The sequence below is a fragment of the Homo sapiens genome, chromosome 10 (assembly GCF_000001405.40).
Source record: "Homo sapiens chromosome 10, GRCh38.p14 Primary Assembly".
Lineage (NCBI taxonomy): Eukaryota > Metazoa > Chordata > Mammalia > Primates > Hominidae > Homo > Homo sapiens.
The window spans coordinates 42,989,615-43,049,293 of record NC_000010.11 but is presented as its reverse complement, the minus strand read 5'-3'; the positions used below and the strand labels follow the sequence as shown (position 1 = coordinate 43,049,293).

At 48.5% G+C, this 59,679-nt stretch overlaps 1 non-coding gene across 1 annotated transcript, besides 12 other annotated features; it reads right to left on the bottom strand.

The window, feature by feature from the left end:
* Positions 22-552: an enhancer, noted in NCBI's record as "H3K4me1 hESC enhancer chr10:43544190-43544720 (GRCh37/hg19 assembly coordinates)". NCBI's record gives its function as "activates a minimal SCP1, AML or CMV promoter by ChIP-STARR-seq in primed H9 embryonic stem cells {active_cell/tissue: H9 hESC(primed)}" and the evidence as "EXISTENCE:reporter gene assay evidence [ECO:0000049][PMID:30033119]".
* Positions 3,160-4,051: an enhancer, noted in NCBI's record as "H3K4me1 hESC enhancer chr10:43540691-43541582 (GRCh37/hg19 assembly coordinates)". NCBI's record gives its function as "activates a minimal SCP1, AML or CMV promoter by ChIP-STARR-seq in primed H9 embryonic stem cells {active_cell/tissue: H9 hESC(primed)}" and the evidence as "EXISTENCE:reporter gene assay evidence [ECO:0000049][PMID:30033119]".
* Positions 4,052-4,943: an enhancer, noted in NCBI's record as "H3K4me1 hESC enhancer chr10:43539799-43540690 (GRCh37/hg19 assembly coordinates)". NCBI's record gives its function as "activates a minimal SCP1, AML or CMV promoter by ChIP-STARR-seq in naive H9 embryonic stem cells {active_cell/tissue: H9 hESC(naive)}" and the evidence as "EXISTENCE:reporter gene assay evidence [ECO:0000049][PMID:30033119]".
* Positions 8,419-9,139: an enhancer, noted in NCBI's record as "H3K4me1 hESC enhancer chr10:43535603-43536323 (GRCh37/hg19 assembly coordinates)". NCBI's record gives its function as "activates a minimal SCP1, AML or CMV promoter by ChIP-STARR-seq in primed H9 embryonic stem cells {active_cell/tissue: H9 hESC(primed)}" and the evidence as "EXISTENCE:reporter gene assay evidence [ECO:0000049][PMID:30033119]".
* Positions 21,574-22,081: an enhancer, noted in NCBI's record as "H3K4me1 hESC enhancer chr10:43522661-43523168 (GRCh37/hg19 assembly coordinates)". NCBI's record gives its function as "activates a minimal SCP1, AML or CMV promoter by ChIP-STARR-seq in primed H9 embryonic stem cells {active_cell/tissue: H9 hESC(primed)}" and the evidence as "EXISTENCE:reporter gene assay evidence [ECO:0000049][PMID:30033119]".
* Positions 22,592-23,099: an enhancer, noted in NCBI's record as "NANOG-H3K4me1 hESC enhancer chr10:43521643-43522150 (GRCh37/hg19 assembly coordinates)". NCBI's record gives its function as "activates a minimal SCP1, AML or CMV promoter by ChIP-STARR-seq in naive H9 embryonic stem cells {active_cell/tissue: H9 hESC(naive)}" and the evidence as "EXISTENCE:reporter gene assay evidence [ECO:0000049][PMID:30033119]".
* Positions 23,100-23,608: an enhancer, noted in NCBI's record as "H3K4me1 hESC enhancer chr10:43521134-43521642 (GRCh37/hg19 assembly coordinates)". NCBI's record gives its function as "activates a minimal SCP1, AML or CMV promoter by ChIP-STARR-seq in naive H9 embryonic stem cells {active_cell/tissue: H9 hESC(naive)}" and the evidence as "EXISTENCE:reporter gene assay evidence [ECO:0000049][PMID:30033119]".
* Positions 35,516-36,510: an enhancer, noted in NCBI's record as "OCT4-NANOG-H3K27ac hESC enhancer chr10:43508232-43509226 (GRCh37/hg19 assembly coordinates)". NCBI's record gives its function as "activates a minimal SCP1, AML or CMV promoter by ChIP-STARR-seq in naive and primed H9 embryonic stem cells {active_cell/tissue: H9 hESC(naive and primed)}" and the evidence as "EXISTENCE:reporter gene assay evidence [ECO:0000049][PMID:30033119]".
* Positions 36,511-37,506: an enhancer, noted in NCBI's record as "OCT4-NANOG-H3K27ac hESC enhancer chr10:43507236-43508231 (GRCh37/hg19 assembly coordinates)". NCBI's record gives its function as "activates a minimal SCP1, AML or CMV promoter by ChIP-STARR-seq in naive and primed H9 embryonic stem cells {active_cell/tissue: H9 hESC(naive and primed)}" and the evidence as "EXISTENCE:reporter gene assay evidence [ECO:0000049][PMID:30033119]".
* Positions 48,074-48,769: an enhancer, noted in NCBI's record as "H3K4me1 hESC enhancer chr10:43495973-43496668 (GRCh37/hg19 assembly coordinates)". NCBI's record gives its function as "activates a minimal SCP1, AML or CMV promoter by ChIP-STARR-seq in naive H9 embryonic stem cells {active_cell/tissue: H9 hESC(naive)}" and the evidence as "EXISTENCE:reporter gene assay evidence [ECO:0000049][PMID:30033119]".
* Positions 51,364-51,864: an enhancer, noted in NCBI's record as "H3K4me1 hESC enhancer chr10:43492878-43493378 (GRCh37/hg19 assembly coordinates)". NCBI's record gives its function as "activates a minimal SCP1, AML or CMV promoter by ChIP-STARR-seq in primed H9 embryonic stem cells {active_cell/tissue: H9 hESC(primed)}" and the evidence as "EXISTENCE:reporter gene assay evidence [ECO:0000049][PMID:30033119]".
* On the bottom strand, positions 51,613-51,731 carry MIR5100 (microRNA 5100). The gene has a single exon (NR_049836.1). It is a non-coding gene; the product is annotated as a microRNA 5100 (primary transcript).
* Positions 58,497-59,229: an enhancer, noted in NCBI's record as "H3K4me1 hESC enhancer chr10:43485513-43486245 (GRCh37/hg19 assembly coordinates)". NCBI's record gives its function as "activates a minimal SCP1, AML or CMV promoter by ChIP-STARR-seq in naive H9 embryonic stem cells {active_cell/tissue: H9 hESC(naive)}" and the evidence as "EXISTENCE:reporter gene assay evidence [ECO:0000049][PMID:30033119]".

Sequence of the window (59,679 nt, the reverse complement as noted above, 5' to 3'; positions counted from 1 at the left end):
CCACGCAGCATGAGATCACCAAGGACGGAGGGCCAGGCTTCTGGACATGCCCAGTCAGGGTGACAGACTGGAGCTGTCAGGCAGGCGAGACACTCTAGGGCCAGCTGGGTGGGCCTTCATGTCGCTAACCATCCACATGTTTCCCTGCCATGTCATTAGCTCTGTTCCAACCCTGCTGGTCTGAGGCCTCACATGAGGCTGAGAGCAGGTCACGGGCAAAGGAATCTGTTTTGAAAGCTCCGGGTGAGCCTGAGAAGCGTCCCATGGGGAGAACCAGACAGGCTGTGTGGCCTGGGGAGTCACTCAGTCCCTCTGTCTTCGAGGACTCAGTTCTGTGCATGGGGCTGGCATGAGGCACAGAGCCCTCACCCAGTCTGTGTGGATGAGCTGTGACACAGGGACAGCTCTGCCCCCATCACCTCTGCATTCCATTGTCATTCTGCACATCTGCAGTGACCCTCCTAAGGGAGCAGGCTCATCCTCCCCACAGCCCCAGGGCCCCACTCAGAAGGGCCATGTGGAGGCCACGGTAAGAATGTTCTTCATTTCTGTAGGGTTACTCAGCAAGCATTTGTAACTTGGTCTCAGAGCATCCACCATATCCTGGGTACTGCTCTGCTCGTAGGGCATGGAGCAGCCAACAAGAGATGAGGTCACAGTGAAATCAGTGGGTGACCATGACTGTGGAAGTAACAGGCAGAGGCAGTGGCAGGCCCAGTGTGGAGCTGGGGGCAACACCCCCTGTCCACTGTGTCCCCCTGGCTGAGACCCTCCAGCCAGGAGAGAAGGAGCATCCCATGGCTGTGGTGGGGACCCTGTACCCTGCCCCTCCTTCACCAAACATGCCCACCATCCCTTACCCTAATTGTCGCTGCCAAGCTCCCTGGCCCTACCAGCTGCCCAGAATCATCCTGTGCCCAGCATCATCCTGTGCCCAGCAGCTGCCCAGGGAAGACAACCTCAGTGTGTGCCACATGAAGAGGTCCCAGGATGGGCTGCCCTGGAGCCACTTACAAACACCTCTTTAAAGGTCACTGCAAGTGGAGGAACATGGCCACACCTGATCTACAGTAAGATGCCAATCTGGTAAAAGAAAAATGAAAACGGGAGGCCAGCACTTTGGGAGGCTGAGGCAGGAGGGTCAGTTTGAGGCCAGGAGTTGGAGACCAATCTGGGCCACATAGTGAGACCTTGTCTCTCCAGAAATATTTAAAAGTTAGTTGGGAGTGGTGGCACACACCTTTAGTACCACCTAATCAGGAGACTGAGGTGGGAGGATCGCTTAAGCCCAGGAGTTCAAGGCTGCAGTGAGCCATGATTGCACCACTGCCTGCCGCTTGGGCAACAGTGTGAGGCCCCGTCTCTAAAATAAATAAATAAATAAAAAGGAAAAGAAAAAGGAAAACAACAAAAAGCCCACTGATCTGTGAGCCCATGAGCAGTTTTCTGGGTGGTGGGTGGCTGTCCAGATTGTTTTTATGGTCATGGCTCTTTGGGGCCTTGGGCCCCTGGGAAACCGAAGTCAACCCTGCAGCTTCTTCTCACAGCTTCAGGTCACCTGCCCCATGCACCATGGGCCCCGTGCCAGGAAGCCCACTTTCATAGTTTTATGAGATTTGCCTTTCTTTTCCAAACTGTACACAATGAATGAGTTGCTTTTATAATTTCAAGCCCGATTCTTTTATTAAAATGCAGAGAAAAGTTTACAGTTCACCTTTAAAAATGATGGAAGCTGCTGGCGATTGGGTGGTATGTGTCCCCAGTCTGCCCACCCATGCCACAGGGCTCCTCTGGCCAGAGCCGAGCCACTGGGTGTTTGGTGGGCACATGGTGAAGGGGTTCTGATGATTATCATGGGTCTCTCAGTTTGGGCCTGTAATCTTCTTGGCCTCGGGGTCTTCCCTTGTCCCAGCCCCCTCCTATTTTTCTTCTTCCAAAATGACCAAAAGAAATACAACTTCCCACTTAAGTGAAAAAAAAATTCATCTAAGTAGCCTTTTAATAAAAACAAAGGCTCTCTCTGATCAAAAAAATCAATTAGTTGGTGGAGAATTTTATTAGTCAATCATGTAAGTAATTAAAAATATTGATTGATGGGGGCGTCTGTGGCTGAGAGCTGTGCTCCTGCAGCAGGGATGGCAGTGGCTGGCATGGGAGCTGCAGGGAGAACGTATGGAGTGGCGGCTTTAAATCAGTCCCCAGCGTGTCTCTTCCAAGGTCAAGCAGGGCGCATTAGACAAGGGACTCAGCCCATCCTGGAGCCTCAGATTCCTCCTACGAAAAACACCAGTCCTGACTGTGTGGGGTTCCCGGGTGCATGATCCTCTGAATGAGGCCGTTGAACAGTGCGTGTCTCAGCACTTGGCTCCTGGGGGGCAGGGCACTGTGTCCTGAGGGCCCAGGCATTCTGGATTCCAAGCCTAGCCTTGTCTGGGGCCTCGGGATGGGAGGCACAGAATGGTCACCAGGTCCTGTCTCCTGAAACAGGCTTTTCTGAGTGGGCCCCGTCCCCTGGCTAGAGTCTGACAGAGATGGGGGCGCTGCAGTCATGTTGTCACTCAGCCAGTGCACCAATGCTCCGTCATGCTGCTGCTTAACAAACCACCCCGCAGCACAGTGGCTTCACTGACAATATTAATTCTGCTCCCCAAACTGCACATTGGGCCCGGTGTGGTGGGGACAGTGTGTCTCTGCTCCACTTGTGTCAGCTGGGTTGGCTGGAGGCATCTGAGGGCTCCTGGTGCTCGGTCTGGCAGCGGAGGCTGCTGCTGGGCCCTCAGGTGGGACACCTGCATGTGGCCTTTCCAGGGACCTGGGCTTCCTCACAGCATGGGACCAGGCTCCAAGGGGAACCTCCCTAGAGAGGGAATCAGGCAGAAATGAGTCGCCCTATCTGCCCCAGTCTCTGATTTCACTCTGCATGGCCTCTGCGGGCCCTACCCACCACCTCTGCCCTGCACCCGGTCCAAGGAAGGGGAAACAGGTGTGCTCCTGGAGAGTAGCAAGGTTCTGAGAATGTGTGGGATTGGAGATACTCTTGTGGGCATTTTGAGAAAATGCCATCTGCCACCCAGAGGCCCAAGGATGGTGTCCTCTGCTAGGGGAGGGCCTGCCTGGGTGCCTCGTCAGAGGGACTGGGGAGGGACCGAGTGCTCAGTGCTGAGCCGTGCCCAGGCACCTCATCCTGTTCTCTCCTTCTGACACCGCATTGGCTAGAAACCACTTCCCTGTTCACAGGCGAGGAAATGGAGCTGGGATTCTAGCACAGCATACAGGACTCCAGAGCCCACTCCCTTCTTCCCAGGCGGTGCCCAGAGGCCCTGCCTTGGTGCAGAGCTGGCTGCTGGCTTCCATCTCTGCTCCTTGTGGACCTGCTCAGCCTTGGCCATCCCACCTGCTGTGGGCTCACCTTTTCCACCCGTGGCCACAGATGCAGGTGGCTGCATGGAGGCCCCAAGGGCTGGGACCACCCTCACTGCCACCCTGCAGGCATCTGCTGGCCTCCTGAGGAGCGTTGGCCTACCTGGCACAGCCCGAGCCCAGTGCCTGGAAGCCCAGCCTCACTCTCCTGCACTGGCCCAGGCAGGGTCAGCAATTCTTGCACGTGTGGCCCCTTCCCGGACACACCATTCACAGAGGCTGAACCCACATGGAGATCCACACCCTGAAAATCTTTCTTTGCTGGGGAGGCAGTCTGGGCCCTGCCCACGTTGCCCTGCACATGGATAGAGCTGGGTCTGTCTGCCCTGCCAAGGAAGAGCAGGGATGCCACGGCCCGCTGCTCAGGCAGTAGGATCACGGGAACACTTGACCCCCACACAGATGCAGGCCCTGGATGCTGCCGGGGGCTGTAACACGTATCTCACCCCTACCCCAACCCTGCCACCGCTGGGCCTGGGCCACATTTTGTCAGGCACGGGGTTGCAAGTTTCACCCCATTATTGGACTTCTCACCTCCCCCGGCCGACCTGGGGCCTCCCCAAGCAGGGGCCTCCCCTAACATGGAGCTTATGGACAAGGAGGAGGATGGGGCTGCAGAAGTGGCTCCTGCAGTGGGAGGGGAAGGAGGGTGTCCTGAGAAGCATGTGCTGTAGGCCTCCCACCCCCACCTCTGCGTGTGTCCCTGGGGCAGGCCCTTTCTGAGGGTCCTCAGGAGGGAGCCCTCATCTGAAGGCCCCAGGCTCCTCAGGGACCCTGGACAGCCACCCTGCACCCGGCTCAGGGCCTGCCCCTTCCTCCCAGGGGAACTCGCAGGCCCTGCCTCTTTGGGCTCAGTCACCACAACCCCCAGTGCTCGCCCCACCAGGAAGGGCTCCCACTGCCTTTCTGGCACACAATTTCCCAAAGCCACCCCGAAAAGCAGGCCCTGGAGGCTCTCCTATGCAGGCTGCTCGTCCTCTGAAAACCTTGGCTATTTGTTTAGACTAGCTGACATTTCCATGGTGTTTTATTAAAGGAAATATCCTGGGGAGAAGGCAGGATGTTTGCACAGAGCTTATGCCCTCTGCCTTGGGGCCCGTGGCACCCAGGGCGGGTAGGTGAGGAGCTAGTACTCAGCAGGAGCCGTCTAGACAGGGGTGCGGCCGCTCCCCTCCCCCTGTTCTGCAGAGGCCTAGGCCGCAGCCCTTGCAGGCACAGGGACCCTCCCGGACTCTGTTGGCCCTGTGCAGGGCTCTGAGGGGCTGCACAGATTGGGAGTGAGGCGACACCCTCCCCTTCCTCTATGGGACTGCAGTTCTTGTGGCTGGGCCTCAGATGCCTGTGCTGGCCCAGGGGCCCCCAGCTGTGCCTCACTGCTCTGCCTCCGGCTTTGCTGCACTGTGCCCCTTCCTCTCCTTTGTGTCTGTGTCAGCTTCCACCAGGGGCCCTGGCAGCAAGCAGGCTGAGGGGCTGGGGTGCCATTTTGCACAAACAATCAATATTGTTCACTGGGATCCGTCTCCATGGCCAGGCCCAGCTGAGACTGTGCTTCTCCCTCAGCCCTCACAGGGCACTTCTGAGGAGGGGTTGCCTGTCCTCACCTCCCTGGCCTCACAGGGCACTTCTGGGGAGGGGTGACTGTGTCAGGAAGTTGCTTCCCACCAGCCTCTGTGCAGCTGCTGGCCAGCTGGCATGAGGACTATGGTCTGCTGGGGCGTGCACCGTGCAGGTTTTCACCGCCCCCAATCCGGGAGCCCTGCAGGTGTCTCTGTCTCGCCACTGGGCCTGGAGTGTAGTCCGGGTAGGAGGTCCTGAAATGAGGCCTGGTAAGCAGGGGGAGTGTGGGGCATGTTTCAGAGGTGCCTGTGACCTTGGGGCTTTTGCAGAGAAGGAAGGAAGGGCCACTTACTCCTGCTGTCCAGGGAATTCCCGGCAGGGAGAGCCAGGGGTGGTGGCTGATCTGGCCTTAATGACATCCCTCTCCGGCCCCCTGGGACAGAAGTCTGTGCTGGGCAGTATCTTTGCATTTGGGTATAAACATACTCCCTCCACTTCAGCTCCCTGGCAGAGGGGGGAGCCCCCACAGGGTGGCATTTCCATCTTAATTGGCACGATGATCCTGCTGAGACCAACTGCTGACAGTCACCATCATATTCAGCAGGAAAGGCCACACGTTTGTGGATTAGGAGGGGCAACTGCACAGGCCATGCTGCCTCCTTCCCAAGGTGAAAGTGGGGTGCCCAGGGGCCTCGGTCATGTCCCTGGCAGGTAGGGGGGCTGGGAGCCCAGTTCCACCCCGCCTTTCCCTCTGGGGCTCTTTCCACAGGGACTCGGGGACCATGGGAGTCACAGTGGAGCAGTCTCATTGCGCCCTCGGGGGAGGGCTGGCGATGAGAAGCCATCCAGTGGCTGCAGCCCCTCCAACAGTGGACCATGCCTCACAGCAAGGTTGGGACACAGAGGCCTCTTCTTTGGGGTCTCGGCCCCCTGGGTCAGATCTGGGGACTCCCTGTAGCTGGAGGCTGAGAGCCAGGTGGAAGGAGATCCGCAGGCCTGCACCAGGGCCAGGCTCCAACCCAAGGTCACAGGCTCTTGGCCTGAGGGTGGAGACACTGATTGTTCTGGGCACACGTGGGGCAGAACTAGGACTCCAAGCAGAGGGGCAAAAGCACATCTGACGTGGGGAGGCCTTGCATAGTCAGGGCTCCCTGGAGGTGCTGAGCACCCCTGCCCACCCCATGGGCATGCGACTGATGCCCAGTGCAGCTCCTGATCAGGAATGGAGCCCATCAGGTCGTGGCAGGGCCCATAGAGGTCTGAGAGCTGAACTGATGGCACAGAGCTTTGCTTCTGGGCCCCATTTCCTCTTTGGGGTGCACTTATCGTCAGGGTTGTCAGCGGCAGGGCTGGGATTGTGAGAGCCAGGGATTGTGGCTGATCTGGCTTTAATGACATCCCTCCAGGGGCTGCGGCCACTGGTACCTGCTGTGGCCCCTGAGGACACCCAGGCCAGCCAGTCGGGGCACCTGTCCAGTGTGAAGCAGGCTGTGGGGAGGGCAGGAGGGAAGAATTGGGGGCCAGGTCCCTGACAGCTGGCTGACTCATGGCATGACAGCCCCCTCAGCGTGGCCACAGTCCCAAGAAGGGACTCCGTGCCTTGGCCCTGAGTGCCAGCAGGAGGCACCCTATGCCTACCCGGCCCAAACTTCCCTGAAGCCCAGAGGGAGGGGTGGCTGTGCCTGACCTCAAAGGTGAGTGCCCAGAGCCCACTGGGAGATGGGTGAGGGTCCCCTACCCTGGCTGCAGCCCCTCCTAAGTAGGGAGCAGAGACATGAATGAGGGAGTGTAGGCCATCTGTGTGACTTGGAGTGAACATGGGAGGTCTGCTTCAAATGCCCTCTTGGCCTTTAAGTATTGCATAGATGGAAGAAAAAAATGTAACTGTCCTCTCCTCCCAGGACAGGGAGCCACACCTGCAGATAGGTCCCATTTCTAAAAGTGACCCCTACTTTCCTGCCTGCACTTACTCTGGCTCTGCCCTGGGGAATGGTCCCATGGCCTGGCCCAAGGTTGAAGGACCCTGGGCTTCCCAGGCCCCCCAGGACTGTGGTCTTGGATAGCCACGCAGAGCCAGAAAACTGGAAGACCCCCATCTCTCCCTCACGGGGAAGGGCCTGCCATGAGGAGGCAGCCCCCAGAGGGGATGAGCTCATTCCTGGCTGGTCTCCAACCTGCCCATGTTCCCAAGGCTAGTATGGGGGCAGTCTCCTGGGGTGCTCCAGGGAGGGTGCAGGACCAGGAAGTGAGGAGGCAGAACTCCCTCTGTAACCTTTGAGGATCTTGGGTGATCTCCAGGCTGGCTGGGCACCTGGCTCAAGAGTACTCATGTGGGGATTCCTGCTGGGACAGCCAGAAGGTCCCCTTGGGTCCTCAGGCTGCGTGGACACAGCGGCTGGCTTCGGGGGAAGTCAGTGCTACACCCACAGGGTCCCTCTGGTGCCAGCAAAGCCTGGCATTGCCCCTGCCAGCTTTGAGCTTCGAGAAGCTGCCCCAGCTCTTGGGCCCTGATGGCTGAGACATTGAGAGGGGCTCCAGCTTTGGGAGGTGGGCTGAGTTGGGTGGGGGTGACCCAGGACGCAGCAGTCAGTCTGTCCCTCCTTCAGCACGCTCTTCTGGGACTGCTGTCTGCCTGGGAAAGTCCAGGGGCCGCCTCCCTACTGGCCTTTGCATGCCTGCCTTAGTGGAGCATGCCCAGGAGGAGGGAGGAGCAGCTGGTCACTGAAACAGGGACAGGGGAAAGGAAGAAAGGACTTCAGGCCAGCTCTCAGGTGAGGGATGCTGCTGGTGGGACTCAGCCTCAGCTGGTGGGGAGCTGGCCCAGGGCTGGCCTCTAATGTCCTGGAACTGCCCTGCTCCAGCACTAACCCATGACATGGCTCTAGGCCACCCACTGGCCCACTGCAGGGTTTTCAATGTGTGTTCCATGAGCCCATGAGGTCTCCAGGGAATGCTTCAGGGGTTATAGAGGGATGGGTTATAGTGAATGGCGGTTAGAGGTAAAATCTGGCCTCTCATTTTACTTCGGGAGATAGAAAACCACAGGATCCTTCTCCACTGAACTTTCTGAGGTTCTTTGATTCTGATTCTACCCCAGAACCTCTCTTCCCTTCCATGTCTACTTACAGCTTCCTGCACTAACCCAGCCTCCTCCTCACTCATGCCTGGACTTCATCCCCCACCACCACTACCTCTACCCTCCTCTCTCTGTCTTCTCCCCCTTCCCCCTCCTGAGCAGAGCAGGTCCTCTCAGCTCCCCCAGCATGGCAGGTCCTGTCAGCGCTCCCTCACAGCATGGCAGGTCCTGTCAGCCCAACCCCCCACAGCATGGCAGATCCTGTTAACCCCCACTGACAACATGGCAGGGCCTGTCAACTGCCCCCAAGAGCATGGCAGGTCCTGTCAGCCCCATCCCACAGCAATGGCAGGTCCTGTCAGCACCCCCGCCCCAACAGTATGGTAAATCCTGTCAGTGTCCCCCACACCATGGCAGGTCCTGTCAACCCCACCCCACAGCATGGCAGGTCCTGTCAGCGCCCCACTGCCCAACAGCATGGTAGGTCCTATCAGCTCCACCCGCCAACAGCATGGCAGGTCCTGTCAGCCCCTCCCCCCACAGCATAGCAGGTCCTGTCAGCCCCACCCCACAATACCCCACAGCATGGCAGGTCCTGTCAGCACCCCACCCCCACAGCATGGCAGGTCTTCTGTCCTTGGGACCCCTCGCATCTCCATCGTTACCATCACCCCCTGGAGCCACCACCATCCTGTGCCCTCCCCAATACTAGCCAGCATGAAATTTCCAAAAGGACTTGTGTGCATGTCACTGTCATGCACACCTTTTGGTAGCTTCCTGCTGTGAGTGGGATACAGCCCGCTTTCTTTCTGAAGGCCCAGCCCTTTGAGACCTGTCCCCTCCTTCTCCGGCCATGTTTCCTCCTGGGCCGCACTGCCCACCTCTCTGGCTGGAGCTTGCAGCCAGGGGCCCTTGCCGTTGTTTTCTCGGCCCCATGCCCTTTCTCCCTCCGATCTGACTCGCCCTCTCCCCTCAGCCTCAGCTCACATGTCTCTTTGGAGTGCCCTGCCTGAGCCCTCCAACCCTCTGTAGGAATTTTGGAGTCCCCAGCAGAATTCTGGTCCCATGGGCCATGGGCTCACTGGCAGTGTCACTTAAGAGAGTGGCACCCGTGTGTCCCAGGCCATGAGTGAGGATGGAGCCTCGGGCACGTGGGTCTCGTGTCCCTGAATGTGCCCCTTGTGGGCAGAGACAGTGTTTCTGTTGTCACAGACACTGTCCTTGTGCCTCTGCACCAGGTGTTGTGTGCCGCCTTTCTAGGCAGGGTCTCACATACCCTCCCTGAGGGCGACAGGACTAACGTTGTCCTGTTTTGGGGACAACATGCCCCAGGCCAGGACACCCAAGAAGGAAGCAGAGGAGGCTGCTTGGGCCCGAGGCCTCTCTCAGAACCACTCTAACCACCCTTGGCCTAGCAAGAAGGCCCTTCCCTGGCTGAGCTGCATGGAGCGCCTGGCTGCGCTCCAGCTGGGGGGACACCTGAGGCAGCTGGGCCTGGCCCAGAGCTCCACCACATGTGTTCTGTCTCGGCGCTCCACTGGGGACCATGATGATGTGAGACTCACACCGCAGTTTCCTGTGATGTAATTAGCTCCCCGGAGCCAGGGGAATGGCTGGCCTGCTGGCGGTGGGGGCGGGGGGGGGGGGGCTCCTGCAGGTGTGTGTGTGTGTATACATGTGTGTGCGTGTGTGTGTGCATGTGTGTGTATGTGTGCGTGGGCGTGTGTGTATGTGTGCGTGGGTGTGTGTGTATGTGGCTGTGCGGCAGCTCCTCTGGGACCTAGGGGTCTGTGCAGAGAGAGGAGGCAGGCTTTGCTCTGCCTTTTTAAAAAGACAGCATCAGGGGCTGCCTAAGCACTTTGGAAACTCAGAGGCCCAACTCCATGACCCTACCCTGTGGCTCGATCTCAGCAGTCTCAGTACATTCATCGATAAAACAGGGACAGGAACCATTTCACGTTCTCAGGCTCCCTCTGAAAATTAGAATGCACAGCAAATGCTCAGGGCAGCCCCACCCGGAGAGAGTGGGGGTGAAGCATGCATTCTATAGGGCACTAGGTGCGTGTCAGGGGACCCTGGAGTCCAGCTGCTGGACACCAGCTTGGGTAGGGAGCCTGGAGGAGCTCAGGGAGAAGCCAGCAAGAGCAGTGGTGAGAAAGCTTTCCTCCTGGGTGGAGAGCTCCCTGCAGCCAAGTGCAAAATACCCCCGGCCCTGGAGGTGCACTCAGCCAGGGACCTTGGGCAAGCTGCTAACCTCCCCTAGCTGACCTACTCCTTCCCAGCTCCCTCAATTCCTGTGATGTGACTTGGGCCCGAGAAGCCTGTCCTGTGGCAGGAGTTAGAGGGACTGTGGCTCCCATGACTGAGTCTGAGCTCTCTTTAGGCCTGAGTGAGCGACTGGGTGTGGGCCTCTCTGAGGGACCTGCCTTTTCACCCTGGAGCTTTTCTGGCCCTGAGTGACAGATACCACAGCCTCCAGGGATGCTGCAGGTTCTTTGGAAGCTGGAGAGGAGCAGGGGCTTCAGAGCCCTGCCGACAGCTGCAGAGAGTGCGCATCAGCCTCCATGGGACCCGCCCTCTGCATCCCACTGCATCCAGGGCAGAAGGGCATTGTGGGGCCATGGAGGACTGGCCAGGGGCATAGCTGGGGTCACACATGGTCCTCTTGTGCCCACAGGCAGGCTGCAGTTCACTTGCTGCCTCCTCCAGGAGGCTGTACCGTGCAATGCTGAGGGGGCTCAGGACCTGAAGCCTCTCCAGGTGCCCTTGGAGTGGGTTTGGGCCTTTGGGAAGCATCGGTGGCCAGAAAGGCTCTCCCACCTTGGGGAGTGCAGGTCCTTGGGTGGGAGTGGCCCCTGCCCTCCTCAGAGTGTGGATGCTTGGATGAGGACCCCGCCTCCCTCCACCCTCCCAGCCTCCTGGCCACAGCTGTTTCATTGGAGCAGCTTCAGCCCTGCCTGCCCAGGGAGCCACCCAAGTCCCAGTGGCAGTGCTGTATGGAAGGACTGAAGCGATAAAGCCTTAAACACAATAAGCACAGTGAGCTTGGGAGGTTATTGTGACCTCCACGTCCTGTCACCCTGTGGCTCGGGCTGGGCTCGGTGTCTCCGAGTAAGGAGGTGGCAGAACAATTTGCTCCCTGGTGAGCAGCGGCTCCACAGTCCATGCCCATGGACACTCCTAGGCCTCCAGCTGTGGGCTGCTGCCTCGGTTTCCCTTTCTTTGAAATGAGGCGCTGGTGGTGGATATGCTGGTGTCTGTTCCCTGTACTTTTCTATAGTTTTAAAACTTCAAGCATAAAAAACAAAAACAAAAACAAAAACAAAACTCACAAAGGAAAACCAAGGGAATTAGTTGGGGGAAAAAATATTTAACAAAAAAGGTGAGTGGAGTTGGAGAGGGTGGCAGTCTCTTCTGTATTAGGACAGTGTGGGCCCCTGGGCCTGCTGTGGGCCCCTGCCAGGCACGAGGTTGGGGTTCACATTCACAAACCCACCCCATCCCTTAGAGGACAGCCCAGTGGCGAGTGCTGGATTCTATCTAGCCTTGGTCTCTTCCCAGAGCCCACTTGCTCGGGCCCCGCAGGCCCTTGCCTCAGGTTTCCCTCTGGCCTCTGGGAACCCCCCTGGTCTCCAGCTCACCCTGGTCCAGGAAACCGCTTGGGGACCTTGCAGCTCTGGGCCCAGCCAGAGGTCAGCCTGGTCCACTCCCACCCATGCCCCACTCCAGCACCCAGGCCAGTTCTGAGCTCTATGCCGTTCTCCACACCCCATGTCTGGGTTGGATGAGAAGTCAGGTTTACATCAGAGCTATAAAAATAACAGCACACAGATATCACAGGCTTAGAATTCACCTGGCCATTCTCCGTCATCTTCTATTTACCGTTCCCACCACCCTCTGTGAGAATGGACAGCAGAAGACCTGCAGAGGGGCCGGGGACAGCCGCAGCTCCCACCTGACTCTCCTTCCCATTGCTGTGAGAGTGCAGCAGGAGTACAGACCAGGCAGGGCGTGCAGCCCAGACCCCAGCTCATCCCACCCCAAAAAGTAATTTGCATCCAGACCCCAGGCACTGCAGCCTCCATGAAGCCCCCTTCCCAAGGCCACACCTTTAGCTCCCGTGGGTGCCTAGAGATGGGGACCAGGAGGTACATGGCTTCAGGCTATCAGCACATATGTGCAGAGCTAGGAGTGGGTCAGTGAGGGGCGGTCAAGGGTGGAGGTGCCTTTGAGGGCCCCCTGCTCCTGGCCAAGGGCCCAGTGGTCCTCCATGAGCACTGGATCATCTGAGCACTTTGGCTCTTGGCACCAGCCAGGCTCACGCAGGCATGGGCAACATCAGGCAGGAGCACAGGGCCTAGGGGTGGGGGGCTCAGGAGCCATTCCAGTGACTCAGGCCAGGTGCCATAGGAGACAGCCCTCCTGGTAGGAGCCCACGTGTGCCAGGGACCTCTGCTCACCCTGGACCAGCCTCCAGGCCATTTTCTCCAGCTGTCCCAGAGCGGGCTGCAAACGCTGGTGGATGTTCTAGAAGGGTGCTCATCATAAACAACTCTGTCCTCAGCTTCCAGGCGGCGACCACCAGCCATGGTCTCCCTGGTCCCTAAAGCTCAGCTTGCTGTCTCAAGATGAGAGCCTCTGTTGCAACCTGACGCCTGTGCTTTCCTTCCAGATCATGCTGCTCCACCTCTGGCCTCAACCCCGGGGACATCAGTGGCCCACACAAGGGCCTCTCTTCTCGCTCTTGCACAGCTCTCCTTTTCTCTTGCATGGCTTTTATGTCTTGAAACCTTTTCCTGTGCAAATGTTCCACATCCCACATTGTTTTTCTTAAGTACTGATTCTGCACTTCACTGCTTGCAGCTTAGTATTGAACTCTGATGTAGCCTTCCTGACATATCCCATGTGTTGACTGGACCTCCTTGCCTCTAGAGAGCTGATAAGCTGGACCCAGATCCCAACCCAGAGCCCTCTATAGTTCCTGTGAGTTCCTTGCTTTCTTATACTTCTCTCTGTCCCCAATCCATGTCTCATTCCCACTCTCATCTGTCCTGGATATAAAGTTCAAATCCTTCACTTAAAACAACAACTGTATTATATAATTTGTATAATAAAATGCACCCTTTTTAAGTGGACAGTTTGATGCATTTTGGCAAATGTCTATACCCGTGTAACCACTGCCATCAAGATCTGGAATATTTCCAGCACCCAAGAAAGTTGCTTTGTACTCCTTTGCAGTCAAGCCTCCCGCCCCATCCCTAGGCAACCACTGATCTGCTTCCTGTTACTGTAGTTTTGACTCTTCTAGAATGTCAGATAATTGGCTGGCTTCGTTTGCCCAACATCATGTTTCTGAGCTTCGTCCTTCTTGTGTGGGTTAGCACCTTGGTTCTTTCTATTGCTAAGCAGTATTCTGTTGGGTGGGCATATCACAGTTTGTTTCTCCATTCTCCTGTTGTGATACTTCTGGATTCATTTCAGTTTTTTTGCTATTATGACTAAAGCTGCTATGAATATTCACGTACAAGGCTGTTTGATCATAAATTTTCACTTTTCTTGTGTAAATACTTAGAAGTGAAATTGCTGGATTATAGGGGTGAATATATTCAGCTTTAGTAGATCCTGTCAACTGGGTTTCTGTTATAGTTGTACCAACTTACACTTCCACTGGCACTGTCTGAGAGTCCCAGCTGCTCCACATCCCTGTTAACACTTGGCATTGTCACCGTTTTTAGTTTTAGCTGTTGTATGGCTAAATGACTAGTAGTGACTAGTAGCGGCATCTCCTTATGGATTTAGTTTCCATTTCCTCCAATAACTCATTATTCTGAGCTTCATTTTGCTACTTTTGTTCCAGGTTAATTTCAGCCTTTTGTCTCTCCTTTCTTTCCATGTAACCTCAGTGGTTGCATCCTTTCCAAAGTGTGAACCTCAACTGTGTGACCTGCCTCCTTGGGTGCAGATCCCCAGTGATACATCTCTGCTCCTTGCTCATTCTACTCCTCACCTAAGGAGGAGCTGTGCCTTCCCTAAGCCCCTTGGTATTCAGCAGAGAAAAGTCTTTTTGTTTCATTACAGTCGTTTCATCTTTTCCTTAGCTCAGCTGGTTTCCTCATCCGAGTCAGTCATCTAATTCATTTTTATCTTTTACTTCAAAAGCTGTTTAAAAAATTGTGGTAAATACACATAACATAAAATAACCATTTTGACTATTTGTAAGTGTACAGTTCAATGGCATTAAGTACATTATTCATATTGTTGTACAACCATCACCATCATTCAGCTCTGAATATTTTCATCTTCCCAAACTGATACTCTATACTCATTAAACAACAACTCCTCATTCTCCCCCCTGCCAGCCCCTGGCGACCACCATTCTATTTTCTCTCTGTGGATTTGACTACTCTAGGCACCTCATGTAAATGGAATTGTGCGATATTTGTCTTTTTGTGTCTTGCTTATTTCACTTAGCATAATGTCTTCAAGTTTTATCCTTGTTGTGGCATGTATCATAATTTACTTCTTTTTTAAGGCTGAATAATATTCCATCATACAGATATACCACACTTCGTGTATCCATTCATCTATTAGTGAACCCTACGGTTGCTTTCACCTTTTGATTATTGGGAATAACACTGATATGAGTATAGGTGTATAAAAACCTGATGAAGTCCTTGCTTTTAATTCTTTTGAGTATATACCCAGAAGCAGAATTGCTGGATCATATGGTAATTCTTGGAGAAGGTGGGGGGAATTGCTATATTGTTTTCTACAGCAGCTGTACCATTTTACATCCCAATCCAAATTCTTGACAACATTTTTTATTTTCATTTTTGCTTTTTAAATAGTAGCCAACCTAATGAGTATGAGATAGTATCTCACTGTGGTTTTTGATTTGCATTTTCCTAATGATTAGTGGTGTTGGGCATAGTAACCACAAATAAAATATCTATAGAATACATATAGAAGGAAATAAGAAGGTATTCAAAAGATGTCAATACAAAAAGTCAGCTATGCACAAAGGAAGGCAGGAAGGGAGGAAATGAAGGACAAAAAAGCTATAAGACATACAGAAAACAAACTACTAAACAGCAATAGTAAGTCCTTCTTTATTATTAATTACATTAATTAAATGTAAATGTATTAACTTCCCCCATTAAAAGACCTAGAATGGCAGAATGGATTAAAAGAAAAACTATGATCCAACTGTATACTGTCTACAATGCACTAGATTTAAGGGCACAGGACATGTGTGCAGGTTGACAGTAAAATAATGGGAAAAAATTGCATGCAAATATTAACTAAAAGGAGCAAGCGTGATTATATTAATGTCAGATAAGATATACTTTAAGCTTATAACTGTTACAAGAGACAAAGATGGGCATTACGTAATGATAGAAGGGTCAATTCAACAAAAAGATATAACAATTATAAATATATATGTGCCATACATCAGGGCTGCCTTCTCATTTTTTTTGTATGTATTCCATAGATATTTTCTTTACTATTACTATGTGAATTACATAAAACTCCTAAAGTTATTACAATCTACTTTAAACTGATAACAAATGAACTTCAATTGAATATAAAAGCTCTACAACCTTCTGGCTCTTCCCATTTTATGTTATTGAGGTATGTCGCAAATTACATCTTTATATATGTTCCCATTAACATAGATCCATAATTATTTTATATGCCTTTGTCTTATAAACTCTATAAAATAATAAAATGTGGCATTACAAACCAAAATGATAATAATACTGGTTTTTATATTTGTCTATGTATTTAGCTTTATTGCATAACTTTATATTTTTGTATGGCTTTGAGTTACTATTTAGCATCCTTTAATTTCAACTTAAATAATTCCTTTTAATATTTTTTGTAGGGTAAGTCTAGTGGTAACGAGCTCCCTCAGCTTTTGTTTATCTGAGAATATCTTAATTTCTTCCTCATTTTAAAAGGACAGTTGTGCTAGGTATAGAATGTTCAGTTGACAGCTTTTTCTTTCTTTCAGCACTTTAAATATATCACTGCATTGCTTTCTGGTCTGCAGGGCTTCTTCTAGGAAAATCATTGCTAATCTTACTGTGGCTCTCTTGTATTTGGTGAGTCACTTTTCTCTTGATGCTTTCAAGACTATCCCTTTGACATTGTCTTTCAAAGGTTTGATTATAATGTGGCTTGATTATAGTGTGTCTTTCTGTGGGCTTGTTTGGGCTTATCCTAATGGAATTTGTTGAACTTCTTGTATTTTTATATCAATTTCTTTGGATATAAAAGTTTGGCAAGTTTTTGGCTGTTACTTTTTCAAGTAAACTCTTTTACCCTTTTCCCTCTCTCCTCATTCTGAGACTCCTATTATGCATATATTGGTTGGCTTTATGGTGTCCTATAAATCTCTTAGGCTCTGTTTACTTTTCTTCGTTCTTTTTCCTTTTTGCTCCTCAGACTAGTGTTAAGTGACCTGTCTTCAAGTCCCTACCTGTTTAAGTTTGCTGTTGAACCCCTCTAGTGAATTTTCCAATTCATTATTGCATTTTTCAGCTCTAGAATTTCTGTTTGGTTCTTTATCATTTCTATCTTTTTGTTAATATTATCATTTTGATTCTATATAAATTTCTGGATTCTTTTCATTTCTTTATCTGTGTTTTCTTTAGCTCTTTGAGGATATTTATAGAATTGTTTTGAATTATTTGTCTAGTATGTGCAATGCCCATGTTTCTTCAGAGACAGTTTCTGCCATTTTATTTTGTTCCTTCGAATGAGCTATGTTTTCTTGTTTCTTTGTATGCCTTATAATTTTTTATTGTTGAAAATTGGGCATTTGGAAAGCAGTCACCTCTTTCTGTCTTTTCAGACTGACTCTTTACCAGGGCAATCATTTCCTGCTTTGCTGGGTGTGCTCTGAGACTTAAGATCAGCCAGATGTGAAAGTTTCTCAGGTATTTTTTAAGCATGCATCTTGCCTGTGCCTGTGTGTGTGCTTCTGCACCCCCACCCCCAATTTTGTCTATATACACAGTGGCTTTTGAATGTCTTAATTTTCCAAAGAGTCTCACCCTAGTTTTCCTTGGGACCTTAGATGTTCTATTGTATGTCTCCACCTGTAATCTTTTACCCCAGGTGTCTATGGGTCTGTAGTCCCCATGAAACCTTTATGGGCAATGCCCATTGTTTTTTCCCTGCTTGAGTCCTGAGTTTTGCCACTTTTCCCTGCCTGAGATGTGATTTAGGCATGGAAGAGAGCAGTTCTTCAGGCAGCCCCTACACAGGTTAGAACATTGCAACTAGGCCGGGCGTGGCGGCTCATGCCTGTAATCCCAGCACTTTGGAAGGCCAAAGCAGGCGGATCACAACGTCAGGACATTGAGACCATCCTGGCTAACACGGTGAAACCCCATCTCTACTAAAAATACAAAAAAAAAAAATTAGCTGGGCATGGTGGCGGGCGCCTGTAGTCCCAACTACTCGGGAGGCTGAGGCAGGAGGATGGCGTGAACCTGGGAGGTGGAGCTTGCCGTGAGCCGAGATTGCACCACTGCACTCCAGCCTGGGCTACAGAGAGAGACTCTGTTTCAAAAAAAAAAAAAAAAAAAAAAAGAACATCGCAACTAAGATCCGTTCTGCTCCCTCCAGTTTGATGGAGGAAACTGAGAATTGGGCTGTGGCCTCCTGCAGACCAAGGCTGTGCTGTGCCAAGAAGGGAGTGAGGCAAGAGTGTGTAAAAATGCCAGAAAACTTCCTACTCTTGTGAATATGGCTATTGTGGACCTTTTTCTGCTCTCCAAAGTGCCTATAAAGTTTTAAATACCCAGTTTCTGGCTGTTTTTTGGTGTTTCTATGGGGGAATGAAGGCTTGGAGCTTCCTACTCTGCCGTTTTGGCAATGTCACTACTCCTAAGAGCTATTTTTAAATTTATATTTTATTGGGAACGTCAAATGGATGGTTTCTGAGATTTATTTCTGCTGTGGTTTAAATGATTGTGTCCTCTCCACAATTCATATTAAAATTAAATCCCCAATGCCATAGTATTGGGAGGTGATTCAGTCATAAGGGCTCTGCCCTCATGAGTGGGATTAAATGCTCTTATAAGAGGGCTTGACAGACCAAAATAGTATAATTGGATTGTTTAAAACACAAAGGATAAATGCTTGAGGTGATGGATACTCTATTTACCCCTTGATATGATTATTACATATTGCATGCCTATATCAAAATATCTCATTGAACCCATAAATATATATAGCTACTATGTATATACACCTATTATGTACCTATAAAACTTAAAAATAAAAAAAAAGAGCTTGATGGAAGGATTTCACCCTTTTTGCTCTTCGGCCTTCTGCCATGTGAAGACACAGCACTCAAGAAGCCATCTTAGAAGCAGAGAACAGCCCTTACCAGACAGCCAAACCTGCTGATGCCTTGAGCTTGGACTTCCCAGCCTCCAGAACTGTGAAAAAATTCTGTTCTTTATAAATTACCCAGGCCATGATGTTGTTATAACAGCACAAATGGACTAAGACAATTTCTGTTTCCTTTGGTAAATCATTTTCATCACTCTTCATCTATCTTTTGAGAAGTGTGTGTTTTTATTTTTCTTTGCAAAGCCTTTCTCTTTCTCATATCTGCTGTTTCCATTGACCTAGCATTGAATTGCAAGGTCTCTATGAAAGACTGGCATTTGCCTCAAACAAGTATGGCATTTCTTTACATCATTGCTTCTCCTTGCTGTCCACACAAATAACAACAGAATCCTCTGCTAAGGGCCTAAGGGCCTCACAATCAACTCAGAGCCCAAGATGGAGGAGATGGTTCTGGTCAGTTCCAACAGGGTGTTTTTTCTCTGTACAGGGGAATTTCTTCCTTGAACCTATTTTTCTTATTAATTTTCTACTTGGACTGGTCCATCCCTTGTCTGTCTAGCCTGTTTCCTGGACTACTGCGCACCCCTCAGGAAAAGTATTGCCCTGGCCCCCCTGCCCTGGTCTGCTTTTGAGACATGCTGACCCTCAGTGCTAAGAGGTTCCATATGTCATGCCCTCATCATCTGCACCATCCTCTATAGCTGGGTTATTCCTGGGCCTTTCTCAGGCCCCTGCAGTTTCTTCCCCCATGCCTGTACTTGCTCAGCAAGGAGGGTTGCAAGTTTCCTTCAGGCTGTTTTTTGCCTGCACTGTAACTTATGGAAATGGCTCTGCGTGTGGCGTGTAAATGGTGCCCTGATGGATTTCCAAAATGGATACAGGTTTCTCCTTCCTTTTCTATTTCTGAAGTCATTTGGGCTAGCATTTGGGAGAGGCAGTTGGATGCCCATGCTCAAGTATTCTGTTACCTGAATGCCCATTAGATATTTCAGACTGAAGATTGCCATGATGCCACTTCTGTTTTGCACTTAAGTTGGGAGGAAATTGCAGAGGGTGAGACTGGAGGCAGGGAATCAATGTGAGGGCTCATGAGGGCCTAAACTGGGCAGCACAGTGAGGGGGCAGGAGGTGGGTGAAGAGCCTGCTCATTAGAGGGATTATGGGAGTAAAGTGAATGGGGCTTAATTGTATGGAGTGTGAGGGAGAGGGAGGGGTCAAGGAGCCCAACTCCAGCCTAGGCGGACACAGGGGTTAAGGCTGTGGTTTGTGCCATCACAACAGTGAGAAGGAGCTGCTCTCATAGCTTCTAGCAAGCACTCAACGTGGACAGAAAAAGGTTCCAGCGAACCAGCTTCAGGCTGCCCCCTCAAATGGGCTGTGACTCTGAATTTGAAGAATTCCAAGGAGCCCATTGACATCTGCAAGTCAGAGCTGCAGTGAAGAGTAGGCTGGGTTGAACTTTGTGGGGTCTGCATCCCTCACCCTCACCTCCACCCTGAGGAGCTGGCCATGGCGTCTGTCACAGTAGGCCCCAGGGAGTGAGGCTCAGCGTTGCCACTCCTGCTGGGGAAAGCTTGAAAGGATGGGAATGCAATCACTCCCACAGTCACAGACAGACAGCTTTCATCGTGAGATCATGTTCATGCCTTGTGACCCCAGCACGTGGCTGGATGGAGACTGCAGTGGATGCTACCAGAGTCCAACCCGGGCGGAGGCCCTGCTGGGTCTAGCTGCATCCAACTGTCCTGGCTTGGCCCCTGGCTGGCTCTGCCCCCTAGAACATTTCTTGGCTTACCCTCGCTCATTATTCCCTTCATACCCATGCTCCTGCAAGGTCCTCTGCACACTGTGCCTGTCCGGAGCCAGAGGCACTACCCATGACCACATCCTCCATGACGTCCTCTCCTCTGATGGCCTTGCAAGAAGTAAACTCTGATCTCAGACAGCGTCTCATCTACACTCCTGTGCATCTCAGAGCAGCGTCTTCAGACGTATACTTGAGAAGTATCTGTTAGTATATTCAAGTTCAGTAAGTAGTCATAATCACCTTCAGAAAAACAAAGTTGCCCTAATGAGGTAGGAAAAATAGACAGGTCAGTGGAGCACTAGCAGATGTGCTACCAGATAAAGCCAGCAGGCTGTGAGCTCTGGGAGAAGATGCATGTTACTGTCTCACACACCTAAGCAGCAAACCAACAGCCACGTGGGTTAGCACTGAGAAAGGCCTGAGTGAAGCCAGACAAGGTGTGGATGGTGCGCCTGATCCAGGGGAAGGTGGCACGGGAGGCTGCCTGGGGGTCAGACCCATGGAGTCTGGCTTGTCTGAATGTATAGACCCAAGCATTGGTGTTTGAGACTTCTGGGGCACTCAGACCCCACAGGTCATTGGAACAGCACTATGAGTGGATCCAAGCCCTGCACTCTTCCTGCAGGGCCTGTGACTTGAACTAGGCAGTGTCGCTGTGTCGGGCCATGCCTCCAACTGGCACCTTCTCTGTCCTTTCTGCTGCCAAGGAGGGTGCCAGGTCCTGGCCTTCCATGGCCCCAGGTGGCCTGTGAGTCGCTCTGTGCTAGGCCAGGCTCTGAGCCCTGGGGTTGTGGAGCCTGTAGATTTGGGGCTGCCTTCTGGGACCACTGCACATGCATGTGTGCATGCGTGCAGTACATGCAGGACTGCAGAGGAGTGTCTGCAGAGGAAGAGGTGGCGCTTGAACGAAAAACAAGAATCCTTTTGCCAGAGCCTGAGCTGATTCCTGGCCTCAGATGGCACCAAGGAGCAGTGGGGGCCTGAGTGCCCTGGGGACAGCACCCATAGGGTTCTGTGCTTCTCAAAAGGGAAGAAGGGATAGGGCAGTGCTGTACCACTAACCCATTCCAGGAAGGAAGGGCTTTCTGAGCATTTAGTGTTCATATAATAATGTTCTTCCCATTTTCCAGATAGAGAGAGTTGTGGCTTACAGAGCAGAGAAACTGCCTGAGGTCACACGGAGAGTCCCAGAGTCACTGAGCTCAGCCACTTTCCTGCTGTGCTGGCAGCTTCACATGCCTCCCGATAGGTCTGGGGGACTGCCCTCAGGCCCGGGCCTCAGCTCTAGAGGTGCCCCTGGAGCAGGTTTGGCCAGGACAAGCCAGCTGGGCACAAGGCCAGCCTGGATGGGCATAATTTGGCCCAGGGGACTGGGCCCTGACCCAGAGGGAGGCCACTCAGAGAAAGCCCAACACAGGCATTGTGGCAGCTTGGTGGGGTGCTGTGTGCAGAGAAGGTGATGGCCACAGGGCTGGGGAGGTACTGGAGGATGGCAGGGGACCTCGAGTGCCCGCTGTAGGCTGGATGTGTATGGACATGTGTGTGCACATATGTATGCATATGTATGTGTGCACATGCACGCGTGCATGTGTTGTATGTGCATGAACAGGCACGCGTGTGGGGAGCATGACAGCAGGGCACTGCGCCTGTCAGAATCATATGCTATGACTCTCTGAACTGTTCTGAATGAAGAGACAGTATAAGGAAATGAGATGTGTGATCTGGAGTCGGATCCTGCATTAGGGAAAAATAAGAGCTCTGAAGGACACACGGGGTTGGGACAATGATGAAATTTGAATATGGACTGAATATTAGAAAAGAGTACTGCATCATGGTTAAATTTCCTGATTTTGATTATGATGCTGTGTCCCGAAAGAGAAAGTCCTTGTCTTGTTAACAATGGGCGAACCTAAGTACAGGGCCCACGGGAATCCATTGTCCTGTTCTTGCAACTCCTCTGTAGGTGTGATGTTATTTTCAAATAAAAAGTTAGAAAGGCCAAGTGCCTGTTATAGTCCTTACAATGCCATTCGTGTCATTTACAGAGAGGAAAGGGAGAGGAGCGAGATTGGTGGTGGTGGCCTGGCCGAGGACTCCCTCGGGGAGGAAGCAGGGGCCCCGCGCCCAGCTGGCTTTCCTCCTTGCTCAGGAGGTGTGGAGGCCGCTGAGCGCTCTGAAGTGTAAAGTGGGAGGCGGAGGTCAATTGAAAATCGATAGTGCGGGAGGAGCAGGTTGGCTGCAGCGGCTCCCTCCTGCCTGGCAGACCCAGGCGGTGGGGGAGGGGTCGAGTAGCGCGGTCCAGAGCCCCTGCCCGCGGCGTCCCGGACCTGGATCCTGAGGTCCAGGGGCAAAAAAGCAGCCTTGTCCTGCGTCTGCCCCGGCAGCAGGTCTGACTCAGCCAGTCTCACCTGCTCGGCCTCCGCTTGCTCGTCAGCAAGCTGGGTCACCCTGAGGGCTCCGCGCACCTTGGGGATGGCAAGGTTAGAAGCTGCGCTGTCCTCAGCTGTATCTCTGCGCCCTCAGGGCGCCCTGCCAGTAGGTGCTCAGCAAATACTCAGTGGGTGAACAATGCGTTTATTCAGCAAATAGTTGTTGGGTGATGGTGCCAGGCCCCAAAACAGAACAACCGTGGTGACGGGGGAGGGGTTCCTTCCTCCTTCCAGTGACACAGGAACCAGCCAAGGTAGACAGTCAGAGGAGCAGGCATTGGGTTCAGTGCTGGGCTGCGGCTACGCTGGAATTCTTAACGGTTTCATGTCTGAACTTGTGCTAAATGAAGCCCTGGGCCCTCTGAGCAGAAGGGATGTGTGGATGAGTGTGAGCCCATCCCCATCAGGCCTCCCAAGGCCCCAGCACAGGGTTCCGGGTGGAGCTCAGCCAGCTGGTGAGCGTGGCCAACACGTGCTGCCCTGCCTGAGCACGGTGGGGCAGCGGGCTCCTAAGAAACACAGAGGAGCAGCCCTGGGCATCCTTGCCGGCTCTGTCACCTACCTGTACTGCACAAGCACCGACGCTGAGGATGACATGGAAGGAGAAGGAAAGACGGTGGCCTTCCTCCCTCCTGGTAGGCTGAAGTAGAGAGGGTTGGTACAATGCGCCTGCACCAGGAAGTGAAATTCAATCAGGTGAGTTAGTTCAGTGAAGTGTTTGCGCTTTTCTGAAAAGGACAACATATACATGCATGTACGAGTTACAGAAATTTTGGTGTTTCTGCATGAGTTAAATGCTCTTACACAGCAATTTATGTTTAAAATTGGCATTGAATGATATAAAGATGAATGGTAAATTTTATTTTACCATTAAAATTAAAATTTTAATTTTTTTCTATAATTTATAATTTCAACTTTTCTTGACTAGAATGCCATTAAATAGCAAACATAACCACCACAACACATCAAGAGAGACTGCAAAGGAAAGGGGAAGCTTTGCACTTCACTCCTTGAAACCACACATTGAACAAGCCTCTTCATTCTGCTGGGACTGCAGTGGGAGTGGTGGCAGGGCCACAGCAGGTGCCAGGGGCAGGTGGAGGAGGAGGGGTCAGAGGGGAGGCTGTGAGAAGCGTCGTCAGTGTGGTCTGGGCAGGATGGTGGCCGCCCACAGCTATGGTCACTGTAGGCAGGTTGGGGAGGGTGGAAGCGGACCATTCCAATATGCCATTTGGTGTCTTCCCAGGGTCAGCCTGGCAGAAAGGGAGAAAGCCCTTACCTGCTGTCAACCAGACCAACTTTTACTCATCAAGCTTCCATATAACGAAAGTTTTGAGGCCAAGAAGTGTGCAGGGGGTAACGCCTGGGTGGAGCAGTTCAGGACTGTTCCCCAGCCTTGCCAGCCTGCACCCAAGAGCTACGCAGAGAGTGGAGGTGCCCCTCCCCCAGGGTCTGCTGAGCTGTGGTTCTGGGAGATGATTTGATTTCCAGCTGTTGGCCCCAGTCCCGTCCATTAGCCCTGCTGTGCACCCCTAGTTGGAAGATGATGGCCCTGACCCGTCCAGTGTCTGGGGAGCTCTGCCTTCCACTTGAAAGTGAGGATGATTAAAGGCTAAGCTGGTGGTGATGGAAGAGGTTCCATTAGCTCGGAGGAAAACGGCTCTCAGCTTCCTGCCCTGTTCCCTTGCCCCAGCTTCCCGCCCTGTTCCCTTGCCCCAGGTCCTCCGCAAGGGCTCTGGGCAGGCTCCCGGGGGAGGCACCAATACCTGGAAATGTGTGAATGGGTCCAGGTGTGAGGGCCCCAAGGCATTGCCTTCAGGGTTTCCAGGGTCCCTCTGCAAACTTGAACATTGTGGGAAAGGAGCCCTGTCCCAGATTGGGACTAGAGAGCATCAAGCTGAAGAGCCAGGAAGTCAAACATAACCCCAGTTCCCAAGACTGGTCTTTCCAGCAGCAGCCATGCACTCACATTGTCCCTGAATAGGGTTGCCTGCACCCAGAGGGAAGACTCAGAGGGGCTGGGGGAGCCGTCCATCCCTCCATCCATCCATATCATCCATGTCAGGCCATCATCACAAAATATTACAGACTGGGTGGCTTAAACAATATACATTGAGTTTCTCACACTCAATCCAAGGTCAAGGTGCCAGCAGGGCTGGTTTCTGGTGAGGCCTCTCTTGCCAGCTTGTAGGAGGCTCCTCTCCTTGTGTCCTCACGGGGCCTTTCCTCTGTGCACACATGGAGAGAGAGCTCTCTAGTGTCTCTTCCTCTTCTTGTAAGGACACCAGTCCCATTGAATCAGGGCCCTACCCTTAGGACCTCCTTTAACCTTAATTGCCTTCCTAAAAGCTCTATCTCCAAATACAGCCACATTAGGTATTAGTGCTTCAGTATGAATTTGGGGGGACACAATTAAGTCCTTAACACCAACCATCCATCCATCATCCATCTGTCCATCTATTTTTGTATTTATCCATCTGTCCATCTGTGCATCTATTTTCCTTTTCTTCCATGTCTATTCATTCATCCATCCATCCATCCACCCATCCACCCATCCATCATCCATCCATTTATCCATTCATCCATTCATCCATCAATCCGTCTGTGATGGTTAATACTGAGTGTCAACTTGATTGGATTGAAGGATCCAAAGTATTGATCCTGGGTGTGTCTGTGAGGGTGTTGCCAAAGGAGATTAACATTTGGGTCAGTGGGCTGGGAAAGGCAGACCCACCCTTAATCTGGTTGGGTACCATCTGATCAGTTGCCAGCATGGCTAGAATATGAAAAGCTGCCAGAAAAGTGTGAAAAGAGGAGAAAGGTCTAGTCTCCCAGACTACATCTTTCTCCCATGCTGGATGCTTCCTGCCCTTGAACATCAGACTCCAATTTTTTTCAGTTTTGGGACTTGGACTGGCTCTCCTTACTCCTTAGCTTGCAGACAGCCTATTGTGGGACCTTGTGATCATGTGAGTTAATACTTAATAAACTCCCCTTTATATATATTAGTTCTGTCCCTCTAGAGAACCCTGACTAATACACCATCTATCCACCAATAATCCATCATCCATCCATTCATCCATTTATCCATCCATGCAATAAATATCAGTTGAGCCCCTGCCCTGTGCCAGCATTGTTCTAGGCACAAAGGATACTTCAGCAAGCCATTAATTCTATTTCAAGGATAAACAATAACTAAGCAAACAAACAAGAAAATGACAATACTGCTGTGCCACAATAAATAATGGATTCACATTGCCCCAGGACAGCACTACCCTGCCTGCACCATGATGTACATAAAATGATTCCTGAGAGGGCCCTGAGCTTCAGGGCCCACCTGGCAAGGGTTCCACTGGGCCCCATCCATCCCCACACTGGGATTCACATCCTGTCTACCTCCTGCTCAGGCTGGAGACCAGAAGTCCCTGGACTCTGTGCTTCCTCATGCACTTGCCGTGGCCTCAGCGAGTCCTGGGCAGGGGACATCATTTCATGCACCCAGTCTTCCCGCGTCTCTCCAGCCTGCCCCCTCCAACGCCTAGCCCATGTGGTCATCCCCACTTCAACCACAGCAAACCCCCCTAATGCCCCTTCTTTTCAACCTCCATTCAACATAGCAGCTGCCCACGTTTCTCAAGTGTGACCAGGGAACACAACTTTTGGGATTAAAACCTGCAACCAAAATAGAGCTGGAAGCTGCCACCAGACCCCATGAGGCCTGGCATGACCTGGCCCCTGGCGACCCTCCTCCACTTCTCTCCACCCCTTCTCACTCTCTAAGGCCCCTGAGGGGTTGCCATTCACTCTTGGGGTAGGTCAGCTCAGCCCCACCTCAGGGCCTGTGCTCTTGCTGCTGCTACTGCCAGGAACACTGTCCGCCTGATCCTAGCACAGCTCTCTCACCTCTTCATCTAGAGGAGCCAGCCCTGTCCCTCTCCTCTCCTCGGCCGGAAGAGCTGCCACCTGCTGTCTGGCTTCCCCCAGCCTCTGGGTCTTGGCAAACCAGAAACTCACCAGCGGCTGGGAAAATTGACTGTCCGGTGGGCTGAAGGTGGACAGAGCCTCGACTAAGGGAATAAGAATGTGTGGGCGATGTGAGAAAAACAGTTCCAGAAAATGCTCGGAAGCATTTAATTCGGGGGCAGTGGCAAGGTGGGGACAGACCGAGGCTGATGGCAGGAGGATGGGAATTGGGACCCAGTTGCGCCAAGGAGCCTGGATGCTGCATGACTTTTCCTGTCCTCATTCCTCATTGGGAGCCAGGGAGAAATTAGCTCCCATGCTTTCTCTCTCTGGCTCCCACTGACTCTGTCTGTCTGTCTATGTCTGTCTGTCTCTCTCACACACACAGATCCAAGACCTCCTGTGATACCAGTGGTGATTATGTGTAGCCAGTGAGTGGGAAGGAGGGCAGGACAGGACAGGGCAATGAGGGAACTGGAAACACAGAACGCAGGCTTCCTGTTCCGCGAGGCTGGTGGGGCTCTCTAAGTGTGTTTTCTTGTTAGATTCTCACAGGCACTCCCTAGATAATAACCACAGCAACTGCCATTTCCATCAACTGCATTTGGAATCTTCAAGGTTTCATCTCAGTTCTCCATGGAGCAAGGGGTGTGAGTGCAGCAGGGAGCACACAGGCCCTGAGGCAGTCTTCCCAGCCACTGCTGAATGCACTCCAGGCCCTGAGCTTTCCTCCCATGCGGTCTCACCTCCCGCCTCCCGAAAACTCCCCTCAGATAAATGCCCTCAGCTGATGGACACTGGGCAGTTTCCACTTTTGGGTGATTGTAAGCAGTGCTGCTGATGAACATCCATGGACAAGTGTTTATGTAGAAATATATTTCAGCTCTCTTAGATATGAATAGATACCTAGGGTGGGGCTTGGTGGCTCACACCTGTAATCCCAGAACTTAGGAAGGCTGAGGCAAGCAGATTATCTGAGGTCAGGGGTTCGAGACCAGCCTGACTAACATGGTGAAACCCTGTCTCTACTAAAAATACAAAAAGTAGCTGGGCGTGGTGGCATATGCCTGTAGTCCCAGCTACTTGGGAGGCTGAGGCAGGAGAATCGCTTGAACCTGGGAGGCGGAGGTTGCAGTTGCAGTGAGCTGAGATCATTCTACCGCACTCCAGCACTCCAGCACTTCAGCCTGGGTGACAGAGTAAGACTCCATCCCAAAAAAACAAACAAAAACGATACCTAGGATTGGAATTGGTGGATCACGTGGCACCTACGCTAACCTTCTGAGGAAATGCCATGCTCTTCTCCAAAGCAGTGGCCCCATCATCCATTCCCACCGTGAGAGGATTCGGATCCCTCCACACCTTTGCCAAGCCTTGTTGTTGGCTGCTTTTGATTCTAGCCATCTTCGTGAATGGGCAGCAGTATCTCCTATGCTTTAGCTTTGCATTTCCCTGGTGACAAATGATGGTGAGCATCTTTTCACATGCTTATCGTGTATATCTTCTTTGGAAAAATTTTGGAAAAATTTCTTTGAAAAAATGAGTCCTTTGCCCATTTCTAAATTGGATTATCTTTTTACTATTGAGTTTTGAGAGTTCTTTATCAGATATATGACTTGCAAATATTGTCCCCATCCTGTGGGGTTGTCTTTTCACTTTTTTGATGGTGTCCTTTGAACCCCCTGAAAATTTAATTTTGAGGAAATGAGAAAATCCAATTATCAATTATTTTTCCTTTTGTCACTTTTGCCTTAGATGTCATATTTAAGAAACCATTGCCTAATTCAACGCTGGGTGCAGTAACTCATGCCTGTAATCCCAGCACTTTGGGAGGCTGAGGCTGGTGGATGGCTTGAGGTCAGGAGTTTGAGACCAGCCTGGCCAAAATGGTGAAACCCCGTCTCTACTAAAAATACAAAAATTACCCGAGTGTGCTGGCACGGGCCTGTAATTTCAGCTACTCGGGACGGTAGGTGGAGGTTGCAGTGAGCCAAGATTGCGCCACTGCACTCCAGCCTGGGCAACAGAGAAAGACTTTATCAAAAAATAACAAAAAACAAAAAACAAAAAAACCAAAAAGCCACCAGTGCCTAATTCAAGATTATGAAGATTTACTCCCGTGTTTTTTAAAAAAGAGTTTTATAGGCCAGGTGCAGTGGCTCACTCCTATAATCCCAGCACTTTGGGGAGCCAAGGCAGGTGGATCACCTGAGGTCGGGAGTTCAAGACCAGCCTGACCAACATGGAGAAACCCTGTCTCTACTAAAAATACAAAAAAGATTAGCAGGGCGTAGTGGCACGTGTCTGTAATCCCAGCTACTCAGGAAGCTGAGGCTGGAGAATCACTTGTACCTGGGAGGCGGAGGTTGTGGTGAGCCGAGATCGTGTCATTGCACTCCAGCTGGGCAACAAGAATGAAACTCCATCTCAGAAAAAAAAAAAAAGAGTTTTGTAGTTTTAGCACTTACATTTAAGTTCGTGATCCATTTTGAGTTAATTTTTGTATATGGTTGATGTGAGGGAAAGATCTAAAATGTTACTTTTTTTTCCTCATTGAATCATCTTGGCACCCTTGTAGAAAACTTATTGACTATAAATGTAAGCACTTATTTCTGTGCTCTCAATTCTATTCTATTGAACTATTGACTTATCCTCATGCCAGTACCACAGTGTTTTGATTATTGTACCAAATATAACCAAATGTGGTAAGTTTTGAAATCAAGAAATACGAGTTCTCTAAGTTTGTTCTTTTTGTTCAAGATTGTTTTAGCTATTCTGAATCTCCTGTATTTTCATATGAATTTTAACATCAGATCAGCAAAAAAGTAAAAACAAACAAATTATAAAAATGAAAAACAAAAATCTGGTTTTATTTTTTAGGATATCAAATCTGTAGATTAATTTAGAGAGTATTGTCATCTTAGAAACATTAAATCTTCCAAGTCATAAATACGGGATGCCTTACTTTATTTAGATGCTCTCTAATTCCTTCCAGAAATGCTTTGTAGTTTTCAGTGAACAAGTCTTGCAAATTATTTGTTAAAATTTTAATACTATTGTAAATGGAATTTTTTCTTTTTCTTTTCTTTTTCCTTCCTTCCTTCCTTCCTTCCTTCCTTCCTTCCTTCCTTCCTTCCTTCCTACCTCCCTCCCTCCCTCCCCTCCCCTCCCCTCCCCTTCCTTCCTTCCTTTTCCTCCCTTTCCCTTTCCCTTTCTCTTTCCTTTATTTTGACAGAGTTTCACTCTGTTGCCCAGGCTGCAATGCAGTGGTGTGATCACAGCTCACTGTAGTCTTGATCTCCTGGGCTTAAGCGATGCTCCCATGTCAGCCTCCCGAATAGCTGGGACCACAGACATGCACCACCATGCCCGGCTTTTTTTTTTTTTTTTTTTTTTTTTTTGTAGAGAAGACGGAGTCTCCCTATGTTACCCAGGCTGGTGTTGAACTCGTGGGCTCAAGCGATCCTCCTGCTCTGGCCTCTCAAAGTGCTAGGATTGCAGGCACAAGCCACTGTGGCTGGCCTTTAATTTCATTTTCAAATTGTTCATTCAAAGTATTGAAATACTATGAATTTTTCTCTAATGATTTTGTATCCCACAACCTTGTTGAATGCATGTATTAGCTCTAATAATTTTCCTGTGGATTCCTTAGGATGTTCTGTATACAAGATTATGTCATCTGTAGAGATAGTTTTACTTCTGCCTTTCCAGTCTGCATGCCTTTTAATAGTTCCCTGGCTAGAACCTCCAGTATAGTGTTAAATAGAAGTGGTGAAAGCAGACATCTTTGTCTTATTCCTTATCTTAGTGGGAAAGTATTCAGTCTTTTACCACGTTATGGTGTTAGCTTTGGGTTTTTCACGGATGCCCTGTAGAAGGTTAAGGAAATTCTCTTCTATTTTAAGTTTGTTGAGTTTTTTTTTTTTTTTTAACAGAAAAAGGTGTTGTATTTTATCAGATGCTTTTTTTGTCTATTACAAAAAAAAATATTGTTTCACACTGATTATATTTGGATGTTATGCCAATCTTTTATTCCTGGATAAATCCACTTGCTTATGATATATAATCCTTTTTATACATTGCTTGATTTGGTTTGCTAGTATTTTTATGTCTATTTTATAAAACATATTGTCTCCAATGAACATTGAAGCAAAAATCCTCAATAAAATACTGGCAAACTGAATCCAGCAGCACATCAAAAAGCTTATCAACAACAATCAAGTCAGCTTCATCCCCGGGATTCAAGGCTAGTTCAATATATGCAAATCAATAAACATAATTCATCACATAAGCAGAACTAAAGATAAAAACCACATGGTTATCTGTGGGAAAGGGCTTCGATAAAATTCAACATCGCTTCATGTTAAAAACTCTCAATGAACTAGGTATTGATGGGACATACCTCAAAATAATAAGAGCCATTTATGACAAACCCACAGCCAGTATCATACTGAATGGGCAAAAGCTGGAAGCATTCCCTTGAAAACTGGCACAAGTCAAGGATGCCCTCTCTCACCATTTCCATTCAACACAGTATTGGAAGTTCTGGCCAGGGTAATCAGGCAAGATAAAGAAATAAAGGTATTCAAGTAGGAAGAGAGGAAGTCAAACTGGGTCTGTTTGCAGTTGACATGATCCCATATCTAGAAAATCCCATTGTCTCAGCCCAAAGCTTCTTAAGCTAAGTAGCTTCAGCAACAAAAAGTACCTTCAGCAAAATAAACATGCAAAAATAACAAGCATTCCTATATACCAACAATAAACAAGCAGAGTCAAATAGTGAATGAACTCACATTCACAATTGCTACAAAGAGAATAAAATACCTAGGAATACAGCTAACAAGGGAAGTGAAGGACCTCTTCAAGGAAAACTACAAACCACCCCTTAAGGAAATCAGAGAGGACACAAATGGAAAAGCATTCCATGCTCATGGATAGGAAGAATCAATATTGTTAAAATGGCCATAGTGCCCAAAATAATTTATAGATTCAATGCTATTCCCATTAAACTACCATTGACATTCTTCACAGAATTAGAAAAAAACTACTTTAAAATTCATATGGGACCAAAAAAGAGCCCGTATAGCCAAGACAATCCTAAGCAAAAAGAATGAACATGGAGGCATTATGCTACCCAACTTGAAACTATACTATAAGGCTACAGTAACCAAAAACAGCATGGTACTGGTACAAAAACAGACACATAGCCCAATGGAACAGAATAGAGACCTCAGAAATAAGACTGCACATCTACAACCATCTGATCCTTGATAAACCTGACAAAAACAAGCAATGGGAAAAGGATTCCCTATTTAATAAATGGTTCTGGGAAAACTGGCTGGCCATATGCAGAAAATTGAGACTGGAGCCCTTCTTTACACCTTATACAAAAATTAACTCAAGATGGCCTAAAGACTTAAATGTAAAACTCAAAACTATAAAAACCCTAGAAGAAAATCTAGGCCCATTCAAGACATAGGTATGAGCAAAGATTTCATGATGAAAATGTCAAAAGAAATTGCAACAAAAGCAAAAATTGACAAATGGGATCTAAAAGAAAGAGGAACTAACAGCAAAAGAAACTATCATCAGAATGAACAGACACCCTACAGAATGGGAGAAAATTTTTGCAATCTATCTATCTGACAAAGGTCTAATATCCAGAATCTACAAGGAACTTAAACAAATTTACAAGAAAAAATGAACACTCTCATTAAAAAGTGGGTGAAGGACATGAACAGACACTTCTCAAAAGAAGACATTTATTCAGCCAACAAATATATGAAAAAAAGCTCTACATCACTGATCATTACAGAAATGCAAATCAAAACCACAGTGGGATACCATCTCACACCAGTCAGAATGGTGATTATTAAAAAGTCAAGAAACAACAGATGCTGGCAAGGCTGTGGAGAAATAGGAATGCTTTTACACTGTTGGTGGGAATGTAAATTAGTTCAACCATTGTGGAAGATTCCTCAACGACCTAGAACCAGAAATACCATTTGACCCAGCAATCCTATTACTGGGTATATACCTAAAGGAATATAAGTAATAATTTAGGATAATATATAAATAATTCTTTATAATAATATAAAGATATATGCATGTTTATGTCTCTTTCATTTCTGATTTTAGTAATTTGAATCTTCTTTTTTCTTGGTCAGTCTAGCTAAAGGTTTGCAATTCTGATTATCTTTTAAATGAAACAATTTTTTGTTTTTGTACTGTATTAGTCTGTTTTCATGCTGCTGATAAAGACATACCCAAGACTGAGAAAAAAAGGAAGTTTAATTTGAGTTACAGTTCTCTATGGCTGGAGAGGTCTCATAGTCATGGCAGAGGGCAAAAGGCACTTCTTACACGGCGGCAGCAGGAAAGAGAATGCAGAGGAAGCAAAAGGGTAAACCCTGATAAAACCATCAGATCTCGTGAGACTTATTAACTATCACAAGAATAGCACAGGAAAGACCAGCCCCCGTTATTCAATTACCTCCCCCTGGGTCCCTCCCACAACATGTGGGAATTTTGGGAGATACAATTGAAGTTGAGATTTGAATGGAGACACAGCCAAACCATATCACATACTTTCTCATTTTCATTCATTGCAAAGTATTTGCTAATTTTTCTCTTGATTTGTTCTTTGACCCCTTGGTTGTTTTTAGAAGTGCATTGTTTATTTTCCACATATTTGTGAATTTTCCAGTTTTCCTTCTGTTATTAATTTCTAGTTCTATTGTGGTCAGAGAAGATACTTTATATGAGTTTAATCTTTAAAATTTTATTGAGATTTATTTTTTTATCTAATATATGATCTATCCTAGAGAATGTCCTATGTACACTTGAGAAGAATATGTATTCTGCTGTGGTACGGTGGAGTGTGCTATAGACGTTTGTTATGTCTAATGGTTTAGAGTGTTGTTCAAGTCTTTGGGTCCCCTGTTGGTCTTCTGTGTAGTTGTTCTATCCATTATTGAAAGTTGAGTATTTAAGTCTCCTGCTATTATGTTGAACTATTTCTTCCTCCTTTCTTTCACTTTTATCTTCATATATCTAGTAGCTCTGTTGTTAGATGGCAAGACATAACCACTTTGGTTATGTCTTTCTAATAGGTAGACTCTTTTATCATTATACAAGTATTTCTTTGTCTCTAGTAACAATTTTTGCCTTAAGGCCTATCTTGTATATTGGTGTAGCCACACCAGCTCTGTTTTGTTTACCGTATGCATGGCATATCCTTTCCGTCCTTTCATTTCAACCTATTTGTGTATTGGAATCTGAAGTATGTGTCTTGTTGAAGTATAGTTGAATCACACTCTTCAAATCCATTCTGCCAATCTCTGACTTTTGGTTGGAGTGTTTAATTCATTTAATGTAATTCCTGGGAAAAATGGATTTATGTCTGTTTTATATATATATATATATATATATATATATATATATATATATATATATGGTTATTTTCTTAGTGGGCCTCTGAGGGCTACAATAACATATTAATTAAAACAGTATAGTTGATATTAATATGAATTTTATTTCAATACTATACAAAGAACTTTGCTTCAATATAAATCTATTCCTTATCTCTTCTTTTTGCCATTGTCATGACATTACATCTTTATACATTTTAAACTCATCAACACAATTATTGCTTTGTGTAGTTGTCTTTTAAATCAGATAGGAGAAGAAAAGTGTCACAAAACAAATTGTCATTTTTATTTACATTGTAGATACCTTAATTGGTGACTTTTATTTCCTTATGTGAATCTAGTTATTGTCCGGTGTCCTTTCATTTCAGCTAAAGCACTCCCATTAGTATTTGTTTGAGCCATTATGTGAAAATCTGCTAATAATGAATTCTGCCAATTTTTGTTTATCCAGGAATGTCTTAATTTCTTGCTCTTTTTGAAAAACAGTTTGGCCAAATATAGAATTCTTAGTTAAAAGTCATTTTTTTTAGCACTTTGAATATGTCATTCCACTGCTTTCTGGCTCCCATGATATTTGATGAGAACTCAGCTATTAATCCTGTTGAGAATCCCTTGCACGTGATGAGTTGCTTGTCTCTTGCTACTTTCTTCTTTTTTCTGAGACAGGGTCTTGCTCTGTTGCCCAGGCTAGAGTGCGGTGGCATGATAATGGCTCACTGCAGCCTCAATCTCCTGGGCTTAAGCGATTCCCCCATATCAGCCTCCTGATAGCAGGGCTCACAGGCATGTACCACCACACCTGGCTAATTTTTGTAGAGACGGAGACTCATTATGTTGCCTAGGCTGGTCTCCAACTTCTGGGCTCAAGTAATCCTCCTGCCTCAGCCTCCCAAAGTGCTGAGATTATAGGCGTGAGCCACTGTGTCTAGCCTCTCTTGCTACTTTCAAGGCTCTTCTTGTCTTTGTCACTTTGACAATTTGATTATGAAGGATCTAGGTGTGGATCACTTTCAGTTTATCCTACTAGGAGTTCATTAAGCTTCTTAGATACATAGATTAATGTTTTCATAAAATTTGGCACATTTTCAGCCATTATTTCTCCATATATTCTCTCTGACCCCTTCTCTCTCCTATCCTCCTTAACTCACATTGTCTGTATGTTGGCACACTTGATGTTGTTCCACAGATTTCTGAGGCTTCTGTTCATTTATTTCATTAATTTTTTGTCCTATTCTACAAATGTATCATTTTATTTCATCTATTTTCCGGTTCACTGATGCTGTTTTATGTAAGTGAAAATCTTGTGTTGAGCCCCTCCAGTGATTTTTAATTTTAATTATGTACTTTTCAATTCTAGAATTTCTATTTGTTTTTATTGTAGTTTCTATGTTTTTATTTATATATCTACTTGGTGAGATGTCGTTGTCATACTTTCTTTTAATTATTTATACAAGATTTTCATTAGTTCTTTGCACATATTTACAATAGCTGATGTAAAGTCTTTGTCTAGTAAGTCCAACATCTCATCTGCTCTTCCTTAGGAACAGTTCTATTGACTGACTTTTTTCCTGTGTATGGGCCATACTTTCCTGTTTCTTTGCCTATCTCCTATGTTTTCTTGTTGAAAACTGAATATATTAAATAATATAATGTGGCGACATGGAAAATAAGATTCCCCTTCCTAACCAAGCTTTTTTGTTTGTTTATTGTTGTTGTTATTGTTGCTTCTGCTTGTTTGTTTGGTGGATTTCCTGGGTTAATTCTGTAAAGTCTGTATTCTTGGTTATGTGCAGCCACCGAAGTCTCTTCTTAGTTGGTATAGTGGTCAGCTAATGATTGGACAGAAATTTCCTTGAATGTCTTGGACCAATGAGTCTCCCAGTCTTTGCTGGGAACTCTGTGTATATGTTGGAGCACACTGTCAATGTTCAGGCCTGCAGTTTATACATCTGCCTTAACTTTCACTTCCTGCAAATGCAGAACCTCAAGTTAAGCTATAAGTGAGAGACTAGATCTTTATCAGGTTTTTTCCTGAGCATGTACACAGCCCTGCACTTGCATGTGGTGTTTAGATTTGTAGGAATATGTCATCACTTTTCTAAGCCCATTATGGATATCTCATTTTTCAGTTTTTCCTTTTGTTGATGAACATAAACTAACCTCTGTAAAATATTTAAAGAGGTTTATTCTGGGCTAATATGAGGGACCCTGGTCCAGGGAACAGTCTCAAGAGGTTCTGAGAAGTGTGCCTGAGGCAATCAGGTTTCATTTTGGTTTTATGCCTTTTAGGGATGCAGAAGTTACAGTAAAGACATAAATAAATACATGTAAAGTACCCATTGGTTCAGCCCGAAAAGCCGGGACATTTCAAAGTGAGGGCTTGCAAGTCCTAGGTGGGTTTTAAGGATTCTTTAGTTGACAATTGGTTGAGAGAGTTAAGCTGTTGTCTAAAGGCTTGAAATCAGAAAGGAATGCCTGAGTTAAGATAAGGAGGTTGTGAACAACAAGGTTTTTATTATGTAGATGAAGCCTCTTAGGTGGCAGCCCTCAGAGAGAATAGATAGTAAATGTTTCTTTTTAAACTTTTAAAGGTGTCAGACTCTCATTCTCTCCTAGATCTAGGAAAGGCCTAGAAAGGGAAGGCCTGGCTGCATTAATGGAGATTCTCTTCAGATGCAAATTTCCTCTACATCAATCTGCTGGCTTGTGGCAGCCATTTCAAAATATGTCAAAGAAATATATTTTGGGATAAAATATTTTTATTTCCTTCAGAGTCTGCTATCCGTCATGTGATACTATACCAAAGTCGGGTTGCAATTTGGTATCTTATTGCCACAAAGAGTCTGTTTGGTCAGTCTTATGATCTCAGTTTTAATGTTAATGCTGGTCACCTGTGCCTAAACTCCAAAAAGGCAGGAGTATAACGAGGCAAATCTAACCTCCCTTCCCGTCATGGCCTGGAATTTAGTTTTTCAGGTTTCTCTGTGTTCCCTTTGGCCAAGATGGGGTTCATTCAGTCAGTTGGGGGCTTAGGATTTTATCTTTGGTTTATACTTTAAAGGTTTTTAGTTAGCCTTTGTTAGCCACAGCTCTTATTGTTATCTCAGGCAGCTACAGTGTAGAAAAATTTCTCATTTTTTCAATAAACACCTTAGGTATAGAGCTGTTTATACACAGTGAGCTCTGAGTCAGGTCAAATAAAGGCAAGCCTTGAGCATGCAGCTTTTTAGGGAACTACCAGACAACACAAATAGTGATAATTCCTCTGGGATGGGGCATTTTGCGGAGATTAAAACCCACTCTACCCACCCAGTTAGTAGTAGGGTGAAATATTTAAGGTGTTGACAGAAAAAAAATTCCAACAACCTAGATTTCTATATCCAGTGAACTTATTGTTCAAGTGAAAGACAAAGACTTTCTCAGAAAAATAAAAACTAGGGGGCTTTATCACCAGCAGACCTGCTTTCTTAGTCCATTTCGGCTGCTGACAAAATACCATAGATTATGTAGTTTATAAACAACATAAACTTCTTTCTCCCAGTTTTGGAGGCTGTGAAGTCCAAAATCAAGTTGCCAGCAGAGTTGGTGTCAGGTGAAGAACCCTTTCCTGGTTCATAGATGGTGCCTTCTTGTGATGTCCTCACATGGTGGAAGGGACAGGGGGTCTCCCTCAGGCCTCTTTTATAGGGGGATTAATCCCATGTATGAGGGCTCCACTTTCATGACCTAATCACCCCAAAAGACCCCAATCCCAAATACCATCATTTCAGGGGTTAGGATTTCAACATATGAATTTGAGGGAGAAACAGACTGAAATAAAATATTTTCAAGACGTCTATCTGATAAATTGTCTGTATACAAAATATATATGCAAACCACAGCATTCCACCCTGGCCTTCCAAAATTCATGTCCTTCTTAGGTGTGAAATACATTAATCTCATCCCAACAGACCTGGAAGTCTTAACTCATTCTAGCATCAACTCGAAAGTCTCAAGACCAAAGTTTTATCTAAATGTCATCTAAATAGGATGTGGATGAGATTCAAGGTATGATTCATTTTAAGGCATTGTTCTCCAGCAATCCAAATTGAATATTTAAAATCAAACATGCTACTTGCTTCCAAAATACAATGGTGGGACAGTTACAGGACAGGCAGTCCCATCCCAAAAGGGAGAAATAAGAATAAAGAAAGGTATGAGAGGTCTCAACAAGTCCAAACTCTTAAGGCTCAAGAGAAATATTCCTTGACCTGATGCCACCCACTGGGGTGGAAGACAGCCTTCTGGACCTACTGGGATGGTGATCTCTCCTCCTCAGCTTTGTCTGCCCTCATGGCTTTGGACAGCCCCACCCCCATGGCTTTGCTGTGTACAGCCCATGCCACAGCTCTTATGGGTTGGAGTTGTGGACCTGTTGCTCTCCTGGGCCTGGAATTGCATGGTAGTGGCTCTACCAGTCTGAGGTCAAGCCCTCATTGCTCTCTGGATATTTTCCTAGTTGGGAGCTCTCTGCAGTGGCCCTGCCCCTGTGGTGGTTCTCTGCCTGGGCCCCAGTGCTCTCTAGGGCATCCTTTGAAATCCGGCTCTGCCCCCCACAGCTTTGCTTGGTGCAGTGCATGCTGCAATGGGGCCCACCAAAGCACACATGGGATGACTGGAGAGTGTGGTGATGGAGAGCAAAGAGCACAGCCTGCAGTGTGAGGCTGCTGGGTAGTGGTGGTCCCTCCTTTGAAGCCCTGTGATGGGAGGGGCAGCCCTGATGATCTCTGAAATGTCTTTGCGGGTATTCATCCATTGTCTTAGATTTTAGGTCCTGTTTTCTGTTTAGATGACTGATGAATCTCCCCATTATTTTGATGTATAGCATGAGGCTTCTGGTGAGATGCCTGATCCATAGTAATCTCTTTATCATAAGGTGTCTTGAACAGGCTTTTTTGTTATTTCCAATATGGATTGGCTGAGAATTTTCCAAATCTTTAAGTTCTGCTTCCCCTTTTGACAAACAATTTCATCTTTTAAATTATTTCTTCGTTTTGCATTTTACTTTAAGCAATTGAGAGGAACCAGCCTACCTTTTCACTACTTTGCTTAGTGATTTCCTCAGCCAAATACCCAGTTTCATTGCTTGCAAGTTCGACTTTCCACAAAACACGAGGGCATGAGCACAATTCAACCAGATTCTTTGCTACTTTATGATAAAATGGCCTCTCCTCCATTGTCCAACAATAACATGTTCCTCATTTCTGTCTGAAACTCATCAGAATGGCCTTTATTGTCCGTATTTCTACCAATATGCAGCTCATAACCACTTAGATATTCTCAGAAGATTGAGTCTGTCTCTGTAGCACTCCTCTTCTCCTGAGATTCCTCCTCAGAATTTCCGCTTATGAACCACTCACAGCAACGTAGGCTTTTTCTAGCATGTACCTTAAAATTCTTCCAGCCTCTACCCATTACCTGGCTCCAAAGCTGCATCCACATTTTAGGTATTTATTATGGCAGCCCCCTCCACTTCTCAGTACCAAGTCCTACCTTCATGACCTAATCACCTCCCAAAGGCCTATCAGTTCCTGATAGGAACTGGGCTGTGGACTGGTCCAAGGCCTGTTAGGAACTGGGCTGCACAGCAGGAGGTGAGCAGCGGGTGAGCAAGCATTACTGCCTGAACTCCACCTTCTATCAGGTCAGCGGTGGCATTAGATTCTTATAGGAGTTTGAAGCTTATTGTGAACTACAAATGCAAGGGATCTAGGTTGTGCACTCCTTATGAGAATCTAACTAAAGCCTGGTGATCTAAGGTGGAACAGTTTCATCCCCAAACCATCTCCCTCAACCCTTGGTCCATTGAAAAATTATCTTCCACAAAACCAGTTCCTGGTGCCAAAAAGGTTGGGTACTGCTGATCTAAACACACAATTAAAAGACAGAAATTTTCAGAGTGGATTAAAGAAGTAGAATGAACACCTAGCTTTTTGTTTTCTGTAAGAAACCCTTTAAATATATATATATATATATATATATTTTTTTTTTTTTTTTTTTGAGACAGAGTCTCACTCTGTTGCCCAGGCTGGAGGCTGGAGTGCAGTGGCGTGATCTCAGCTCACTGCAAACTCCTCCTCCCAGGTTCATGCCATTCTCCTGCCTCAGCCTCCTGAGTAGCTGGGACTACAGGCACCTGCCACCACGCCTCGCTAATTTTTTGTATTTTTAGTAGAGACAGGGTTTCACCATGTTAGCCAGGATGGTCTCGATCTCCTGACCTCGTGATCTGCCTCCCTCAGCCTCCCAAAGTGCTAGGATTACAGGTGTGAGCCACTGTGCCCGGCCCCCTTTAAATATTAAGACTCTGATGGGTTAAAAGCAAAGAAATAGAGAAAATATGCCATGCTAACACTAATTGAAAGAAAACTGGAGCAGTTATATTAATTTCAGACAAAGCAGATTTCAGAACAAGGAAACTTATGAGGGATAAATAAGAGCACTATGTAAAAATAATTGGCTCAATTCTCTAAGAAGACATAACAATATTAAACTTATATGCACCTAAATAAATATATGTGCAAAAATTAATAGAACTTAAAAATAGGCACATCCACCATTATAGTTGGAGACTTCAGCACCTGTCTATCAGTAGCTGATTGATGAAGCAGGTGTAAAATAAAGGCTAAAGTTAACCTGAATAGCAATTTCAATGAGCTTGATCTAATTGACATTTATAGAAGACTATGCAACAACAGCAAAATACAGGTTCTTCTCAAGCTTGTATGGAATATTCAACAAGATACATCAAATTCTGGGGCCATAAAACACACCTCAACAAATTTAAAAGAATAGATATTGTATAAAGTATGTTCTCAGACCACAGTTGAAATAAAGTAGAAATCAATAATGGAAAGATAGCTGGGAAATCCCCCAAGTATTTAATATGGAAATTAAACAAGACACTTCTAAATAACACATGAGCCAAAGATGAATTTTCTTTTTTCTTTTTTTTTTTTGAGATGGAGTCTCGCTCTGTCACCAGGCTGGAGTGCAGTGGCGCAATCTCGGTTCACTGCATCCTCCAACTCCTTGGTTCAATAGATTCTCCTGCCTCAGCCTCCTGAGTAGCTGGGATTACAGGCAGGTGCCACCACACCCAGCTAATTTTTGTATTATTAGTAGAGACGGGGTTTCACTATGTTGACCAGGATGATCTTGATCTCCTGACCTCGTGATCCACATACCTCGGCCTCCCAAAGTGCTGGGATTACAGGCATGAGCCACTGCACCCAGCCGAGTCAAAGAAGAATTTTCAAGAGAAATTTAAGCCAGGTGGGGTGGCATGCACCTGTAGTCCCAGTACTTTGGGAGGCTGAGACAGGAGGACTGCTTGAGCCCAGGAGGTCAAGGCTGCAGTGAGCTATGATCGCACCACTGTACTCCAGCCTGTGGAGTGTCAGAGCAAGACCCTGTCTAAAAAAATAAAATAAAATAAAATAAAATAAAATAAAATAATAGGAAAAAGAAATTTAAAAATATTTTGAACTAAAGGAAAATAAACTATAATTTATCACAATTTGTGGGATACAGTGAAAGGAGTGGTAAAGGGGAAATTTATGGCATTAAATGCATATATTAGAAATTCAAAGCTAGGCACGGTGGCTCACATATGTAATCTCAGCACTTTGGGAGGCCAAAGCAGGCAGATCATTTGAGGTCAGAAGTTTGAGACCAGCCTGGCCAACATGGCAAAACCCTGTCTCTGCTAAAAATACAAAAGAAATTACCTGGGCATGGTGATGCATGCCTGTAGTCACAGCTATTTAGGAGGCTAAGGCACAAGAATTGCTTAAACCTAGGAAGCGGAGGTTGCAGTGAGCTGAGATCGCGCCACTGCACTCCAGCCTGGGTGACAGAGTGAGACTCTGTCTCAAAAAAAAAACAGTAATAATAAATATGTAAAATTAATAACTTAGGAAACTAGATAAAGAGGTACAATTTAAGCATGAATCAAGAGGGAAAAATGAAATAATAAAACATAGAACATAAATCAATGAAATTGAAAAGATGAAAAAAACAAAACTATCTTTTATAGAAAAGATCAATCAAATTCGTAGGCCAAAAGCCAGGTTAGAGAAAAGACACAAATTACCAATATCAGAAATGAAAGAGGAGTTATCACTAGTGATTCCATAGACATTTAAATGATAATAAAGGAATACTATAAACAACTCTATGACCACAAATTTGATAACATTATTAAATGAACCAATGCTTTGAAAGACACAAGCTGCTAAGACTTACAGAAACAGAAATAGATCATTGGAATAGGCCTATACCTATTAAAGAAATTGAATCAATAATTAATAACATTCCACAAATACAAGAACCAGTGAATTCTACCAAACATTTAAGATATAAAATGGAAGAGGGACTATTTCCTAACTCATTCTATGAGGCCATGATTACCCTAATTCAAAAAAACAGATAAAAACATTACAGGAAAAGAAAACCACAGACCAGAAATTCTCATGAATATAGATTCAAAAATACTCATCCAAATATTGGCAAATATATCCATTAAAAATAGGTTCTGGCCAGGCATGGTGGCTCATGCCTGTAATCTCAACACTTAGGGAGGCAGAGGCAGGAGGATAGTTTGAGCCCAGGAGTTCGAGACCTGCCTGGGCAACATAGTGAGATCCTGTTCTCCACAAAATGGAAAAAAAAAAGACAAAAAAAAAAAGGTTCTGTTGGACAAGAGGTTGTTGGAAAAAAAAGAAAAAAATTGGTAAGTTGGACTTTTATTAATTAAACAATTCTGCTTTCCTAAAAGACACTTAAGAGAATAAAACAACAAGCCACAGACTAGAAGAAAACCTCCGCAGAACATCTATCGGATAAATTGCCTGTATACAAAATATACAAAACAACTCTTAAAACTTAACAATGAAAAAAACCCAGTTAAAAATCATCAAATGATATGAACAGACACCTCACTAAAGAAGACATACAGATCATAAAATAACATATAAAAGGATGTTCATCATCATTTGTCATTAGGAAATTGCAAATTAAAACAACAAAGAGATACTAATACACACCAATTAGAATACCTAAAATCTAAAAATGAACAATCCTAATGCTGGTGAGAATAGAGAGCAACAGGAGCTCGCGTTCATTGATGTTGAGAATGCAAAGTGGGCCAGTCACTTTGGAAGATAGTCTGGCAGCTTATTATAAAGTTAAACACAGGATTACCATATAATCCAGCAACCACACTCCTAGGTATTTACCAACTGATTGAAAACTTACGTCCACAAAAAATCTACGTGAATGTTTATAGTGGTTTTATTCACAATTGTCAAAAACTGAAAGCAACCAAAATGCCTTTCACAAGGGAATGGATAAACCAACTATGTTATATCCATGCAATAAAATGTTAATCAGCAATAAAAAAAGAACCATCAAGCCATGAAAAGAAATGAATAAATCTTTAATAAATGTATATTGTTAGTTTGAAAAAATTGCATACCATGTGATTCCAATGATATCTTCTGAAAAAGGCAAAACTGTAGAGATGGTAAACAGATTGGCGGGTGCCAGGGGATTGGGAGTAGGGCATTGAACAAGTGAAGCACAGGAAATAGCTTAAGGTGGTGAAACTATTCTGTATGATTTTGTGAAGGTGAATACAAGATATTAAACGTGTGTCAAAATACACAGAACTTGACACAAATGCATGTATATTTTTAACATGTAGGATGTTGGAGATCCCAGGATGGAATGCAGAATGTGACAAAATAATGTAACTGCATTACAAATGTATGAAATAATCTCATTTGAAGAGGGTGGGAGAAACGGTGCTGACCTAAGTAATTTTGGGAATTAGCGGATTTTTCTAAGACTAAAGACAAACAGAAAGGCACGTAAGCACTGTATTATTTTTGGCAAAGTTTTTCCCCACAGAAGTATGGGTTAACAATTCTGAAACCACTATACATGTGGATCAGACAATTTGATAAGTGTCTGGTGGATGGTGGGAACCAGCATCTCGCTGTTTGAGTGGGAGGTTACAGAAGAAGCAAGGGTGCTGGAAGGGGAGAATGATCCATGCGATAGTAGATTAGAGGGGGAGACATCATGTGGACTAACGTTTAGCTTAATATAGATATGTAGATATAGATAGAGACATAGATATGTGTTATACTAGAGTTCTCCAGAGAAACAAAACTAATTGTGTGTGTGTGTGCATGTAGACACACAGAAATTTTTAAGGATCTGACTCCTATCATGTGATTGTGGGACCTGGTAAATCTGAAATACATAGAGCAAGCCTGCAGGCTGGAAGTTAAGGCAAGAATGGATGTTTCAGTCTTGAGTCTGAAATTTGCAGGCTGGAAACTCAGGGTTTCTATGCTGCAGTCTGGAGGCACAATTGCTTCTTCAGGAAGCTTCAGTCTTTACTCTTAGGGCCTTCAAATGATTGGATGAGATGAGACCTACCGGTGTTGTAAAGGGTAGTTCCTATAAACAATACTATCACAGTAACAGCTAGACTAATGTTTGGCCAAAAAACTTGGCACCATAGCCTAGCCAAGCTGACATACAAAATTAACCATCACATGGATACACACATGGGTGAGCATCCATACAGATTTCCTTGCTCTGTCCACTGAGAGGGCCTAGAAGCAACAATGCCCCCAGTAGAAATGAGCATCCCCAGCACCCATATCTTGGTTTTTAATACCATTGTCTAGTGAAAGAAACCAGAGATCCTTGGAGAATGGTTGTTTCTAGGAATGTGGCAAGAAATATTGAAGTTGAGCCTAGAGCACTTTGTAGCACCAGAAAGCAAGAACATGATAAAACAAATAAACAAACAAAAAATCAACCCACAATGATAGGACTATGCAAAAGAGACACAGGAGTCAACTGAAAGAGCTCCCAACAGCCAAAACTGGAACAGTTTGAGCAACAAAATAAAGTAGTATCAGATTATAACCCAAGTTATACAATAAATATCCATATTGACATCAATAAATTACTGAATAAATAAATCAATGTGGGGGAGGAAAGACAAATATTCTGTGCAGGAGAATTCCAAACAAATTATGTTGATACCCCACCCTTAAGGTCAGGTAGCGAAACTCCCCACTCCCGAAGTGGAAGTTGTGCTTAATGACTTCCTTCCAAAGGGTGCAGTGTGGAAGAGTAATTGTAGCAGAGACACCTGACAAGCACCGCCCCAGCCAGGGGGTCAAGGTCAGCATCCACAGTGATAAGCCACAGCACCATTCCCAGTAGCAAACGTGGAATCAATCTATGTGCCCACTAACTGTGGACTGGATAAAGAAAATGTGGTTCATATGCACCACGGAATACTATGCAGCCATAAAAAGGAGTAAAATCACATCCTTTGCAGCAACATGGATGCAGCTAGGATGCAGGTCATTATCTTAAGTGAATTAATACAGGAACAGAAAGCCAAATACCACATGTTCTCACTTATATGTGGGAGTTAAGCAATGGGTATACACAGATATAAAGATGGAAACAATAGACACTAGGGACTCCAAAAGGGGAGGGGGGACAAGAGTTGAAAAACTCCCTGTTGTGTACTGTGTTCACTATTTGGGTGATGGGTTCAGTAGAAGCCCAAACCTCAGCATTATGCAGTATATCCACGTAACAAACCTGCACATGTACCCCCTGGATCTAAAATGTAAAAAAACAGTGAAAAATTATGTTAGTAGCAGATACCCTTGGTGTGACATGATGAGAGTGACACTTTGGCTGTGGTCTTCCTCCCCAAGACACACTATCTTCATCTTATCAGACATCAGCCAAATCCCAGTAAAAGGGCATTCTACAAAGCACCTGGCCAGCACTCTTTAGAACTCGCAAGGTCACCGAAAACAAGGAACATCTGAGAAACAGCCACAGCCATCAGGAGCCCAAGAGACATGACCAGCAAATGTCATGTGATGTCCTGGAACTGGAAAAGGGGACTAGGTCAAAACTAAAAACATCAGAATAAAAGATGCTATTTCGTTAATACCAACACATCAACATGGTTCATTAGTTGTGACAAATGCACCTTACTAATGTAAGATGTTAGTAACAGGGGAGCTGGGGTGGTGTGTGTCAGAACTCTCTGTGCTATCTTCACGATAGTTCTGTAAATCTAAAGCTCTTCTAAAACAAAAAGCTTATTTTTAAAAAATGGATTGGAAGCTTTCTTTAGGGAGATGTGATGGATGAGCCAGCATCTTAATTAAAGGTTCCCCTTCACTGTCTCTTCTCTGGGCCTGTTCAGTTTCCCTCGAGAAAAGTCCTCCCACTTCCAGTCTGAGGAGCCCATGACTGGCCACTGGTATCTGGGCTGCTGCCTCCTGGAGAACGGGAGGGGCTGTGTCTTTGCTTCCCAGACAAACGTTCACTCCCCTGTCCCCAACCTGGTGCCTCCCTCTTCTTGGGACGTACCTGATATGCCCAGAAGCAGGGCCTCTCTGGCTCACCCTTTCCTGGGAATGAGGCTGCACCTCCCACAGGCTGGGCTGGGGGCCTGCGTTCCAGCTCTGGGGGTTCAGTCACTTTGCTCCTCCAGTTCCCTCTGTGGCATTGAGGGCTGTTTCCTCGAAACCATCTGCCCTCCAGGCCCACAGAGTGTGCTTCAGCCTCCTAGGCTCTGACTGATTTCATTGTTCATTTGCTTGTATTTTTCTTTGTAGGGTTTGGAATTCTCTATTTACTAATGATCATTTGATAGGATTCTGGGAGAGAGTGAAAATCAATGAAGTGTTCAATCTGCCAAGTTTAGGTGGAAGTTTCATTGAGCCTTCCACCATGGTCAAATGTCTGCAGGAAATCCAAGGCATGGTTTTTCCTACCCTCAGATCCTGGGGGCTTAGCACGGTCCTGAGGCTCCTGACAGATATAAACTCATCAGAAAATGCACAGGAAAAACACGAGAACTGATCAAAGTCAGTCAAAGATCAAAGTCAGAATCCCAGTCTCCCCAGAGCCCTGGATTCCCCTAGAAACCCATGGCTCCATTACCTGGAAGGAGGGATGAGGACACATGGGAGCAGCTCTGAGCATCAACTGCTCCAGGCAGGAGGTGGCTCCCTACCCCCCATTCTGACCTTTTCAGGGCCTAAGGGAGCCTCATCACCCCCCTCACCATCAAGAAGTGGCCACCACCCCTCCTGCTCCCATTGCCCTTGATGGACCCCTGGAGCTCCTGGCGAGGCTCTCCAGGGTCACCTAGACAGTCCCTGACCCACTTTTTCCTGGCTTATGATACTTCACCCCCGGAGGAAATAGGAAAAGAAAGTCAATCCATGGGTTTCTCCTAACACAAAGAAAGCTAAATGCTGTCACTCAGGTGCAAAGTGGCCTGAACATGGGCTTGGAAGCTTTGAAGAAAAGCTTCCAAAGCCACAATGCCTCCTGGAGTCTTTGCTGCTCAGGGCTCTGTCCTTCCCTGGAGCCTGAAGGATGCTCTGTAGAATTCTACTGTCTGCTGCTGGCAGGTCAGGGCTGCCACCTCACTTTACCCAGAGTGACAACCTGGCCAGATGAGGCTGGCTTGGGACATGCCCACCATGCAGGAGCCTGTGGGAGGTGGCGTGGCCCCCTGGGGCGGGGCTGGGTGCCAGCCTGAAAGGCCCATCTTCCAGCAATGGCACCATCTCCTACTGTCAGAAATACAGAAAAACAGGGGTCCTCTGACAACCTTGCAGCTGGGCAGCTCTGCTGTCTCCTTCAGCCCCATGGGGTCCTTGGAGGTGGGCATGAACCACGCAGCTCTGCAGCCTTGCTGGGTGGGGCAGCAGGTACAGGTGTGGGCAGCCTACCAGGGGGTGCAGGGCACTGACGGCACCACGTAGAGACCCTTGCAGGGCTGGGTGTGCCCTGGGTGGTCTCCTGAGGAGCCCAGAGAGTCTGCTCAGGTCCTGACCTGCTCCCGGAGACCAGCAGAGCCTCCCCGTATCAGGGCCCTCTCCATGGAGTCCACTTGCCCTTCAGCACCCACCCCTCTGCCAGCTGCTCCATGCCCAAAGCCTGACTCTGTGACAGCAGCAGAGGCTCCAGTGCCTGGGTGGCCCCTCAGTTCATCCAGGGTGGTGTGCAGGGGGAGGGAAGGGGAGGTTTCCTGGCTGTACTCCTTGGCTGAGCCTGGCTCCTGTTGGACAGTTACCTCCCCTGTGTTAGGTCAGCCACCCCCACCGCCACCCCCACTGCCATCATGGAACTGTCGTTGCCACAGCCATGCTGTCATCCCCCTTGGAGCCTTCCTCCCCTGCTGGGGCCCCACCACGCTCCTGAAGGGCGCTGCACATTCTTCCTCTTGTCACTGTGTCCCTCCACTGACATTAGCCTTCCTGTGTCTGTAAGGCACTGCCCATGCTGGGAAGGACATGGGGGCGCTCCTGGAGGGCAGAGGGCCTCGAGGGGCAGGCCTGGGACCCTTGAAGGGAGGACTGTGAGGCCACGAGAGAAGGTCACGCGGCTGGGTGTCAGGGCCGGTGGCTACACCAGCACCAGCTCCCCAGCCCCGTCCCCTGCAAAATCCAGGCCAGGCGCAAGTTGGGGAGGGGTCTCAGGGTGGCCAACAGCCTGCTCTCTCCAGAAGAGGCTCTGTCTTCATGGATTTCTGGTGGCCTCTCTTGTCTTTTGTCAACCTGTGTTCTCTGTTTATCAATAATATCAATGACACAAATCCCAAGCCAGGGGCTGAATTGCAGCATCTGCTGGGAAACCCGTCCTTCTTCCACTTGCCCCTTCAATGAATGCCATCTGAAAGGAAGGAGCACAGGAGCCTGGGGATGTAGAGGGCCATCATGCTGCCTCCCATGGGCTCCTTCATGTCTGCACCCCCAAGTGGGTTGCAGGGATGCCTGACTGAAGGGGTGCACCACAGGTGTCCTCACACAAAGGGACGCCTGCTCGCAGAGCACTGGAAGGATGAGGGCTCAATGGCCTGGGAGGCCCAGGCTGGCTGTGGGACCCAGGCCCTGATGCCTCCACCAACCCCAAACCACCCCCACTGCCCCTGGCCCCATGGTGCAATCATGGCTGGCTTGGGTATGTATTGGGGATGTGCTGGGCTGGGCAGCCTGGACCCAGGCTCCCCCTAAAATCTAGACTAGAGAGGGGTGGGCGCTGAGCACTGCCCAGTGGAGGGGCCTGGGGGAGCTTCTAGGTGAGGCTCTAAGGCTACAGAGCCTAGGCAGGGGTTCTCAGGAGAGGGCCTGTGGCCAGTCTGAGGTGGGCTGGGCCACAGGTCCCAGGATGGACTCCAGGGAGCACTGCACCTGCCCAGGAGCCCCGCAGGTGAAGCAGCCTCCCAGGCCCTGTGTCTCCCAGGGACTGCCCTGGCCTGGGCTATGGCAAGTCCCGTATGTCTCCTGGAGACATCAGCTCCCGTCTGGGTGGCCAGGCGGACTCACGGGCATGGGCCAGCACAGGGTGTGGCAAGAGAGATCAGCTGGGAGAGGAGAATTGGGGACTGCAGGCCTTGGTGCCTGCTGACCTCCACCCCTCTGAAGAGAGCCTGGCTCAGGGCTTCTGGACTCAAAGGAGGGCAGGCAGGACTCCCCAGTTGTCCTGGGCCTGTGTGAAGGTCCCCCTGGAGCTCCTAGGGGTCACCAATGCATAGCCAGGCAGGTGGTGCACTGTGGCAGCTCCAGGGAGAAAGATGCACTGGACCATGAGGCCAGGCAGCAGGGCTGTGATCAGCAGGAGGGTAGGAGAACAGAGGGGCTCAGAGGTGGACGTCCTATGTGGTTGGCTTGCAGGATCCGGGGACACTTCTGACGCTAGGGGACATGCTGGGGCTGTGGACAAGGATCATGGAGTGGGCAGCCCTTGAAGGCATCTGAGACATGCTGATGACACGACGGGCGTTGGGGGCTGACAGTGCAAGGCAGCCATAGGCCTGTGGCCAGTTCTAGGGCAGCTGTCACGGACAGGCACAGATGTCCTGGCTGGGGTCCTGAGAAGCTCCCGAGAAAGGTTTCCATGGGCCTCAGAAGCCAGGCTGTGTCCCACAGCACAGATGCAGGCCCTGGGCATCTTACCCTCCTGGGTGACCCTGGAGGGGCCAATCACAGGTGGGGCCTGCAGAGACACTAAGGCTTCAAGGCCAGGGCCTCGCGGGCTGCATCCTCTGTATCCCCAGGGCTCCCTGGAGAGTCCTGCTTTCCCACTTCCAGGAGACACATCTGCTAGGCAGGTGTGGTGTTCTGGGCCAGGAGCCTCCCACTTGGCATGTGGTCCTGGGCTCTGGGCTCTTCACCTACAGGTCAAGCCTGGGACCTGTTGTCCATGGCCAGGACTGGCACAAATCTGATCCTTTTGTGGAGGTCAGCAGTCTGTCTTCCAGCTTTTCTGCCACCAGCTAATGCTTATCTGGTATGAGCTGTGCCCGGCATTTGCTGGGCTCTTTACACCCTGAGGAGACTGCTCTCACACCCCTGTTCTACAGGGGGAAACTGAGGCTCACTGGGGGTTTGTGGCATGCCCCCGGCCGCAGCAGCTTGAGTGTCTTAGTCAGGTTTACAACCCACTGGCTGGATCCACAGCTCAGGGAGCCTTTCTCCACAGTGACATAAACTGTGGGGTCACTCCCTCAGCTCATGGCTATGGACCTCACGGCCCCTAAGTGCTGGCTGAGGAAGTACGACCATCCCACCCCTCCATGAGGGTCCCTGCCTGGAAGCACAGGGAGCACAGATGCTTCCTGGGTGCAGCAGCCCTGAGCCATGCCCCACTCTCGGGCTCTGCATTAGTTAAGGTTTTCCCGAGAAACAGAAGTGATAGGATGCGTGTGTGTTTATTAAAGGAGATGGATGGCAAGGAATTGCTTCATGAGATAGTGGAGTCTGAGAAGTCCCCAGATCTGCTGCTGGCCAGCTGGAGCCCCAGGAGAGCTGATGGAGTTTGTCCCAGTCTGAAGGCCAGGGGCTTGACATGCATGAAGAGCCTGTACTTCGGTTCAGGTCTGAAGCCTGGAAAAGACCAAGCTCCCAGCTTAAGGCAGCCAGGCAGAATGAATTATCTCCTACTTGGCCTTTGTGTTCAGCTTAGGTCTGCGACAGGTTGGATGGGTCTACCCACACTGGGAGGCTGTCTGCTTTGCAGTCCATGGATTCAAGTGTTCATCTCACCCAGAGCCCCCCTGACACACACCCAGCATAATGTCTGGCCAAACATCCAGGCCCCCTGTGTGCCAGTCAAGCGGACGTGTGAAATTAACCAATGTGGGCTCTGAGATTCCAGGCCCAGGAGACCCACATCCTCCAGCTTCTGCTGATGTGCCCTGGGGTCCCTGGGGACAGGCTCTGGCTTGGTGCCTGGATGGGGTTGGGGCCACTCAGCAGCATGTCACCTGGGCACGTCCTTCACACCCCAAGCCACCCGCCTCCTCTGTAAGTGGGCTGTACTGCCTTAACTGATGACCCCTGCAGCTGCTCTGAAAACTGGTCCCAGTGGAAGTGACATGAAGACCACCTCCTCAGGTGTGTCCCTGTTAGCTAAGACCAGATGAGGATGCTGGGACTGGGCAGGGTCAGCTGACTGCCCAAGGTCCTGTGGCCAGTTAGAGGCACCGCTGGGATCTGAACCCATGTGGTCTAGCTCCAGAAGCCACGCTCCTACCCCCAGGCCATCCCACTGCCAGCTCCTCATGGCTGTTTCTGAAGGTGATGGAGGGACTCACCAGCCCAGGTTCCCAGGACTGTCTGGGCTTTGTGGCAGGAAACTGGGGCAGAGCAGGGGCCTCCGGGTGGGAAGGATGACCCTTTCCCAGCAAGACAGGACCTCGTCTCTTGCTAGAGCCCAGCTGGGGTTAGGTTTGGGATAGTGTGCTCAGGACATGTGATCAGAGGGAAGCTGGAAAGCTCTGAAGGGGGAAGGCTCCCCACACATGGATAATCCCTCATACAGAGACCCCAGACTCAGCATAGGATCCCAGACAGAATGGCCTTCACACGCTGCCTGGCTCCTTCCAAAATCAATACAGGCTCTTAAAATGCTGAAATAGTTCTGGTGCATGCTGAGATTTGTTGGACTGAGTTTAAAATCCTGGTGTGTGTGTGTGTGTGTGTGTGCGTGCGTGCGTGCACTGAGAGTGCTGGTGAGCTTGGAGAGGTTCCAGTCTTAAAAAGGACCCTGGCCCCGAGAGGCCACCTGACCACCAAGAACAGCCCGTGTAATTCTGGAAGGTGGATTTGGGATTCCTGCTTTCATGCCCTGAGGGCCCCTGAGGGCTCAGGACTGAGGGACAGAGGCTGCTGGGATGAAAAAGGTGCATCCCTGGCTGGGAAACTCCAGGCTTGGGTGGGCTTCTGCTGAGACCCAGCTCCATGCAGAGGTTCATACTGCCTGTGCCTCAGGGACCAGCATATCCACCTCCTGTCATCCAGTTGAGGCCTCAGGGCTCCCAGGGAAAGGAGCAGGGTCCCCCCAAGCCCAGGATACCAGGACCAGCCGGGCTCCAGCCCCACCCCTCCTTGTGCATTTCTGCCCTCCCAGGCTTCCCTGCGCCTTCATTACCAACCTTGTCCTCAGCAACCACGGCTTGTAAACCATATTCCACGTGCTTGGGTTTTCCCTCTGGACACACAGGCTCTGAGAAGATGGTTTAGGCAGTTCCCAACTTCACGATCACAGCAGGTCCTGCCAACCCACCCTGGACCGTCCCTAGCCTGGACCAGGGACACCCCACCCATGGGAGGATGGGTTGGAGCTGTCCTGGAGCTAGGCTGGACTGGGCCCTGCAGCCTCCAGGCAAATGCCTTTTCCTTTACAAAGCTGGTAAAGTGCTCTAGGTCACTCACCCTTGGAGGATCTCTCTGCTGCTTCATCATCTGGGAGTCGCTGTCTCCATTCCCAGGGATTCTCTGTGTCTTTAAGTCTAAGTTGGGGATTGGCCCGGCCACACCAACTTTCATCCCATCCGTATTTACACTCCACGGCTTTCCACACCCTCTTGCCTTCTACCTTTCTATACTTCACTGTGACCTCTGTAAGCAACGTCTGACACAAGACTTTGCTTTTGTGTCCAATCTGACAGTCTCTGTTCAGTACATTCATGGTTACTGTTTTCTCTGGATCTAGGAAAATTTATTTCCACCACTTATTTTTTTGTCCTGGCTTCTGGACTTCCATTTTCTCTCTCCTTTCCTAACTTCTATTAGAAATACTCAATTTTCTGTATTCTTTTTCTTCTTCCCAATTGCTTGGAAGTTATGGTAGGCTGATCATGACTCCCACAGATACACCCATGTCTAATCTGGAACCTGTGAATATCACCTGTATTGCAAAAGATGTGATCGAGTGAGGGACCTTGAGAGGAGGAGCATGTCCTGGGTCATCCAGGGCCCTAAATACCATGTATCCTATAAAAGAGAAGCAGAGGGAGTTTTGACCCAGACCTGCACAGGGGACAAGGCCCTGTAAACAGAGAGCAGGCATTGGAGAGACATGGCCCAGCTCAGGAATGATGCCAGCTGTGGGAAGCTGGAAGAGGCCAGGAAGGCTCCTCCCCCGAGCCTCAGAGGGAGCATGGCTCTGCCTCCTCCACACCTTGATTTCTGTCTCCTGGCCTCCAGGATTGCAAGAGAATACATTTTTGTTGTTATAAACTACCAGACTTGTGGTAACTTCTTATAGCAATCACAGGAAACTAACACAGAGATCATATTTTCTATTTCTTTAATAAATTGTCCTAAAGTTTTAATACCTGTGCTAGAAAGGCATGCTCCTTGTGTAGACACAGCCCGTGTCTCCCCCTGCTCTTTGCCCGGTACTGGGCATGCTAGGCTTTGCTGTTTGGAGTACTAGCCTCACCCTGTTTGTATGGCCATAAATTAATTATTACTTTTCTTTGAATTGTCAAGGCTTTATTGGATCTACCTACAGATTTACCAACTTTGCTCACCATTGCTTCTTTAAAAAATGGTTCTTTTTGTAGCAAAAGATATACATCACAAAAATGCCATTTTAACCATTTTAAGTGTATAATTCACATTAATTACATTCACGATGTTGTGCAACCATCACTGATATCTACTTCCAAAACTGGAACTCTTGTGCACTGCAAACTTTTTCACCATCCCAAACAGATAATCTGAACCCATTAAGCAATAACCTCCCATCCCCCACCCCTAGCCCTTGGTAACCTCTAATCTGCTTTGTCTCTATAAATTTGCCTAGTTTAGATCTGGAATCCTACAATATTTGTCCTTTTGTGTCTGGCTTATTCTACTCAGCATAATGTTTTCAAGGTTCATCTCTGTTGTCATGTGTGTCAGAACTTTGTTCCTTTGTGCGGATGAATCATATTCCGTGTGGTGGAGCACGCTGTATTTATCCATTCATCTGTCGGTTGACTTTTGCCTGGTTTCCATCTTTTGGCTTTTGTGGATGATGCTGCTATAAACTTTGGGACACAAGCATTTTTTGATTTCTTGTTTTCAATTCTGTTGAGTATATACCTAGGAATGGAATTATTGGGTCACAATTCCATGGTAACTATACATTTAGCTTTTTGAGGAATGACCACACTATTTTACACAACAGTTATACCACTTTCCATTTCCATCATCAATGCACAAGAGTTCCAGTTTCTCCACATCCTCACCAGCAGTTGTTACTTTTAGCTTTTCTGATTATAGCCATGCCAATAGGTGAAGTGATGGTGGCTTTAATTTACATTTCTCTAAAGATTAGTGATGTTGAGCATCTTTTCATGTGCTTATTGGCATTTGTGCATCTTCTTCAGAGAAACATCTATTCAAATCCTTTGCCCATTTTTATTTTATTTTATTTTTATTTTTATTTATTTTTTGAGACAGGGTCTCATTCTGTCTCCTAGTCTGGAGGGCAGTGGCATGATCTCACTGCAACCTCTGATTCCCAGCCTCAAGTCATCCTCCAGCCTTAGCCTCCAGAGTAGCTGGGATTACAGGCATAAGCCACCATGCCTGGCTAATTTTTGTATTTTTTGTAGAGATGGAGTATCACTATGTTGCCCAGGCTGGTCTCAAACTCCTGAGCTCAAATGGACCCGCCTGCCTTGGCCTCCTAATGTGCTGGGATTACAAGCATGAGCTACATGCCCAGCCTGCCCATTTTTAAATTTGGTTGTTTTGTTCTTTTGTTTTCGAGTTTTAGAAGTTCTTTATATATTCTGGATATTAAACTATTATTAGATATATGATTTGCAGGTGTTTTCTCCCATTCTGTGGTTGTCTTTTCACTTTCTTGATAATGTTGTTTGGTGCACAAAAGTTTTAAATTTGATGAAGTCTAATTTATCTGTTTTTTGTTGTTATTGTTATTCTTACTTGAGATTTTGATATCATATCTAAGAATCCATTGCCATATCCAAGGTCATGAAGATCTACCACTATGCTTTCTTCTAAGAGTTTTGCAGCTTTTGCTCTTATATTTAGGGTATTGATCCATTTTGAGTTAATTTTTGCCTATAGTGTGAGGTAGGGGTCCAACCTCATCTTTTGCATGCAGAAATCAAGTTGTCCCAGTAACATTTGTAGAAAAGACTGTTCTTTCCCCATTGAATGAGCTTGGCATCCATGACAAAAATTAACTGGCCTTAAACGACTCTGAATTTTATTCTATTGATTTATATGTCTATCCCTATGCCAGTTTTACACTGTTTTAACAGCTGTAGCTTTGTAGTAAATTTGAAATCAGAAAGTGTAACTCCTCTGACTTTGTTCTTCTTTTTGAAGGTTGTTTTTGCTACTTGAGGCCCCTTGCAATTCCGCATTGATCTTGCTCACCCACTTGGGCTGCCCAGTTGTGGTTGCCTGCAGTACTGTGTTGAGAGAGATCCTGAGGACGTGTCTGAGTTTGGAGGGGCAGGGGTTGCCGGTGACTTCCAAGGCCTGCCATAGGTGGAGGGGAGGGTGCCATGGTGTAAGCGCCAGCTTTGCTGCCCACCCCATGTACACAGAGTGGGGAGATGGAAGTACAGGGAAAAGGACAGGGCCTGCAGGCTCTGCCTCCCGTCCCAGGCCACTTCTACATAGCAGCAGATTCCGGATTCCGGATTCCGGGGCGGGGGCTCTGTCTACCCTGAGAGTGCAGGTTAATGTGGTGTTACATATTGCATGAGGCTGCCTGCTGATGAAGCACACTGGCGAATCTTGCTTACAGGCAACCTCGCCTCTGAACTCAATGCCCAGAGGAGCCCATTAGCTGGGTTCAGCAGGTCGATAGGCACCTCGGGAAGGCCTGGGGGTGCTGGCGCAGGCTGAGGCTGCACTGCCACCCTGAAGTCTCTGTGGGAATGTAGCTCAGAGGCACAGCCTTGTCTGAGACCACCTTGGCCATCCGTTCTGGGAAGTAAAGCACAGCTGTGTCCTGGCCGGGCACACTTGGGGCCTCACAGCCCCCACCCTGTCCAGGCCTGCATCCCTTCTGGTGCCTCCCGCTAGTCTGGGTCTCGTTGCCCCAGTCACCCGCTGAGCCTCACCTCTGCCTGAGCGAGGTCAGATAACATGCCCAGGACCCTCCTGGGGGTGGCTGACATGCTGACACTTGGGACTGATCTCACCTGGGCAGGAGGAGAGTTGCATAGGTGTGTCAGTCTGCAGCCTTTGTCTCATCCAGAACCAGCCAGGTGGGTCTCTGTGGCCCCCAAGAGCAGCACAAGCTCTCACGCTCCCTGACTGGCCACATTTCTTGGGGATGTAATTGCCTTTTTCCTGGACCTGTTTGGATGAAGGGATAGGTGCAGGCTTATTGGGTGGTGCCATGGGCAGTTCTCAGGTCCCTGTCCATCTCGTGTCCCCCAGGCCTGCCCTCTTTCAGCTCCCTGGAGGAGCCCCAAGGTGGTGTCCCCAGGAGCACACCCCATACAGGCTGGTGAGACATCCGCAGGGCTGCAGAGCAGACCCATGGTGGGGACGCCTCACCTTCTGCTTGTAGATGCTCCACCATGCACCAGGTCTGGGCTGGCTACGGTAAGGGGTGACGGGCTGGAGCCTGGCAGACAGCATGACCAGGAATGGGGTCTCCTTCTTCCTCTTGGACTTGTGACTGCAACTAAGGTCCTACTGAGACTGCAGTTTTGGGGTTCATCTATCAGGCAGGGGTCTCTGGGCTGCTAGTGCAGAGGAAGTGAGGTTGGCCTCTGAATCCTATGGGGCTGGCCCTGGGGCACAGAGCACACAACAGTGTGAGCTGGAGATGCAGGGAGAAAGCCTGCAGCTCAGCAGGGCCACTCTGGTGCTGCAGGTGGTGGGAGGCAGCTCCTCCAAGGGCTGAGTGGCACCCATGGCCTCCACCCCACAGCTCTGGGTAGCTGCTCCCCATCACCTTGCATATCCCCTGACTTCTCCACCTCTCAGCTTGGTCTGAGCATCAGTGCAGGGTGCAGCCCACCCCTCTGCCCCGGGCCCGAGCCTTCTGTCAGGCCAGTGCAGGGGCCTGTGGGCCTCCTGCCCCAGACTGCCTGGAATCAGGAGACCCAGAGGCAGCCTCTGCCCTGCCCCACCCCCCCTCCCAGCAACGCGAAATGAGTGCACATCCGCGAACATAACCATGCAGGCTTTTCTCGGAGCTCTGTGAAAGCAGATACCAGCCCTGGTCTGGCCATCACTGTCCCCAGGCTCCAGATAGGATCATCGCCAATAAAAGTGTTGCCATATTTCACTAAAATGAATTATGGAGGCCATCTGGCTGGAGGCTGCAAAGTGAGACATGAACCTCCCCCAGGAGGCCTCCGGCCCTGAGGGTAGAGCCTGGCCTGGCGGGGAGGGAGACCCCAGGGAAAAAGGACGAGGGCTCCACAGGGCAGATGCAGCAGGGTGGGATCAGGCTGCAACCCTCACGCCCTGGATGGGAGGTTGACCTCTCGGGAAGGGCTTGCTCAAGCCGGCGGCTGGGGCTGGGCCAGGCTGAGGACCCAAGTCAGGCCAGCTGTCTCTTTGCTGCCTGGCCTGGGGTCCACACCTGGTCAGGGGTGCACCTTCATTGGGGATGAGTGTGTGTGTGTCACAGGGCCGTGAGTGCCTGCAAGCAGGCAGGGAAGCTCTCCAGCTCCCTGGGCCTACGGGCAGTTGGGGGTGGGGTGTAGGTGACCCCCTGAGGCTGGGCTGAGCACCCCAACCCTGCACAGGCCACGAGGAGACCAGGTTCTAGTCTGGAAACTGCCATTAGCTGGTTCTTCGAGGGGCAATGACAGTGCTCTGGCCTCAGAAAAGCACTGTGGGCCCTTCCCCACTGACACGGGCTGGAGACCACACGGACAGCATCTGTGACCACCCTGTGGCTCGGTACTAGCACACGGGTGCTGTCACCAGGAGCCGTGTGCGGGGAGCACTCAGCACAGAGCGGCAGTCAAGTCAGGGCTGGTGGGGCTCAGAGAGGACCTCACCCTTCCCCAGTATGCCCCATGTCTCCCCATGCAGGAGGGCTCTAAGACTGGTGTCTGGAGGGCCGCAGGAGGGCAGGCCTATCGCTGAATCTTCCCTAGACCTCCCACCCCTGTCTCCTTCCTCTGGGCTCAGATCTGAGGCTCCCATCTTCCCCTGGCTGCCTCCCCTCCCAGCCCCTGTGCTAATGGGGAGAGCGTGCATTAAGGCTGGTGACAGGAACCGCCGAGGAGACACCTTTTGATCTCCGGGTGGCAGGAAGCAGAGGGGTCAGGAAAGGGGCGACCTCTTCTGACACCAGCACTGATGGGCTCTGAGTCTCCCAGCCTGGGGGTGGCAGGTGGGATCAGGCCCCTGGACCTGCATGGGCTATCTGCAGAGGAGGGTACCCCAAGCATGCTCAGTAGGCCCCAATATTCCTTGACCAGTCACAAGGAGGGCAGGTGCCACTCATTTTCTAGAGTTCCCCTGGAATTCTCGCTGCCCCTGCAACAGATACGTCTTCGGGAGACCGCCCTAGTGAACGGGCTGCCTCCAGCCCGTGCCTAGTGAACGTGGCGCTTCCAGAGGCCCCCTCTGAGTTAGAGGCCATGACCTTGGGCTGTCCTGCCTGTGGGACCCCCGCCAGTTCCTCAGAGGCCCCCTCCTCGGCTTCTTTCTAGTGAGAGCTGAGGCCCTGCCCCTTGTCTGTGGCCTGCATGCCCTCCTGAGGCAGTGCGTGTTGGCAGAGGCCCTCAAGGTGGCCTGGAGGAGCTTGGGGACCTAGACTCCAGGCTATAGGGCCCCGAGGCATGGACCGCATGGACCCCAAGTTCCTGGGGTGCTCCTCTTCCCAGGGGTGCAATGCCACATGCAAGCATCCCTCTCTGTTCTCTCACCAAGGCTTTGTGTGAGTGTGAGGACAGCACCTCTCCCAGCTGGTCGGCAGCTGGATGGAGGGGGTGGCAGCCTGCAGCCCTCTGGTGGTCCCCATCACCCCTCACCTGACCTGACCTGTCCTGGCCATTGGCAGCCAGGAGCAGGTTGGAGGAAGGTGGGGAAGGGATGCTGTGAGGTGGGGCACCCTTGGAGTCCTCTGGTGTCCCTCAAATCATGGCCAGCACAGAGGTCTCCTCCTCCCCACTGCCGGCCCCAAGATGTGGCTCATGGTAGGGCAACCAGCAAGACCTGCAGGGCCAGGAGGGACTGCTGTGCACCTGCTCTGAGAAGAGCTTGCCCCCACAGCCTCCAT